This window comes from Pleurodeles waltl, chromosome 10 (assembly GCF_031143425.1).
Source record: "Pleurodeles waltl isolate 20211129_DDA chromosome 10, aPleWal1.hap1.20221129, whole genome shotgun sequence".
In the NCBI taxonomy this organism is placed as follows: domain Eukaryota; kingdom Metazoa; phylum Chordata; class Amphibia; order Caudata; family Salamandridae; genus Pleurodeles; species Pleurodeles waltl.
The window spans coordinates 11,182,027-11,232,812 of NC_090449.1; the positions used below are offsets into that span (position 1 = coordinate 11,182,027).

Consider the following 50,786-nt stretch of genomic DNA (forward strand, 5'->3'; position numbering starts at 1 on the left):
CGACAATGGGGCACAAATTGTTTCCTATGAAGTACAAGAGTTTCTTATATAAAGTGGTTTAAAATACCTAAAGAACTGGTTGTATCACCCCTAAACTAACAGGCGTGTTGAGCGCTTTAACAGAGTGCTAGGCAAATACATACAATGGGCTCTGGAGAACAAATATGAGGTACAAGCTATGTTGTGGTTTTACAGAACCACAGCCTAATCCTCTGTACAGCTCTTCCCCTTTGAGTAACTAAGAGGAAGGAAACCTGCTACTGAATTCAGTCCAGCATGGATGTCGAAATGGTTAAAACAAAAGGTTGATGTGGAGCGTATAGATAGTCAGGTGAGGAAAACCCTTGCTCAATCTAGACAAAAGGGGTACTATGATACAAGGAAAAGTGTTACTGACATTTTGTTCGTATCGGAGACTATGCAAGAATCAAGAAAGTTTTACATGTTAGAAAAAGAGAACCTAAATATTATGCACCAGTCAGAGTTGAGAACATTTGTGCTAAAGCTGTGAGAGTTGAAGGTGGCCACTGGTGGAATGGTTCAAAAGTTGTTAAGGTTCACCCTCAACAGAATATCCCAGTCTCACAGGTTGATAAAAGCATTGAGCTAAATCAAACTCAGCAACAAAGAAATGTTGTACCTGATAGTTTACAAGGTGACCTCAAAGGATCTGTACCTGTACGCAGGAGCAAGAGAAAATGTCATTTACCCCTTAGGTATAGGTGATGTGAATTTACTATGTGCTCCCTTTTATTGGTGTATCCCATTGCACTAGGTATATGCTCAGAACATATTGCTCACATGATTGTATTATATACATATGTTTTCTTAGCTATGTAATTTAGTAACAGTGTCTACATATTTACATGGGTACCAATGTTAGTATATAATTGTATTGTATACATAGTTTTTCATAGCTATGTAATTTAGTAACGGTGCCCATATATTTGTATGGGCACTAATGTTAGTATTTAAGTGCAGTTTTTTTGTTGTTGCTTTGTATAATTTGAAGGGGGAATCTAATGTAGTGTTCTGAGTCCCAAGTCTATCAATGAGGTTGGTCTGCCCCAGTGAGAGACTTGCCATATTCTATTTGGAATGTCAATACTCGGAGTCTCGAAACACAGGTTGACCGCTAGGGGAGACTGTTTCTTGATGATCTTGAGAGGAAGCCATTGATGGAGTGTGGCCCGGGGTGGTTTATTTCTGACAATAAAACTTGGGGCCTCACTCCGAGGCCGGCGGTCGCCGGCCGCCTGGCGGGAACCGCCATATGGCCGCTCCGCGGTCGAAAGACCGCGGAGGCCATTCTGGCTTTCCCGCTGGGCTGGCGGGCGACCGCCAGAAGGCCGCCCGCCAGCCCAGCGGGAAACCCCTTCCCACGAGAAAGCCAGCTCCGAATGGAGCCGGCGGAGTGGGAAGGTGCGACGGGTGCAGTTGCACCCGTCGGGAATTTCAGTGTCTGCAAAGCAGACACTGAAATTCTTTGTGGGGCCCTCTTATGGGGGCCCCTGCAGTGCCCATGCCACTGGCATGGGCACTGCAGGGGCCCCCAGGGGCCCCACGACACCCCATACCGCCATCCTGTTCCTGGCGGTTCGCCCGCCAGGAACAGGATGGCGGTATGGGGTGTCGGAATCCCCATGGCGGCGCAGCAAGCTGCGCTGCCATGGAGGATTCCTGAGGGCAGCGGAAAACCGGCGGGAGACCGCCGGTTTTCCCTTTCTGACCGCGGCCAAACTGCCGCGGTCAGAATGCCCTTGAGAGCACCGCCAGCCTGTTGGCGGTGCTCTCGTGGTTGTTGACCCTGGCGGTCAATGACCCCCTTGGTGTTTCTTCATGTACTCAAGAATTTGCATTTGGTTACCACAGGTCTCTCTTTCTCTTGTGTCTTTGGCAACCAATCATGGTGTCCGCGTATATTGAACGCAGTAGATCACCTAGGTATGAAAGCCAAATGAGACAAGTGTATTATGGAGGTAATCACCGTGAGCTGTCTGTTAGGTGATTTTGCCAACATCTGAATTTCCATATTAGAACATTCGAATGTTGGGAGCTCTATTGAAGACAATGGATTGCTCCGGGCTTCTAATAAATGGTAAAAGCCTGGAGCGCCAACATTCCATTTTTGTTGTTCAAACCCTCAAGGACCCCAAACGGATTTCAACCCCTGCAGGTTCCGTGGAGCCTTTGTTTTACTAATTAGAACATTCTGCGCTTCTGAGGCGGAAGGTTCTAATAGCTTTATAATCCGCCATAGCTGGGCTATACTGGCTATTAAAAGCCAGCTCCAGTGTTAATGGTCCTCACTGAGCAGGCCTTTAACGGCTGGTATACCACACTACCAGCCACACAGTGGGTTATAAGGCTATAATAGAGAGTGGTACTGGTCATTACAAGAGAAACTCCAAGGCGCTTTACCTTCCTTGGGTGCCACTGGTATTGTCAAGGTTAACCGTACTATCTCTCAAAACATATTCGCCACATGAGGCATCACATGTGAAATCAACCATCTGTGGAGCTCTGCCGAGGCCTCTTAGATCCCACCTTTTCCTGCTCGAGGAGCTTGATGGCCCTCACCACCTCTTCCACTGTGATGCCTTCCTCAACTGGTAATAGGGCAAGTGATCGGTATAGTGACTGGCCCCTGTTACCAGACAGTTGCAAAAGGGCTTGCGTTTCCTACAAGATCATTCTCATTCTTAACTTTTTTGCTCTCAAATTTTGTATCCATCATATCTAGCGCCAAGAAATCTTGAGTGTATGTGCGCTGCATAAATTCTTTTAACAACATAACAGACTCATATGTCCACCGCTCAAACTAACTCTTATTTCCCTATACTAATCCACCACTAGTCCTTTTTGGTTCCGGATTAGTGTGCTACTGGCCGAAAATCGCTTCGAAGCCTCGTCAGGGTAGCAAGCTCTATATAAAGAAAATTAGAATAACAGGGAGCTGTGTTAAAGTCTGTTTTTAAACTTGAGTGGTCTGTCTTCTAGCTTGCAAGGATGGGATCCACCGGTGATGATCTGAGTGCCTCAGCAACCCCTCTGCAGGTAAACAGTGTCCAACATTCCTCTTGGTGACGCACCAGCGGTTTGTGTGCACTGATCATGGCCAACATTGGTGACACACGATGCAGTGACCGGAAGAGGCGATCTACAGCCATCAGTGGGTACACTCACTATGGTGGCACCACTTCAGAAGCAGGATGTGCACACAGGGGCACGGGTACTGGTCAGTGTGGACTGAGTGAGAGAGAGGTGACTGGTTGACTGTTTAGTGGTAATTTTATTTTAGTAGTAGTTTAGTTTATTTAACACTGTGATATCTTGCCAACAAGGCATTACAAACCTTGCATTGAAATACATTAAGATTAAAAGAACAGCATATTTATTAAAAACCTCCTTTCATCATACGTACAATACCCCGATCATGAATACAAAATATTCTAAAAACCACAAAAAAGAGTTTACCTAGAGGATGATGATATCCTTAACTATGCTAAACAATCTTGCACCTTGGGTGTGAAGCCTTCTTTCTAGTTTGTTACCAATGATGCGACTGGCATGTATGTGCTCCTCATCTCCTGCTTAATGCAGGCGCAACCAATCACAGTTCTTCTACCACCTCCCTTGTGACGACCTTCCCATTGTGTTGACGTAACAAGGTGTAAGCTCTGACTGGATAGGATGGGATGGGTGTGACGCAGTTCTGGACTGCGGCACGCAGAAGGGACGGGGTGGCGTGTGGTGGAATAAAGATTCAATTAATTTAAAAAAACACTTGCCTCCATCGCCGCTGCACCACTCCATCTGCCCCTCTGCTGGCTACAGGCACAGGCTCCCAGTCTGCCCTGCGGCTGATCCTGACACTGCTCATAGTAGCATCAGAACTGGCTGGGAGCGCTCCCAGGCAGACTGGGAGGCTGTGAATGTTCACTCCAGCCCGGCAACTGTGTGAGCGGCAATGCTGTAGCCTGCAGGGTGCACCAGCACCCTCGGAATGTTCACTGTCTGCGGAAAGTGAACACTGCGAGTGTGTTAGCCACGGGGCCATGCGCTGCCCGTGCCAAGAGCATGGGCAGATGAGGGGCCCCCCTGGAACCCCCTGCACCCATTCTCCTGCAGCCTTTTCATGGCGGTGCTACCGCCATGAAACTGCTGGCAGAGAAGTGGGTCGTAATCCCCAGGGCAGCGCTGTCCTGGCGGATTAGGACCACCACCATCCTCCAGGTCGCTGGGTTCTGAGATCCTGGCAGAGCTGGTGGTTCCCTGGTGGTCCAACTGCCAGGGTTGTAATGTGACAGTCGGACCGCCACACTGGTAATCAGGCCACAAGTCTTTCAAAAGGAAAGAGACATCAGCTATTTGTAGACATCTATTGCATTATCACGAATGCATTTGCAACCAACATGTATTAATTAAGATAGGCAATACACTAACCATGTCTTATTTAAACAGAAAGGGAGAATAAGATCGGGTCCTCTCAATCTGGTGGCTCAAAAGGTTGTGAGCTGGGCAGGTGGGCATCTGCTATCTCTGTAGGCAACACACACGAGAGGGAAGGAGCCTACGACAGCAGATCGCCTAAGCAGAATAGTCCCTTCTTCTCAACAGCTATCCCTCTTACTAATATGCCTAAGGTTCGGGACATTTTCCATAGACCTATTGAATCACCAAAAAGACATTTACCTAGCGAAGTTCTTCTAAAACGTTCCTACACCAGATCTCTGGGAGCGGATGCTGATCTTTCCCACTGCCTCGTCAGCTCCTCTCTGCATTTCCTCATTCTTCTCTTATCCCTCAGGGGCTTCTCAAATCCAGGAGAAAGCAGCAGAGTCCCTAATGGTGCTCCATTACTGGTTTCACAGCTCTAGTGGAGGAGATGCTGGTTGCTTCTCACTGGGAAATTCCTCTCTTCCCTTGTCATCTGTGCACTCCTGAGCGTCTTCCCATGTCAAAACTTCCTTCTCGGATGGTTTGGAGATTGGGAGGCTACACAACAAGTTGATTCCTTATAACTTGGCTCAGGTGCTACTGGGCTCTAGATGTCCGGGCACCTTAAGTTCTTACTCTAAACACTGGGAGCTGGGAGATCTCAATGGGCCACCATTAAAGCCTTCAGGGAATCCCTGGGAGGCTTGGATAAAAACTTCTCAAAAAAAGACTTACTATTGCTAGACTAGTAAGAAGACCTCCTGTTTCTTTTTGGGATCTTCCCTTAGTATTATATGTTCTGGAAAGTGCGCCCTTTAAACCCTTAACGTATGTAGGCCTTAGATTCTTAACTACAAAAGCCTTGTTCCTAGTTGCTATGACGTCTGCTAGAAGAAAAGAAGAGTTAGGCATTATTGTATGTAAAACTCCCTTTCTCTTCACTCTGGATGATGGGATAATGCTGAGTTCCAAACCTTGGCTATAATGTTATTTAGGTTACATTGCTTACCTACTTTCTTTTATTCTCCAGCTCCTGAAAAAGATTAGACATGCCACCTGTTAGATGTTAAACAAGTCCATTCCGTTCTTCTGGAGAGATCTGAGAGGTTCAGAAAGAAGCCTATTTATCTGTTACTTTTGGAAACTGTAACCAGGGAGTCAAAGTATTGCATGGGACTATTATACGGATTTGTCGTACCAAATCCATGGTTTACGCTCCTTCTGGAATTCCTGTTCCGGAGGGAAGACAGGGAATATCTACTTGAGGGGAGCTACATCCTGGGCTGAATATCAGGGAGTTCCACTGAATGAAATATGTTGAGGGTCTATGTGGGCCTCCTCTGATATATTTGTAAAATATTATTGAATTGATAAATTGAAACCCGGTGGTCAGATTTTGATGAAGTGGTTTAAATCCCATTCTGTCTTCTGAATATGCACTTGCACTATTAAAAGGTGTTGCTGATCCACCAGTCTCTTCTTGTTTTTTATAAATTAGAAGGCCAATAAGTATTGACCATGACAAGGATAGAGAATGAATGCCAGGTTACTTACTGGTAATATTTATTATCCTAAGTCCTGAATGTCTCAACCCACCCACGTCCCCTGTGATATTGGCCTTTGTGGCGTTTGAAATTGAGAGGAGGTGACCCATGGGAAGTTTGCTTTTATCGCCCTGGATGGGTCTTTGCTTACTTGCTCCTGGGCGAGGTGGACTCACTTCATAACTAATGAATGAGACAAGGATGTGAGAGAGCGTAGTTTAAACATTACCTATTTTAGATGTGAAATGCTTATATTTAACAATGCTGCATTAATAATATTATTCATTGAAACGTATTTTAAACGTGGACAATTTTTCACATGCATAAACTAATGTCGACTGTAAGAATTAATTGTTTGTATTATGAATAACTGAAAATTATTAACACATATAAAGATTGCATTAGAATTCATACATCTTAAGTTAGCGTGAGTCGGAAAACTAGCTATGCAGCTCTCATATTAAAGCGTATTTTTCTGTTTCTTCAGTGTGCTGACTCGCTAAAGGCCATGACCCAGCAATTGTTCTTTCCTCCGTTATATGTAACATTGCTAGATTTTCTCATCCGCATACTAGCAGCTTTAGTATAAAATTTGTATGCTTTGCAACAAACATGGACACTTTCAAGGACACCAAATCGCGGAAAAGAGAACTCTAGACCCGAAGAGGGTGCCAGAAAATGAAGTAACCCTGGATGTGTCACCTACGAAGAACGTCAATTACGAAGACCAATCAAAGTGTAGAAAATTATCGAAGAATGACAAATGCATTACTTAATGTATAATTTAATAGATCACAGACAGTGGGGTGTAGTGATTGTCCAATAGAATTTTTGGGGAATGTATTACGAAAAAGGGATAAAAACTCATGACACAGGAGACTCGAGAGCATTAGGTAGGGAATGATATCGATTGCATCCTGAAACTCTGTCACTTTATTTGGTGATTTGAGACTTAGACAAAACCATCCTTGCCCGTAGACTGCCCCATTACATCTCCCTCCTTATGAGGGAAGTGTCCCCTGTCCTTAGATTAGTTAGACTGACGGCGATCAAACTGATGTCCTGAAGACGAAGACTGATCCTGTATGCTGACCTGTCCCGAGGAGGGTAATTATATTGTTGCCTATTGAAATTCACTTATTTGCCTTTTCTTTCTAGGTACCAACTGCTGTGTATTTTGATTAGAGACCTTAGCTAGATGTTTTCCAAATTGGTGTTCTAAATTGTTTTGCATGAAGTCCAACATGCTGATGCTAATTAGTGGGTAGATGAGGCATTCATCTTGACTGACATAACTGACGAGACTGACATGGTGCTATGCTGAACTAAATACCTACGAGGTTCTACACGTTAGAGTTGTTAATCTTCATGTTACTATCTTATGTTTAAGATCTTTGCATTATTACCATATTGTGATTATGACCTTTGCTTCATGGTTTTGAGATTAATATGTTTGCTATTAGATTGTAATCAATAGGGAATAAAAATGTACAAACTTTAATAAGGTGTGGTTATTCATGACTGAAAGGTCATGGTTGCGCCGAAGTTTTAACTAATGTTTAAAGTGAAATATATTGTAGTGATATATGTTGACAAAGTTATTGATATATTGCTTGATGTATTGATCAGTTGTCTCGTCCTATGGTGTCTCACCACTGGGTCCAAAGATTCATTGGCCTTAAACGAGTCCTAATGTGTATAAATTAATATAAAGGGACGCGTTAACAGTTCTGGTAGCAGAGCGACGGTTTGGCCCTTGTGGCCCTAGGACGGAGTTTCATTGTTTAATTTGTTTTTCTGTGATAATGCAATTCGGAGAGATGATGGGTTGCTAGGTTCGCCATGGCTTTCCCGGGATCTCGGAGCCTGCCTAAATGAGTTGGGAATGTTCTCGGCGCCATAGTATGTGTGGTTAGGGTTTTTGCGCTTGATTAAAGCTTATGCATCTTGCAGGAGATTGTGAAAATTTGTGTGTATTTAGGCCAAATTAAGTGTTGTTTAGCAGGGGTGGGCATACTCCACAGTATGAGAGTAGGAAAGTTGGCATACTTCATGTGAATGTAGCGCTTGTTGCTTAAAATTATCCACGTGGTTGACTATCGTGTACGGACCTGTTGAGGTCTAAGACTCCGGAGTATGATGATAAATGTGGTTTATGTTGTAATCTGTGCGGTTTAATAGGTCAATCGGGCGTGGTTGACAAGTCGAGTTTGAGTTATGATGTATGTGTGTAACCTTCGATGAAGATTTGACAAGTTCTAAAGTGCACTAGAAGGAGTCATTGACAAGTCGAGAGTAGGATTTGCAGGTCGAATTCTGCTTGCGTATGTGGGAACTGATAAGGAGAGAGTAGCGGCCGAGGCTTCAAGTGAAATCTCTGTAAAGTTCTGAAGCGAATGTGTTACCCTTCCTGTAGTAAACGACAGATTTGTGTTGTCATTTTAAGCTGCCTGCAATAATTTGCGTTAGTTTGTATGAGTTGTAAGGGGTTAGTGAAAAGCGGACGAGCCGCAAGACTTTGTCAGCTGCAGTGTGTGTGAGTGTGACATCAGTGGTGCCGCACTGAGATAGGACAGATGCTGAGAGGGGTCGCGCACGGATTGGCTGCCGTCCGTGAGAGGCAATAGGTTGGGAAAGGGCAGGTGAAGAGTTTCCCTGGGAATTAAGCCATTTTTGATTTTTTTTAAACGAAATAAAGAATTGAAAAATGAATTTTGTCAAGGCATTCAAAAGCGCTTTAAAGGGAGATGTATATATTGTCGCAACCGATGGGGAACCTACACCACCTGAGGGTACTCCGGCTTACACGGTTATGGAAGAAAAGGGTGTTGCACCTTGTTTATGGATGAAACAATGGCGCAAACTAACAGAGAAAGAGGGGTGTCTAGCGTTCCCAGAACATGGGACATTTAATCCAAAGGTGCTTGAAAATTTGAGGTGGATGTTAAGTACGCAGAAACCACCTCCGAGACCGGCACAATACGAGGCTTTGGCAATTTGGGACTTGATGGCTCTTAAACATAGACAATAAAGGTTTCAGAGAAGGCTGAAAAGGGCTGAAAAATCATATGCCGAAGCTAGATGGGACAATGAGAGCAAGATGTGGAGACGGGGAATTGTAGATGGGTTGAAGTTATTCCCAGCAATAACACTGGGAGAAGAGACACAGGGAAAGAAAGCCTCTTGTAAAACTGACAAAGATTCAGGCAAAACTAACGAAAATAAAAGGTCCTGGGAAGAGGAAGATGATTCAGATGATGAAGAATTTATGGATAGATTGTTACATGATCGTCCGCCACCATATGCGGTGAGTGACAATACTCCAAGTATTATCTTGGACCCTGGGAACCAGACGCAAGAGAAGGGAGTTACTGATACGGTACAGACTAGCGATACGGCTTTGATACAGAATGGTGTCAGTGTACCCACTGCACCAGACTTGCCGATACAGTTGCAGCCTCCACCGCAGATAAAAAGGATTTACCCTGATGTCCCAGTACTTGAGACTACTACAAACTTGATAGTGCCGCCAGACCCGATATACACAAAGCCAAAGTTAATACAGATTGAATCGACCCCGAAACTGGTGTCTCAACCACCACAGTTGATACCTGGGTATAACCCGATAGCGGGACCACCGTTAGTACCTGTTCCGGGTACGCTGGAGCAGACCTATGGTGTTGCTGTTCCAAGGAGTCAGGGTCCAGGTCAGACACCTGCTGCTATATCACTACCTATTACTGTTGGTCCCCCAGTGCCGTTATATGCACAAGGTAAAACAGGGGTGTGTGAACAGGGAGTGATGACACAGGAAGCAATAAGAGGAGGGCCTATGGGAACTCCACAGATAATGGCCCCTGGAGAGCAAGCAAATGAGCCACCAAGATCTTTAATGGACCTTAGTCCAGTAGGGGCACCTCTCGAGGCAATGCGTCAAGCAGGGTTGGGAGTTTTGACTCCCCAAACCATGAGTACAAATACTTCACACACTCCAATGATACATGCAGGGAACATTTCACTGCAGGGTTTTACCGTACAACAGTTAAATGAATGGTTAGAGAAAACATACACCTCACAAAAGACTGCAGTAACAGCAGATGAACCTGAGAAAGAAAAACAAGACGAATACTTGAATTTTGCACATTTGGGGGCAGAAGCTGCCGAGTTAGTGGAAGGAACTATGGGAGTAAATAGCTTGGAATCATACACTGAAGCAGAATTGAGATACTTATGTCCCAAGATCACCAAAGAGGTGGGCAAGATACATCAAAGATTAGCAAATTTGGCAGACAAATATAACATAGATATCGGAAACACTAAGCATTTGAAAAGGAGTTACAGATTGGACTTTGACTCAAAAGATTTTGAACACATGAGGTCTGCAGGCATGAAGGCACACTTGAGAGAATTGTTGCAGAATGCGCAAGTTTGGGGCGCATTAGAAAAATGGGAAGCCCGATGGGCAAAGAAAAGAGATAAGGGAAAGGGAGATAGCCCAGGATCTAATAAAGGTGGGACCACACCTAATCTAGATTCAGTAAAAATCTTACCTATGAGAGAAACAGCTGGTGGTGTTTTGGTACATGTACCATGAACTAGAGGAGACATTTTATCCTTTACGAATGATTATCCCAGGCTAAGAGAAAAACCGATCGAGTGGTATCAACAGACGGATAGGTTCGTGAAGCTTGCAAAGTGTCTCTGGGAAGACTTGAATACTTTGTTTGAGATTATTGTTCCGCCAGATTTGTGGCTCGAGTGCAAGAGAGGGGTAGATTGGCCCACGAAGGAGCCGGCGAGAGATAAGGTGACTGGAGCACCTTCAGAAGAGGTGATGAAATATTATCATAAAGTAATTGAGTTTTTGAAGCAAAAGGTGTCGCCGAAGGTGACCGATTGGCAGAAAATCGACCGGACTTCTCAAGAGGTTAAGGAGTCAATGCATGCGTATTACGAGAGATTATTAAAAGCGTTCAAACATTATAGTGGTACTGAGACTATTGAACCGAAGGACATGAACCACCTTGTGTTTAGGTTCGTCGAAGGGCTGAGGCCAGAGGTTAGCCAAATGATTAAGAATCATTTAATTTGTTGGCAAGCTAAACCGATTGATGAAGTGTTGCAGTATGCAAAATACTGTAGTGATGAGATTGAGTTGAAGCAGAAAAAGTTGAAGGAGAAAGTGATGGTGATGCAGATAAGGGCTGCACAAGCTGGAATACAGGGGAATGGAGTTCAGCAAATGATACAGCAACAACCGCAAATGAATGGTGTGTTCCAGGCACAGCCGAGAGGCAGAGGTTGAGGGTTTGTGAACCGCGGTTCAGACATGAATAATGTTATTATTCAAAACGATGGTCAGGGAATGAAAAAGATGTCACCATGTCATGCGTGCGGGGGCATGGGGCATTGGAAACGGGATTGTCCGAATATGGTGCAGGATGGTGCAGTTCAGCAGAGCATTAATGTTGGTTCATTACAAAATTCACGAGGACCAAAAGTGAGACATCAGAACCCGAATTTTCAGAATAATTCAGTACAAATGCAAGGGGTACAGCCCATGCAGCAGATGCAAATACCGCGTTTTCAGTCAGTGTCAATGCGACCAGTGCAGCAGCAGATTCCTATGGTGCCTAGACAGCAAATGCAATTACCCTTGGCTCCGATGGGACAGCAACAGGTGATGCTTCCTCAGCAGGTCACAGGTCAGGTAACCAACCAAAACAACACTGTGCAACAATTCCCATTACGAGGTGAAAATGGCATGAATGGGGATTGGTCAGATGACAGCTCAGAGAGTGAAGAGTGCAGGCTTGCAGCATCTTTAGAGGTGGATCAGAGAGGCCCATATGTAGAGGGAAAAGTAATGGGCTATAAGGTTTCATTTTTGGTCGACACAGGAGCTACACGCTCTACAGTTCGAAGTGTAGAAGTCCCGAGATTACCTCTCTCAGGGCGTACTATACGAGTGGTTGGTGTGGCAAAACAGTACCTGACTAATCTGATTGCTGATCCGGTGCAGGTTGAAATTGGTAATTTCCAAGGCCTGCATAGGTTTGTTGTATGCGATTCAAGTCCAGTATCCTTACTAGGAAGGGACTTACTGTGTAAGACAAAATGCTCGATTACCTGTTCCAATGATGGAATAGAAGTACAGACAAACAGTGACGATGAGGGGGATGAAAATCAATGCATAGAGGAAGGAGGAGAGACAAATGAAGACTACCCTTTGATTACTTTATTTCCAATGCATATCTTGATCGACTTGCCTGCCGATCTACAAGGGACTGTAACAGAAAAGGTGTGGGATTTGACTGGGAAAGAAGTAGGGTTGATAAAGGGAGTAGAACCAGTCAAGGTACAGATAAAGCCGAATGCAGTGTTCCCACAAGTACCACAATACCACATGACCCAGGATGTCCTCATTGAGGTAACACAAATAATTGCAGATTTCCTCAGACAGGGAGTCCTGAAAGAAGTTCTGAGCAGTCCGTGCAACTCTCCCATTATGGGTTTGAAGAAGCCCTGTGGGAAGGTTCAAATTGTGCAGGACTTGAGAAAAATAAACGAAATTGTGATAAAAATGCTGCCCTGTGGTACCTAACCCAGCAGTAATAATGTTCCAGGTTCCTTGTGATGCTGAATGGTTTACTGTGATAGACCTGTCACAAGCATTCTTTTCGGTACCTCTTCATGAAGACAGTCAATTTTTGTTCAGTTTCAAATTCCTGGATAAGGTGTACAGTTGTTGCAGAATTCCTCAGGGGTTTTCTGAGTCACCATCCATCTTCAATCAGATATTGAAAAAGGATTTGGAACCACTTGTGCTGCCTTTTAATTCAACACTTGTACAGTACATTGATGATTTGCTAATTGCATCAAAGACCAGAGATAGCTGTAAATACGATACCATTGCATTATTGAATCATCTGGGAAAGAATGGGCACAAAGTGTCACCCAGAAAGTTGCAATACTGCCAAAAAGAAGTGAAATACTTGGGACATCTGACTGAGAAAGGGTCCCGTAGAATAGCAAAGGAAAGAATAACAGCTGTTTTACAAATGAATCCCCCAACAACAAAAAGAGACGTCAGGATGTTTTTGGGAATGGTGGGCTACTGTCGTCAGTGGAAACCCAACTTCTCGATCATCTCAAAACCTTTAATAAAATTGACAGGGAAAGAAGTCAAGGACGAACCATACACCATAACTTTGACAAAAGAGGAGCTTGAATCATTTCTGGAATTGAAGGAATGCATGTGCAGGGCACCAGCATTAGGAATGCCTGACTATGAAAAACCTTTTCTGTTGTTCTGTCATGAACGTGATGCTTGTTCTTTGTCTGTTTTAACACAGGTCCACGGAGATGCAAATCGCCCTGTAGCATATTTTTCAGCTACCTTGGACCCTGTCGCAGCAGCCTTGCCGGGTTGTTTGCGAGCAGTTGCAGCAGTTGGTCAAAACCTTTCACAATGTGAAGGCATAGTCATGGGATACCCTCTGACAGTAATGGTTCCACATTCAGTTGATATTCTGTTGACACGAACTAAGACACAACATATGACAAATGCAAGACTTACTAGATATGAGACGATTATACTGGGGTCACCAAATGTCACACTAAAGAGATGCACTGTGCTGAACCCGGCAACCTTACTTCCCAATGAAAATACAGAAATCAAAGATGGGGAAGAATTTGAGCATGATTGTCTTGAGGTGACTGAGCTCTGTACCAAACCTCGCCCAGACATACAGGATACCCAGTTAAAAGAAAACGATTGCATTATGTTTGTTGATGGGTCCTGTCTAAGAGATTCAGCAGGAACATTGAGAGCCGGTTACGCAGTATGTACCATAACTGGCATTGTTGAAGCCTCTTGGCTCGAGAAAGTGTTTTCCGCACAGGTGGCAGAATTGATAGCTCTTACAAAAGCATGCCACTCGGCTGTAAATTCGAAAGTTACCATCTATACTGACAGCAGATATGGATTTGGAATTGTGCACGATTTTGGCCAACTTTGGTCACAGAGGGGTTTTATGACCTCCTCTGGTTCTCCTGTGAAAAATGGCGAACAAATAAGAGATTTGTTACATGCGATTCAGTTACCTCTTGAAATTGCTGTGGTGAAGTGCAGTGCCCATGCCAGGTCACAAGATTTTGTGTCAATGGGAAACAGCTATGCAGATCAGGTTGCAAGATTTAAGGAGCAGTGGGAATTGTTACCACAACCGGAAAATGACATGAGTTTAAGTCTAGCATTACGAGTGGTTGATACCTTAGACGAACTAAAGACACTACAAAGTCGTGCTAGCAAAGAAGAAAAACGTTCCTGGCAGAGAATGCAGTGTGTACAAAGGGCAGATGATCTGTGGGTTTCAGAAGAGGGAAAACTGGTTCTGCCAAATAGTCTTTTGTCACAGTTTGCACGGTTATACCATGGGCAGGCCCATCTAGGAAGTGACGCCATGATCAGATCCTTTAAGATTGATTGGTTCAATACAAAATTCAGACATGCCGCAGAGATCACTTGTCACAGGTGCATCATCTGTCAACAGATGAATGCGGGAAAAGGGACTGTGGTAACTTTGAGCCACATTGGGAGAGCTGGAGGTCCATTCAACAAAATGCAAATGGATTTTATCGAAATGCCTGTTTGTGGAGGATTGAAGTACGTGTTAGTGATTGTGTGTGTTTTCAGTCACTGGATTGAGGCATATCCCACACGTAGGAATGACAGTCTTACAGTTGCAAAACTACTACTCAGAGAACTGATACCAAGATTCGGGTTTCCGGTTTCTATAGAATCAGATAGGGGAAGACACTTCGACAATGAGGTGATTAAACTTCTGTGCGCCACGCTTAACATTGAACAAAAGTTGCATTGTAGCTATCGCCCTGAAGCATCAGGACTAGTTGAACAGATGAATGGTACCTTAAAATCAAGAATAGCAAAAATGTGTGCTGCAACAAACATGAAATGGCCAGATGCTTTACCTCTAGTACTCATGTCTATGAGAAACACCCCAGATAAGAAAACGGGACTGAACCCCCATGAAATCCTCATGGGCAGAGCAATGAGATTACCAGCGGTACCTGCCAATGCCCTAGTGAATATTACAGATGATATGGTGTTGGATTACTGCAAAGGTTTGGCTGACGTGATTCGCTCTTTTTCTCACCAGGTGGAAGCTAATGCGTTGCCACCAATTGGCGAACCAGGTCACTCTCTGCAAGCTGGAGATTGGGTGGTTGTCAAGAAGCACGTGAGAAAATCGTGTCTCGAGCCGCGTTGGAAGGGGCCGTATCAAGTAATATTGACGACCACCACTGCTGTGAAGTGTGCTGGGGTTCCCAACTGGATACATGCCAGTCACACAAAAAGGGTAACGTGTCCGGTTGAAGAGGAACTTGAAGTTTCCGGTACAGCAACTTCAGGAAGAGAAATCTCAGAATCAGAGATCAGTCAAGAAGGAACTGAGACTACTGGAGAGCCCACTGAGAACAGCCTTGTCCCTCAAACTGTCAATGAGTTCGAGAGAGGTGACAGAGTGCCAATCTCAGTTGAGGCAGCAGGAGAACTAAGTCAAGGAGAGGTTCCCAGAAGTAGACAAATACGGATTAGAGCCCGAACTCAGCATAGAACCAGAAGACGAAAGAGAAGGAGAAATTGTAGATACAAATCAAAACGTGTCAGAGTCTCCTGAACCAGTTGCAGGAGGAAACACCATATCACAAGAGGAGGGTGCTGTTCAACGTCCTGAAGGAAAACACCGAACCAAGACACATAGAGGCTATACTTGGCCAGGCAAGTCACATCCTAAAATAAGAGAGGTATCAAATGAGACGATGATAGAAGAAAGTGGTACTTCACAAGCAGATGATCTGAGTGAAGGAGAACAACAAGGTGAACGAAGGCTAAAAAGAAAAAGAATAGCAAACAGAAGATATACAGGTCCTGAATGGGCATATGCTACAACCTCTGAATGGCAACAAGAATTCTTAGCATTCTGTTTTGATTGAGAAGTACCAGGCCAATACTACGGTACCTGAAGATATTCAAAGGGAAAACTCGGCTAAAACTGATTTTGTGAAAAACTAAAGAGAGAAAGAGACTTTATAAACTACTGGAAAGTGACACTAAACCTGGATTTGACTTTAAAGAAAACTTGATTACGACAAGCTGCTAACCTGAATTGACGAAAAGGGTCCTGGAGTGAGTGAAGACGCTGTAATATACGCAAAAAAAAAAAAAAAAGAGTTTTTCTTTCTCAAGTTGATTGTTGATCTGCTATTCTGATTCTATACAAACATGGCTTACAGTAGCAAAGGAAGTAAGGTGTGTGGTTGGTTAGGTCTTATAATAGGTGTTGTATGTGCAGTAATGGTTGTAGGAGTGATTGTGGGAATGCCGTGGAGAGAGAAAGAAACTATTAATGCAACTTCAAAACCTGAAACTACTACTACTAAACTATCACCGTGGGAGAGATTTGAGCAAGACGCAAGACATATGCATGAGGGAACTAATGCAAAAGGGGAACTTTCTACTAATGTCTTCTATCGCTTATTAAATGAGTATGTGGAAACTATGGATGCGAAAGATTGTTATGTATGTACTAAAATTCCTTCATCTGTACAGGAGGGAGTCACCTATCATAGCCTCCCTCTTACTTATGGAATTAGTTGCAGCTTGCTATTAACAAGATTCTATAATCAAGAGCATGTGCAATACTTTTATTCAAATTTAGATGTTGTGTTTTCTTTTGTGCCTGTGATTGAATTCCTAAATAAATTAGCTAAAGAGCATGATATTAAAATAGTTAGAGGATTCTTTGAGCCAACACTTACATTTGGAACTGCTTATGCACATCGCAATAATTTGACTTGCTTATTATCTCCTGTAGAGAAAAACTTTTTAGATCACACAGATGATAGACGCAAAGCACTGAAAGAAAGGTTAGAAAAAGGCCTAGAAAAACGTACTTATGCAAATGATTATGCTTACACTGCAATCAAAACGCAGGGCAAACTAGCTATAGATGCATTACACGTAGGTAGGCTCTGTATATATAGGCCAAAATCCGATCAAGACAATTTATTTGTGGGTACGAGTGAATGTAGGCATGTGTTTTAGTTTCAGAGTAAATGGACCTTTATGTTAAATGGACAAGATCCAGCAATCCCTGGAATCTATTATATTTGTGGACTGAATGCATATTACCGTCTCCCTAAGGGATGGTATGGAACATGTTATTTGGGAATAGTATTTCCAAAGATATACCAGATTGATGACTTGAAACAAATACCTAAAACGTCTGAATTACAACATCCTAGACAAAAACAAGAATCAGCGGCGGCTGTCATTGGTGATATATTTGGAGCCATAATCCCATCAGTAGGGGTTATCTTGAATTCTATGAAAATTCAAAAGTTGTCTACTATTGTGGATAACATGTTGACAAATTTTACAGGAGCTATACTGCTGATGGATACTGAACTTGCTGCAGAAAGAGCTATGACTCTTCAAAATCGGCTTGCTTTAGACATTCTTTTAGCAAAGAGTGGAGGTGTTTGCAAAATGCTTAATGAGCGTCATTGTTGCTCATTTATTCCAGATAACAGTAAGAAAATTAGAAACATGCTTACTAACCTTACCAGAGATAGTATAGACTTGAAGGATCTGAAAGAACCTGGTGTTTGGGAGAAATCTGGGAAAGGAATTGCCCGAGTGGGAAACTGGTTTACCAACATTTGGAATGGGGTACTTGCAAAAATTATGATGGGTCTATTAATTGTTTTGGTTTGTTTATTAGGATTGTGGGGGGCATTTAAAATTAATGACAAAATAAAAAGAAATTGGACTAAAAGAACCAGAAGAAATGAAGAAAGTGAAAGAGAGAAAATGTTCAATGAAATATGGGAAAGCTCACATAAAGGGCAAGATGTTGAAATGCGTATTATGCACAAGGTGAAAAATTAAAATCAGAAGAGAAAGATTGAGTGATGACGAGCGTCATCAGAGGAGGGACTGAGAGAGCGTAGTTTAAACATTACCTATTTTAGATGTGAAATGCTTATATTTAACAATGCTGCATTAATAATATTATTCATTGAAACGTATTTTAAATGTGGACAATTTTTCACATGCATAAACTAATGTCGACTGTAAGAATTAATTGTTTGTATTATGACTAACTGAAAATTATTAACACATATAAAGATTGCATTAGAATTCATACATCTTAAGTTAGCGTGAGTCGGAAAACTAGCTATGCAGCTCTCATATGAAAGCGTATTTTTCTGTTTCTTCAGTGTGCTGACTCGCAAAAGGCCATGACCCAGCAATTGTTCTTTCCTCCGTTATATGTAACATTGCTAGATTTTCTCATCCGCATACTAGCAGCTTTAGTATAAAATTTGTAGGCTTTGCAACAAACATGGACACTTTCAAGGACACCAAATCGCAGAAAAGAGAACTCTAGACCCGAAGAGGGTGCCAGAAAATGAAGTAACCCTGGATGTGTCACCTACGAAGAACGTCAATTACGAAGACCAATCAAAGTGTAGAAAATTATCGAAGAATGACAAATGCATTACTTAATGTATAATTTAATAGGTCACAGACAGTGGGGTGTAGTGATTGTCCAATAGAATTTTGGGGGAATGTATTACGAAAAAGGGATAAAAACTCATGACACAGGAGACTCGAGAGCATTAGGTAGGGAATGATATCGATTGCATCCTGAAACTCTGTCACTTTATTTGGTGATTTGAGACTTAGACAAAACCATCCTTGCCCGTAGACTGCCCCATTACATCTTCCCTCCTTATGAGGGAAGTGTCCCCTGTCCTTAGATTAGTTAGACTGACGGCGATCAAACTGATGTCCTGAAGACGAAGACTGATCCTGTATGCTGACCTGTCCCGAGGAGGGTAACTATATTGTTGCCTATTGAAATTCACTTATTTGCCTTTTCTTTCTAGGTACCAACTGCTGTGTATTTTGATTAGAGACCTTAGCTAGATGTTTTCCAAATTGGTGTTCTAAATTGTTTTGCATGAAGTCCAACATGCTGATGCTAATTAGTGGGTAGATGAGGCATTCATCTTGACTGACATAACTGACGAGACTGACGTGGTGCTATGCTGAACTAAATACCTACGAGGTTCTACACGTTAGAGTTGTTAATCTTCATGTTACTATCTTATGTTTAAGATCTTTGCATTATTACCATATTGTGATTATGCCCTTTGCTTCATGGTTTTGAGATTAATACTTTTGCTATTAGATTGTAATCAATAGGGAATACAAATGTACAAACTTTAATAAGGTGTGGTTATTCATGACTGAAAGGTCATGGTTGCGCCGAAGTTTTAACTAATGTTTAAAGTGAAATATATTGTAGTGATATATGTTGACAAAGTTATTGATATATTGCTTGATGTATTGATCAGTTGTCTCGTCCTATGGTGTCTCACCACTGGGTCCAAAGATTCATCGGCCTAAAACGAGTCCTAATGTGTATAAATTAATATAAAGGGACGCGTTAACAGATGTTTGCGAATGAAGACAATGAATATTACTTCTCAGTAACTGGGCATTTACCAGATTAGACCACCCTGGCTTATGTAGGACATGTTAGGCTTGACCTTCTAAAATGTTCCACACTTAGCTTTCCAGAAAGTAAATGGATCTGAAAAGAAATATCTGCGTTAATTTTATCCTACATGCCAATAGACCCGGTTCAGGCAGGAGACACAACTATTTTTCAAAGCCAAAAATGGATTTATTTGAGCAGTTGCCAGCCTGAAATTAAATCTTCCTCAATCAAAGTCAATGGGGGGAATAAATTCTCACGATTATGTTTAAAAATCTCCCACTGGGGAGAGGATGTGGCGTAACAGCCAGGACTGACGACCATGGAGCTTTAGACCAGGCTCTAGACTCTGATCAACATCCTGTGATTCTGGGCAAATCCCTTCATCTACGAGCCTACCGAGGAATAACTGGGTCCTTGTGTCATGTAACTGGTGCTCATGTAAAGCGCTCCAATACCTTTGGGTTGGGTTCACGCTATATAAAACTGCAACCATGCCAAGTTTCCCAGGTGCATGCGTGATGTGCAGCTCCAGTCCAGATATCTTTGTTTGAATTCTGGGACTTGTAGTCCTGTTTTGTAATGAAACACACAAGGCTACAAATCCAGTAATTCAAAGGAAACAATCTGGACTGGAGCAGCACATCACACATGGACCTGGGGGGCTTGGTAGCTGTGGCTTACAACACCAAGATGTGGGTGAGGAGAAAAACCCTGGTGGCTCCGGGTCCTCTGGGTCTGCAGATCCAGGCTCCTGTCCCACACAGTCACACATAGGCAGGGATGTATGTGGGTGCTCTGGGCATAACAAGTCCCCCCTCTCAGGTCACGAGGCGTCCCTGCCAAGTTTCCCACGTCCATCCGTGCTGTGCTGCTCGATCCAGGTTTTTTCCTTGAATTCTGGTACTTTTGGTGTTGTTTTTCCATTATAAAACAGTACTACACCTCCCAGAATTCAAAGAAAAAAACCTGGAGTGGAGCAGCACATCACGTATGGACCTGGAAAACTTGGCAGCAATGAAACTGCAATAAAAAATGGGTATATATGTTTTATAGACAAAGCAAGAGCCCACCATCAAAATTGGCACCTAAAATGTTCTCGATTAAAAAACATACTTTGTCCCAAACCATATGAAATGTCATAATCCCACGTCTTTGAAGTTTGAGTTATTTTGAATTTTGGGGCAGTAGGGGGCGGTGCCAGTCACGCCCGCCCCTAAATGTGGGCGGAACCCTTGCTCTCGGGCCGCGGTACCAGACCGGCGGGAATAGAGCTGAGCACCGGGAACACCAGCGGCCATCTTGGAGTGGGCACGGCGGAGGCCTCTGTCTAAGATCAGAGGAACAGTAACGCATCGTGGACGCCATCGGAGCTCTTCGCACTGAGGCTGTACTTTGTACACAATGCCGTGGCCGAATTTATCTTTCTTGAGGGCCGCGGACACCTTCATTATTCTAGGTTACTATTAGTTTACTCAGAAAAAAAAGAACACCCGACCCAAGATGGCGCATAACCAACCACTTTCGAACTCATTGTAAGCTTTTCTTACGGGCGGTTGCGGTCTCGGGTCCTCATCCAAGATGGCCGCCGCCTATGGCTTTAGTTGTAAATAACTGTAGTCCTTCTTTTGTGCTGATGGTGCAGGAAAACACTACCCAATCTAAGATGGCCGCTGTCTCCCAGCGGCGCGTGTAGGGGGAGGGCTCCGCATGGTGCTAGTCTTTCGTCGGTGTCTATTGATAACTGTTCCCCCCTGACAGCTTCCCGCCTCCTGACAACTGCCCCGGGGGTGGTTGCACCGGTGACCCCAGGAGGCCACCACCTGCCCACTCTGCCCTCCTGGTTCCAGGCTCTCCCTGGGCAGTATCCCCCCATCTTTATGGTCTGGGGTGACCCTGCAGTGCTCCTCCCCTGAGCCCTGAACACCCCCCCACCTCCATGGGAGCCACATGCACCCGCTGCCAGTTTTATGTCTTGTACTGGTGCCCCCTGCAGTGACTCCTAATACTGCCCCTACTGCCCCCCTGCAGGGTACAGCTGAGCAGACGTTTGTATACTACTGCCCCCACCAGGGAAGCTCCTGGTAGCCAACTCATCCTGTCCCCTCACACTGCCTGCCCCTGGGCAGTGCCCCCCTGCAGCGTTTCTTCCACCCAGCCCTCTCTCTGGGTCCCCTCACACTACCTGTCCCTGGGCAGTGCCCTCCTAACGTTGGTTATAACCACCCTCTGGGTCTCCTCACACTACCTGTCCCTGGGCAGTGCCCTCCTGCAGCGTTTCTTCCACCCAGCCCTCTCTCTGGGTCCCCTTACACTGCCTGCCCCTGGGCAGTGCCCCCCTGCAGCGTTTCTTCCACCCAGCCCTCTCTCTGGGTCCCCTCACACTACCTGTCCCTGGGCAGTGCCCTCCTGCAGCGTTTCTTCCACCCAGCCCTCTCTCTGGGTCCCCTTACACTGCCTGTCCCTGGGCAGTGCCCTCCTGCAGCGTTTCTTCCACCCAGCCCTCTCCCTGGGTCCCCTCACACTGCCTGCCCCTGGGCAGTGCCCTCCTAACGTTGGTTATAACCACCCTCTGGGTCTCCTCATACTGCCTGCCCCTGGGCAGTGCCATCCTGCAGGGGTTGTTCTAACCAGCCCTCTCTCTGGGTTCCTTCCTGCTGCCTGCCCTTGGGCATTGGCCTGGCACAGTGCCCTCCTGCAGGGTTTCTTCTAACCAGCCTCCTCTCTGGGCCCCTTAACACTGCCTGCCCTTGGGCATAGTCCCGGTACAGTGCCCCCCTGCAGGGTTTGTTCTAACCAGCCCTCTCTCTGGGTCCCTTCACACTGCTTGCCACTGGGCAGTGCCCTCCTGCAGGGTAAAGCTGAGCAGACATTTGTATACTTCTGCCTTCACCAGGGAAGCTCCTTCTGGGCAGCCAACTCATCCAGTCCACTCACACTGCCTGTCCTTGGGCAGTGCCCTCCTGCAAGGTTGGTTCTAACCCAGCCCTCTCTCTGGGTCCCTTCACACTGCCTGCCAGTGCCTTCCTGCAAGGTTGGGTCTAAGCATCCTCCCTCTGGGCCCCCTCACCGTGTCTCCCCCTGGACAGTGCCTCCTGCAGGGTTGGTTCTAACCATCCTCTCTCTTGGTCCCTTTACCTTGCCTGCCCCTGGGCAGTGTTCTCTCACATTGCCCTCTTGCAGGGTTGGTACTAACCAGCCCTCTTTCTAGATCCCCTCACACTGCTTGCACCTCATCGAGTAGAGTCCCACCCCTCCCCCCAGGGGCTTCTCACCTCTCCTCTGTCTCCTTCCATTCCTGTAGAGGCCCTAGTGCCACTCTCTCTCACCCTTTCTAGGCACTCTACAGGATGAAGATTGTTAGCTGGAACATCAATGGCATCAGGGCCACCAAGGCTGGAGTTAGAGAGGTCCTGGACTCCTTGGATGCTGACATCATCTGTCTGCAGGAGACCAAAGTCACACGTAAGAACTGTAGTGTGATGGTGTCCGCATGTAGTAGTGTGTGCGAGAGACTTTGGAAGAGCTTCGGTTGCCCTAGCCAATCACTAGCCATGCTTATCCTTTCGCGGGGACCTACCTGGCACTTCATTGGGGTGTTATTATTCATGTGTAGGCGTGCTTGGCACTGTGAGGAAGCATACTTAGCTCTGTGTGCTTACACATGCCTGTGGTGCTTATCTGTGTGCTTAGATATACCTGTGGTGCTTAGCTCTGTGTGCATACACATGCCTGTGGTGCTTACCCATGCCTGTGGTGCTTAGCTCTGTGTGCTTAGACATGCCTCTGGTGCTTAGCTCTGTGTGCTTACACATGCATGTGGTGCTTAGCTGTGTGCTTAGACATGCCTGCGGTGCTTAGCTGTGTGCCTAGACATGCCTGCGGTGCTTAGCTGTGTGCCTAGACATGCCTGCGGTGCTTAGCTGTGTGCCTAGACATGCCTGCGGTGCTTAGCTGTGTGCTTAGACATGCCTGCGGTGCTTAGCTGTGTGCTTAGACATGCCTGTGGTGCTTAGCTCTGGGTGCTTACACATGCATGTGGTGCTTAGCTGTGTGCTTAGACATGCCTGCGGTGCTTAGCTGTGTGCTTAGACATGCCTGCAGTGCTTAGCTGTGTGCTTAGACATGCCTGCAGTGCTTAGCTCTGTGTGTTCACGCTTAACGTAGAATAGATGTACTTGGGGCTAATCTTTGCACCTGGCGCATCCCTTGCAGGATGTGCGTTTATTTGCATTGCTTTCTGCTTGGTTGACTTAGGTCTGCACTTGGGTGTGTTTACCGAGAATTACGCCCATGGCTAAAAAACTGATGGCTGGAATGATTTAATGTCTGCCACTGGTAATTACTCAAAGCTTCATTGAATTCTCTTTTGTTTTAGCTTGTCTGTGCTATTATGGATGAAGGCCCATCTTTTCAAATGTTTTCGGTCTTGTTGGGCCTCATCAGTGAGGCCCAGTTGGAATCTTAAAGCACACCGAGCAGGGATCCCTCACTTGCGCATGCCCCTTCATGCAGAGACTCCCATTTAGTCACCATGTAGTTGGTAGTTAATTCCTGCCCCTGTATTCAAACAGCATTCCATCATATATTTATTACTGTGCAAGGTGCTGCCCATAGGTCACACCCAGTGATGCTAGACTGTTATGTCCAGTGCTGCTCCTTGGTAGGTGGAGGGTTGGTCCATGCTCCCAAACAGGGCTAGCAGGTGATGCACATAACTAGGAACAGAGGTACTCTTGACTCTGAAAGATGCAGGAAGGACAGTTTGTAGACTGAAACAACGAATATGCAGTGACCTCAGGGCGTCTCATGAGCTTTCAAGTGCTCCAACTCGCACTCTTCTTCTGTTTTGGAATGTCAGATACAGTATAAAGGGTAAGGGGGTGCTCCAGCCTTCCTGTCTAACCAATGTCCTCATAGGGGAGATGAGTATCCAGACTTTAATGTAGATAGTGCTCCCCGCCAAGGGTCCCCATAAGAAAGAGGCTCTGATAGAGCGTTGGTTTCTCCAGATGCAGAAAACAGCTCATCACCTGCCAGATGCCTTTTCCTTCCATAACAGAAGTAATCTGATTTACAGGAATCCTGAAAGATAAACTTTTTGACACAAGTTAAAATGTCACTTCCCTTCTGAGCTAGGTATTTTACAGACAGACTCACTCAAACCCCTCGTGGTACAAAAGTAATTCAGGCGAGCGGGAAATTACTTCAAAGCTTACAAACCCAAAGGGGTTCATGTCAGAATAAAAATGAAAGATCTAATTGAGGAAACAATATACAACATCAAAGCCACTGTTTTGAGGCTCTACCTACACACCTCGAACTATAGTAACTACTCTCGCCTTTGCTTTGCTCACTCGCAGTTCAACACAGCAGAACCTCAGCCATACCACACAGCAGAATGGTTCAGTCATCTTCAGACCAAAGCCTTGGCCAGCTTTCAAGACAGGGCTCTGTGTTCATTAAGTCCCCACAGCTCTGTCTCTGGTACTAAGCACTGGCCACTGGGCAGACTTATCCCTGCCCTGTGCCACTCTGGCAATGTTCTGCATGCTTTTACATTCCACACCACTTCTTACCTCCACTGTTTCATTTTGTGTTGGAAAGATTTACCTTTTATCCTCTTGCTTACATTTTACGCACTTCTTTCAAAGATTTCATATTGGTACAGTTGTCATTTTTACCAGTGTTGTCCCTTCTCCAACCTTCCCTTCTGTGGATATGAAAAGAACATGCCTGCGCTTCGGAGGGGTCGAAGAGCATGTCTGTTACCTGAGGATGGCTGGAGAGGACTTAACCATGGTTGTAGGGAGGAACTTCTTACACAGCATCAATGAAGAAAGAACATGTCTTTGCATGATATAGCTGATGGAGGATGATGGCCTTCTCTGCTTCGGTGGATAGTGCGAGCCATCAGCATTCTGGTACTTGGTGGAGATCCCAGGGGCTTCGGGTGTCCAAGAACCAGGGACTTCTGGTCTGTGTGAGAGGTGGTAGGGAACACGTGCAGGACAAAAAGTTCAATAAGGCAACAAAGTGCAGTAATCTGGGGACTGTCCATGACGGTCAGTCTCTCGCTCACTTTCTCTCACACTCTTGATCTTTTTAAGGTTCAGGGAGAAGCATGTACCCACATTGAACCAATCCTCACTGTCTTCCGCATGAGGCAGCTATACAAAATGTACATTTTTCATCATATGTTTATTGTTCTCAGCCTAAAGTCTTAGAATATAAAAACAGAACACATTCTATCTAAGCAAAGTTAGATTACTGTTAAGATAACGTACTAGGCGGCACCCAGCAGCACAATCACGCATCAAATAACACAATTCATGGGCTTAGAACAACGGGCAATGGGTCCTACACACTACAAAAGAGAACTTAAGGAGTGAAACCTTTGCATGTGGGGTCACTTAAAATCCAGTATTGCTATTGTAGGACCCTTTATCTTCCTTTTGGATAAAACCAGTAATGCTACTCTAGGAGCCGTTATCGCCCTTCGTATAAAACCAGTAGTGCTAGTCTAGGACCCTTATCCCCCTTTGGATAAAAACCAGTAATGCTAGTCTAGGAGCCGTTATCCCCCTTTGGATAAAACCAGTAATGATAGTCTAGTAGCGGTTATCCCCCTTTGGATAAAAACCAGTAATGCTAGTCTAGGAGCCGTTATCCCCCTTTGGATAAAAACAGTAATACTAGTCTAGGAGCGGTTATCCCCCTTTGGATAAAACCAGTAATGCTACTCTAGGAGCCGTTATCGCCCTTCGGATAAAACCAGTAATGCTAGTCTAGGAGCCGTTATCCCTCTTTGGATAAAAACCAGTAATGCTAGTCTAGGAGCCGTTATCCCCCTTTGGATAAAAACCAGTAATGCTAGTCTAGGAGCCGTTATCCCCCTTTGGATAAAACCAGTAATGATAGTCTAGTAGCGGTTATCCCCCTTTGGATAAAAACCAGTAATGCTAGTCTAGGAGCCGTTATCCCCCTTTGGATAAAACCAGTAATGCTAGTCTAGGAGCCGTTATCCCCCTTTGGATAAAAACCAGTAATGCTAATGTAGGAGCCGTGATCTCCCTTTGGATAAAAAACAGTAATGCTAATGTAGGAGCTGTTATCCCTCTGTGGGAAACTGGCACTTTGTTGAGGTACCCTCCGACTTTTTGCCTGGCTTCTGGATGCATCTTGGACTGCAGTGCACTGGGATCCTGCTAACCAGGTTCCCAGTGTTCTAGCCCTAAAACATTGTAAAGGTAATTGGAAACACCTTTAGCTACCACAATAAGTCCATAGTAAAAGGTACTTAGGTACCCAGAGCACGGGGTACTAAGAGTAGGCCCCTGAGGGCAGCCACATTGATTGTGCCACCTCTAGGGCCATGCATCCAGATGCACCCAGCACTGCCATTGCAGGCTGAGTGTCCTGGTGCAAACCTAAAACACAAACTCGACATGGCACACTCCCTGTGTGCCCTGTCCCCCATACACTGCTCAATGGGGGCCTTCCAGTCCTAAGGCAGGGTGACCATATTATATGTGAGGGCAGAGCTGCATGAGAAATATGCCCCCATTGTGTCCTTGCCAAACCTGGGATATAGTGAGTGAACAGGACAGCCATTTTAATACATGTGCTGGACACTGGTCAACACGAGTTTCCCAGGTACATGATGGCCACTCTAAACCCTGGGTTGTTTTTTATCAAACAACTCAGAATTATAAATCCAAACTGGTACCGGTATTGGATTTATCCCTAAATGTACCCAGGGGTCACCTTAGAGGTGCCCCCGGCAAAACCTAAACTACCCTGGCATGGTTGCTAACTGGTCCTATCCAGCTTGCCACCTCCAGAAACCCAGTCTACAAACCTTGGGGGAGAGACCCATCTCTCTGGTTTGTAGAACAAAGCCCTTCCTGGGTGGAGGTGCTAACACCTCCTCCCTGAGGAATGTGGACTGTTCTGGCGGCGAGCTTCAAAGGGCTTACCGCCTTTGAAACTCGACCCCCAGGCCTGCTGATAGCAGCAGATGGTCTGCCCCTTTGCAAATCCCCACTTTTGGTGGAAGCAAAGGCAGGAAACTACACAAACAGTAGGAGGGGTGGCCCCACCTGGCATGCACCACCCCTAAAATGTTGTCTTCGAGGTGGATAGTCCATTTCATTTTCCTCCATCTTAGATGGAAGGAAAATAGCAAATCGGGATAGGGAGGGGACACTTCACACAGGAAGTGGTCACTGTAGTGGTTGTAGCCACCCAAAGGTAGGTGTCCCATTGGTCACTACCAGGTTCCCCCTAAAACGCCCATTAAATTCAGTATTTAGTGGACATCCCTAGGACAGGTAGTCAGATTCGACGGACAAAAAGAAAACCAGCTGTAGGAAGTTGGCTCTGTATATACTATCTCAAAGTAGGAGATAGCATGCACAGAGTCCAAGGGTTCTTATTAGAGGTAAGATAGTGTCAAAATTAGATAATTCTAATGCTCTATTTTGTGGTAGTGTGGTCGAGCAGTAGGCTTATCAGAGGGTAGTGTTAAGCATTTGTTGTACACACACAGGCAATAAATGAGGAACACACACTCAAAGACTTACTCCAGGCCAATAGGTTTTTATATAGAAAAATATATTTTCTTAGTTTATTTTAAGAACCACAGGTTCAAGATTTGAAGTAAATACGTAAAATGCAAGGTAATCCACACAGGTAAGTTAGGAACTTTGAATTGGAGCAATAATGTATACAGTCTTTGTTAAAATGGCAATAAGCTATTTTAAAAGTGTACACAGTGCAAAAACCAACAGTTCATGGGGGAGGTAAGTAAAGGTTAGATTGTGAGGTAAGTAAGACACTTACAAGTCTCAGTTCCTGGCATAGGCAGCCCACCGTTGGGGGTTCAGGGCAACCCTAAAGTTACCACACCAGCAGCTCAGAGCCGGTCAGGTGCAGAGGTCAAAGAGGTGCCCAAAACACATAGGTGCCTATGGAGAACAGGGGTGCTCCGGTTCCAGTCTGTCAGCAGGTAAGTACCCGTGTCCTCGGGGGCAGACCAGGGGGCTTTTGTAGAGCACTCGGGGGGGGGGGACAAGTAGGCACACAAAACACACCCTCAGCGGCACAGGGCTGGCAAAGCAGGTGTTGGGTTTTAGATAGGAAACAATGGAGGGACTCGGGGGTCACTCTAGAGGTGCAGGCAGGCACAGGGGGGCTTCTCAGGACAGCCACCACCTAGACTAGGCAGAGGGTCGCCTGGGGGTCACTCCTGCACTGAAGTTCGGTTCCTTCTGGTCCTGGGGGCTGTGGGTGCAGTGCTTGGTCTAGGCGTCGGGTCCCTTGTAACAGGCAGTCGCGGTCAGGGGGAGCCCCTGGATTCTCTCTGCAGGTGTCGCTGTGGGGGTGGGGGTCCAGGAGGGTCGTCTTGGGCTACTCACGGGGTCGCAGTCGCCGGGGAGTCCTCTCTGTGGAGTTGGTTCTCTGGATCTCGAGCCGAGGGCGTCGGGTGCAGAGTGTGAAGTCTCACGCTTCCGGCGGGAAGAGTGAGTTCTTTTAAAGTTGCTTCTTTGTTGCAAAGATGTTGCTGTTTTTCAGCAGAGCCGCTGCTCACTGGAGTTTCTTGGTCCTGGGGGTCAGGGCAGTCCTCTGAGGCTTCAGAGGTCGCTGGTCCCTGTTGAATGCGTCGCTGGTTGCAGGTTTTCGACTCTGGAGACAAGCCGGTAGGGCTGGGGCCGAAGCAGTTGTCGTCGTCTTTCGTCTCTGCAGGCTTGTAGGTCAGCAGTCCTTCTTTGTAGTTCAGGTTGCAGGAATCTGATTTTCTGGGTTCTTGGGGGCCCCTAAATACTAAATTTAGGGGGGTGTTTAGGTCTGGGAGGGCAGTAGCCAATGGCTACTGTCCTGGAGGGTGGCTAAACCCTCTTTGTGCCTTCTCCCTGTAGGGAGGGGGGCGCATCCCTAATCCTATTGGGGGAATCCTCCAAACTCAAGATGGAGGAGTTCTAAAGGCAGGGATCACCTCAGCTCAGGGCACCTTAGGGGCTGTCCTGACTGGTGGGTGACTCCTCCTTGTTTTCCTAATTATCTCCTCCAGCCTTGCTGCCAAAAGTGGGGGCTGTGGCCGGATGGGCGAGCATCTCCACTAGCTGGGATGCCCTGGGGCGCTGTAACAAAGGGGTGAGCAATTGAGGCTCACCGTCAGGTGTTACAGTTCCTGCAGGGGAAGGTGTGAAGCACCTCCACCCAGTACAGGCTTTGTTCCTGGCCACAGAGTGACAAAGGCACTCTTCCCCATGTGGCCGGCAACTCGTCTGGTTTGTGGCAGGCTGAGAGGAACTGGTCAGCCTAACTCTAGAAGTCGGATTGGTGTTCAGGGGCATCTCTAAGATGCCCTCTGGGTCCATGTTACAATAAATTGCACACTGGCATCAGTGTGCATTTATTGTGCTGAGAAGTTTGATACCAAACTTCCCAGATTTCAGTGTAGCCGTTATGGAACTGTGGAGTTCATGTTTGACAAACTCCCAGACCATATACTCTTATGGCTACCCTGCACTTACAATGTCTAAGGTTTTGCTTAGACACTGTAGGGGCAGAGTGCTCATGTACATAGGCCCTTACCTGTGGTATAGTGCACCCTGCCTTAGGGCTGTAAAGCCTGCTAGAGGGGTGACTTACCTATGCCACAGGCAGTGTGAGGTTGGCATGGCACTCTGAGGGGAGTGCCATGTCGACTTAGTCATTTTCTCCCCACCAGCACACACAAGCTGTAAGGCAATGTGCATGTGCTGAGTGAGGGGTCCCCAGGGTGGCATAAGACATGCTGCAGCCCTTAGAGACCTTCCCTGGCATCAGGGCCCTTGGTACCAGAGGTACCAGTTACAAGGGACTTATCTGTGTGCCAGGATTGTGCCAATTGTGGAGACAAAGGTACAGTTTAGGGAAAGAACACTGGTGCTGGGGCCTGGTTAGCAGGGTACCAGCACACTTTCAACCGAACTTAGCATCAGCAAAGGCAAAAAGTCAGGGCGTAACCATGCCAAGGAGGCATTTCCTTACACAGTAATGCTAGTCTAGGAGCCGTTATCCAAGTCTAGGAGCCATCATCTCCTCTTGGATAGAAACTAGTAATGCTAGTCTAGAGGTCGTTATACCCCTTTGGACAATTGGGCACCGGGTCACTGTACAATCTGGTGTCTTTTCTGCCATGCACACTATAAATAGGATACTGTTGTTAAAATTATAGCTCATCCCTGCTTAGGCAAAAAGTCATTGCTTGCCTGGAGGTTCCGATACCTTTTGACCTGGATAGCAGAAGAAGCCAAAGTCTTGGTGCAAAGTAGCCTAGTGCATGATGGTATCTTTGCCCCTAAGGGAGCAGTCACATATATTCTCCTGCTTTTTCCCCCTTCATGCTGGGTTAGATGAACCTTAGTGTGGAAAATCCCCAATCTAAACCTCATTTGTAGAGAGCGTTTCAGTTCCCGCTATAACTCATCTGAATATCTCTCAAAGTCAAACGTCAGCTTATGGATGAGGTGTTTAACTGCTAGGCCGCCTGTTTGCACTTTTGAACAACTGTTCTTTATGACCAGTGCTGCCTCTTGACAGGTCCAGTTGAATCTTGGCCAATGTTGGATGGGTCCTTCCAATAATGTCCTAAATGGAGCAGTATCGGCAGCTTCCTAGCATGCCGTAACCAGTCGCTACCAACCCTATTATGGCGAGGTGACCCTTGGATAGATTTCGTACAGATCGGTGCAGGAGGATTTCTGTGTGCATGCACCTAGTATAATACTGGGTTTAATCCCACCTGAGCTGCTTTGGTAGAAATGCCAATTTCAAAGTATAATGGTACGAAAAGAGTTCCAGGACCAGCAGTGACCTGAAGAAATTGTTTTTGTGAACTTGGAGCTTTCACGCTGGCAAACCCCCATAATTCACCCCCATATGGGTCCGCAACCCCGGTTTTTTGCTGGTGGATTAACAGAATTATATCCAGGGATTAGCACCCACTTTGCCTTTTGCATCAAGAATTGCCCTTGAATGCGGCTAAAGGCAAGTAGTTGTCCTACCTCCTTGTCTTCTGCAGCTCGGCTTCTCCTCAGAGCGGATCCCGGGTAGTCATACCTGGGGCTCTGTTCCAAGGCAGCACCAGGCACCCTAGCTTTCATTTTAAGCTTCACAGGGGTTTGGTTAACATTATCTTGGTTTTAGTAGTGTTAGTGATGAGGAACAATAATTTTGTTTTGAACATTAATTCGTAAACCCATCAAGTAACTTATGTAAGGCATTTTCAGTGGTGGGCAGTAAAACAGCATGGTATGGCTAAGGTGTGTTATGGTCAGCTTGGGGAGTGCAGTGGCCCCTTCCAACTGAGCAAGGCGTGAGGCAGGGCTCTGCGATGGCTCCAGGTCTTTTCAGTCTGTTTCTGAACGATGTGATCGTTGTCTGTTGAAAGCTAGTTTGGATGCTCCAAACATTGGAAGGAGTAAAGTTAATGCAGGGAGTGAAACCTGTAGACAAAGTGTCGGGGGTCTTCAGGACTTGCTTGGCTCTCCAGGCCTCCAAGCAATCTGCTGAAGCCTGAAAGACACCCAGGGCTCTGATGCTTGTAGTGTGCAGGTTCACGGCTAGGCTCTACTGCTGCTGCAAGATACGTTGAGCCGGCTGGTCCACAGACCCCATTCACGGCTTGGCGGCGCTGCCCAGTGTCGCGACATGAGGTGGTATGTAAGACGTGTTCTTCTTGTGTTTAGGGGACCTGCTGGATGAGCCCACGGCAGTGGTGGAAGGTTACAACTCTTACTTCAGCTTCAGCCGGGGCAGGAGCGGCTACTCAGGTGAGGCACTCTTACCACCTTACTCCTAGGGGAGGAGGGTGTGCACAGCTTTACGTTCTTTCCACACTCGCCTGCTGTCCAGACCGCATCCTTCATTCAGGACTTTCAAAGGTGCCAGTTGATTTTGTTGCAATTTCATGTCTCGCTGATTTTGGACTGTAAATGTTTGCAAACTTACAACACAAACAATCAATGTGTTAAGCGAGAGGACATGTCTTGTATTTGTTTTAATTGTGTTTAACTTGATGTTAATTTCGCATAGGACATCCTCGTTTCTAACGATTGATCTTACGACATGAACACTTCATGGCTACTTTCAGCAGTCCCCTTACAATACACATTGCAGCTGTCTAGCTACTGTGTCGTGTACAAAATGACATTTCTGTTAAACTTTCCATTTCACCTGTACCATGCATTCCTAGGTACCCTGCATGAAGTCTTCCCAACACATTGCTGGTGGCAGTGCGTGTAATCTGTCAAGTTCCTACATTCATCACCACATCTACCTTGTCTTTTACCACTGCCAGATATAACCACAGATGTGGAATCATCAGGCTTGTGGTCATCAATGAAAAACATTGCGAAACAATAATATCACAGTTTCTTTGAGAGAAAGACAGACTGAGGCCTTTAACTCAATATAATTAGCACTCTTAAGGCCATCATTATGAGTCGGGTGGAGCAGAATTCCCGTATGGATTTATGCTCCACCAAATCCCGATTGGCCTGGTTTCACACCTCGTTTTCCTGGATAAGGGAAAACCATACTCCATGTTAGTAGCTGGAAAAACAGCGTATACACTCGCTTTAGACTTGCAGGCCTTGCCCACTGCCCTGATCAACCTCCTTGACTGCCGAGGGGGAGCATGCAGTGCTCCCTCCTCCCAGGACCCTTCTACCCCTTCTCTTTCCTAAGTCAGAATGGTGCCTGCAGTCCTTTACGCTAGCAGAGTTACTGCCACTTAGGGAAAGTGAGAAAGAAAGAACTTTGTGTATGTCTCCGGTGAATGGTCTGTTGAAAGTACAAATGTGTTTGTGAAATAAAGCTGGAAGATTAGACAAGGGTCGATAGTGAAAGTGCACCAAACAAGGCAACGCGTTCGTAATAGAAAGACCAGAGGTGGACTTTCATAGCCCACATATGTTTTATTTATATAAAGCAAAATAACCACACAGTGGTTAGTTTTTACAGCCAGTGGCAAGGTTCCATGGGTCAGGAATACTGTCAATGTTTTCTGTACTAGGCCAAATTAGTAGTGCGGTATCGAAAGATTCCTTATTATCCTCACAATCGCAGCCAACTGGGTGCACAGAACCCTGGGATGGGATGGACAATTGTGGTTTCACCATGTTGATTTTCCAACTAGCTCCGACATCATGTGTTTGTCTAAGTAGACCATTTTTATGGTCCTCCACATCTTCTCCTGTTGATGGCGGGTTACTCTCCTTGGTGTTAATTATTGTGCATCAAGTTGCAAGTTTCGTAACCGAAACCGTGTCACTAGGGTGAAGGGCATGGGACAAGATCCCCTAGACCAGTAGAGAAGTTGATGAACTATTTGAGAAGAATGAGTTTTGGAAGAGCGAAGTCTAGCCTAGTGCTTGCACAGAAGTTTGCTTATTTATAGAGTGGGCCAGTCTGCCTGCTGTCTCTGGGTTAAGGGGCAGGGTTGGTGTGTCTGTGAGAGTATTACACACGGGTGGCTAAACCTCCGACAGTACTCCATCATATAGGTATGAAAGGCCGTCTGTTGCATGAAGCGAATAAAGGGGATGGAAAGAAGGTTTGGGCATCACCATAAGTCAGGTAAGCAGAGGAGCTTCAGAATGTAGCCCTGAGTTGTGTGTTGATTTGAAGGAGCACCAGGATGCCCAGTAGGACTGGCCCACTGCTAAAGATGCCTGATTGTGGCATGGTTAGCACAACTGTGTTAAATTGTGGTGCCTGACTTAGGCATGGTAGCCGCACACGTGTTATGGTTTAATGCCTGACTCTCACATGGTTTTTAAGAGTATATTCTATTCTGCTGCATTTCTCCAGCATAGTACCCACATTCATATGATGGTTTGATTCCTGGCAAAGTATGCTTTACAAGAGTATGCCATTCTCAGGTTTTTAGCCATGGGATGGTTGCTCAGGGCAGGTAATAGGCTGAAGCCTGACCCAGGCGTTGTTGTGAAGTGCATGCTATGGTGAAATGCCTTCCTCGATTATGGTTGCCAAGAATATGTTATCTTCCAAGATCTGGCCAAGTGGTGGCTGCCCAGGGTATGTTGTGGTCACAAGTGTCAAACAGCTGAAAAAGTATGAAGGGTCATTGTGGAGGATGGTGGTTATGGTTGGCAGGGCACTAGAAAGGTGTGAGAGCTTTGAAGCCATCTCTTCAGAAGTTGAATTAATTGTTGGAGCTGTACAGGTCTTTAGTGCTGAGGTGCAGGGTAACACTAGTTGTCGTCCTTTGGTTCACAAACAAGTGACACTGGGCAGCACATTGCTTTACAGAAAAAGATTTACAATTCAACACGTTTAACAAACTATTAAAAAGGAATACACACATTGCAACAGGATAACTATGGATTAGTTTAGGATTGAGTAAAACAGTAGGTTTTTTTTAATTGTTCTAAAGGTTAGAAGGTAGTTGAAGGTTTACACTGCACCGGATGCAATCAGCCATCTCTGGATAGGGCGAAGGAGATGTGGCGTACCCTGGGGTGCCCCCTGTGCCGGTTGTTCTCCTTTCTCCTCCCAGAATCATGTGGAGCTGCCTGCGTTCTCTCGTTTAGTACTACACAGATATCAAAGTTGACCTTTTGGGGGGTTTTAAACTGTTAGAATGTTTTGTATTCTGTAGTATGTTGACATGTGTTAGTGACTTCTTACTGTGGAACTTACAGCTTGTGTTTTTTTTAACCTCCTGCCGTATTCGACAGGCGTGGCCACCTTCTGTAGGGACAGCGCAACCCCGCTGGCGGCCGAGGAGGGCCTCTCGGGGCTGTTGACCAGTCACACTGGAGCCGTGGGCTGGTATGGGGCCACAGAGGAGTTTTCAGAGGAGGAGCTTCAATTGCTGGACAGTGAGGGGCGGGCGGTCCTCACCCGCCACAAAATCATGTAAGTAGAATTGGGAGTGGGGCCTCTGAATGTTTTTCGGAGAAATTTGTCATTTATTATTTTGTATAGGTGATGCTAGGAGTGCAGTAACGTTGCAGAGGTACAGCAGAGCGCTTAAAGGATGTAAGCAGTAGGACCAGATATACAGAAAAGGGGTTTGTACATGCGTGAGGACAATGTCGTTGAATCTGCAGATTTGCTGCCTGCGATATGGACTGTTATGGTATGACTTATTGAAGTATGCAAAGCCAGTGAAATGTAGAGTGCTTTAAAGAGGCTAAATAAATGTGTGCATCACAAAGGTAGTAAAAACCCTGAGAGGGATTACATGGCTTTGTGGCCTTAAGTTCAGAGGTTACTTTTTTTAATGTTTTCATTCCATAGTGGCTCAATGGTTACATAGGCTACTGGGGTCATGAATGCCGAACGCGTGCTGCTGTGTTGTATTTCATTAAAGAATATATTTAGGTACAAATTCCTTAGCAGAGAAACCTCAAGTGTCCTTAACAGCATAATTTAAACTTGTAAGAGAAATTTTAAAACAAAACTTTTATTAATAGGTTGGATTTAATTTCCCTTTCCTAAATTTACATTAGACCTATTTGTAATTCTAAATCTGCAAAAAAAAATGGCAGTTTGTTAATGATCTTGTACAAATCCTTTTTTAAATTAGTTTTTTGTTTTAAAAACCTAAAAATAATTTCTGCTGTAATCACGTTGTTTCTAGTGTTTTTGTTGTTGAGGATCTCGTTATAGGGGTTTCTCAGTAAAGACGTAATCCCCCTACAACTGAACATCATAGCATCAGTCATGACCTCAGGATGGCTCGAGATCTCAGTTCCTTCCCCACCTTATCTTTTAAAACTTCTGACGTTTTTGGATGAAGTGAGTCCTCCAACATATTGGCTGCTCCAGGGCCACTCAAGGTGTCCTTGGTGGGTGGCTTTTGCAGGTTAGCCCTGTGCTTCCCATATATCCACGCAGTTTGCACACTCTGTGACGCGTCGCACACTCTGTGACGCGTCGCACACTCTGTGACGCGTCACACACTCTGCGACGCGTCACACACTCTGTGACGCACACTGTGCTCTGCCACACACTCTGCGCTGTGCCACCATCCTCCAGTTGAGCGACTTTGGCTCCCACTTGACACCATTTGGATCAACTAGGACTCCGGTCGTTGGTTTCATCTTCATGGTCAGAGGTGTTGGTGCCGGTAAGTAGAGTAGGTGTGGTAATCACCTGAGCATCTCATGCGTTATGTACTGTATTCTGTTTAATATACAAAACCCCAAATATTTTTTGGGCACCATCGTGTGCGACTCTTTGTTAGTGCCTCATCTCTTCTCTTTTTGGATGAGGTAATTGGGATTCAGACACTATGTCCTGTCTCATCTTCACTCCCTGTACTCAGTGGTCTCAAAGTAAGACCTTTATTTATGCATTCATCAATGATGTTTATTTACAGTTTGATTAAGTAATAATGCAGCAACAAACATGAAAACAATGCAAACATTTGTAAAATGTACCATTACTGTAAAAAGCACCAAAACATAAAAAAAACTACGTACTATTGAAGTTTTGGGATTAAGAAACTTTTAAGGCCTTTTTCACATTTAAGACATTTTTTGACACAATTTGTTTTTTAAATAATGACTTCTTATTCTTGCCAGTGTAGGGCAAACAAAAACTATGTTTCGAGTCTTGATTGAATAATTTACAGAAGGGACAAGTGGCCTCTTGTATCTTGTGCCATAGTTTGATGTTACAGTGGAGACCATTGGTCCTTGAATTAAACATTGTGATTTGCTAAAAAGTTAAGTCAGGTTGGATCGTCTTGTGAAGAATTCTATATGAATGGATAGAAGCAGAATGCCATGCAGCCTTCCTAGTCTTTTACAAAACTGCTGCTTGCATAAAGGTTTTTTTTTTTTTTTTTTTTTTTATTAATTAGGGCTTTTGTTAGTGAAATTATATTCTTATCTATATTGAGACCTAAGCCGTTAGCTGCATATAACATTTCTCTTGTTAATCTGTAGTTCTTTAAACCATCATCAAATCATCTAAAATTGTTTGACTTAAGATATCAGGCTTTGCTTTCCGAACCTAGTTTCCCAATGCTTATATTGCATCGATAAACATAAATGTTAATGAAATAACACAATTCTAGTCAGGAGGAAATGTGTAATTATCGGTAATTCTGCAACAAATAAAATAATTAGCAACATTACTCTGATTCCTCCTGTTTAATTGCAATTCTGCCCAGTCCTTATTAGATCTGCACCATTTCTTGTGGATTGCAGAGGTTATACTACATTTCCACGAGGCTGGAACGATGCCCTGCGTGATCCACAATACGAAGAGTAGGGCAAGGATAGAAGTACCCCATGATTTTGGGTCCTGCTTTAAGAGTAGTTTTGGTGTTTCCATTGTGAATTTGGGTTGTTGTGGCTCTTGTCTTTCTTAGAATCTTTATTATATTTTGGGGCCCACATTAACGGGGATCGTCTGGTGTATCATCACTTGTTTTTCTCCATTTGAATCACATAAGTCGTGGAGGTCGCAATCCACTGTTTTTCAGTGATGTAAACAGAAGCATTTTGAATTTGAATTTTGGGGATCTTCGATATAACTTGCTAGCATTATTTATTATTTCTAGACCCCTCTGCCCTTGGTAAAGAGTGCCAGATTTTTCCTGCCTGAAGTTCTTTAACTTCTGATCAATGCTTTGTGGTCTATTAGTACACGATTTGAGTTCCCTTTTATACTGAGAATTATCGATATTTAAAGGATTTCTAGTTAATTTATTTAACTCAATTTTATATATTTTTTTGTATTTTCTGGACTCATTTACTGCACTTAAATTTTACCTTATCCTTTTGGGCACTATGCTTCCTTAAACATGTTAAATCTTGCAACATTTGCGAGTATTGTAACTTTGTATTGGTTCATCAGTATTCATAGTATGTTATGAAATTAAATATTTTATTAATTCATTCACCAGTTTAGATTTTGCAACTGCAGACCAATACATTATATTTATTTCTTGATATCACTAACATCTCCATGTCCGTAATCTAGGGTGACAGAAGTGACAAAGTAATCGGAACCAAGTTATGGTCACTTAAAGTTGTCTCAGTTATCTGCATATCTTGAATGTTGCAAATGCCCCTTTCTGCGGGGTGATCCCCAGATGTGCCTTCTTCCTCTTATTTTTATCTGGTCTGTTTTGGCTGGTTTATAGTCTCTGCGCACTTTACCACTGCAGATCCGTGCTAAAGTGCAAGTGCTCTCTGTGGAAATTGTGCTGGTGATTGTTTTTTTCCATGATTGACGTATTTGATTTACTGGTAAGTCCCTAGTACAGTGCAGTAGAGGTGCCAGGGCCTGTAAATCAAATGCTACTAGTGGGCCTGCAGCACTGGTTGCGCCACCCACATGAGTAGCCCTGTAAACATGGCACAAGCCTGCCACTGCAGTGTCTGTGTGTTTTAAAATGCCAATATGCTAAGCCCAAACTTTCCCTTTTACTACAAGTAAGTTGCCCCTAAGGTAGGTCCTAGGTAGCCCCATGGGTAGGGTGCAGTGTATTTAAAAGGTGGGACATGTACTAATGTGTTTTACATGCCCTGATAGTGAAAGATTGCCAAATTCAGTTTTCACTATTGCAAGGCCTATCTCTCTCAGAGGTTAACATGGGGACTGCCTTTAAATATCTTAAGTGCAGTTTCATATTGGGATCAGACAGCGATATGGAGTTTTGGGTCTCTGAACTCACAATTTAAAAATACACCTTTTGGTAAAGTTGTTTTTCAGATTGTCTGTTTTGAAAATGCCACTTTTGGAAAGTTTGCATTTTCTTGCTTAACCATTCTGTACTTCTGACTGCTTGTGTAATCAATGTCTTGGTTAGACAGACAGTTGGACTGTTTGTGAATGCCCCCTAGACAGTGACAAAGGGAGCTGCATATCCTGGTGAGTGTCTGTTCTGCTTCACTAATGACTGAGCTGAAACACTCATGCACTGACAAAAATCTCTGGAACGTGCTTCTTAGTCTAAAGAAGACATTTATTAAATCACTTCGCAAGGTTCGTAAAGGAAAGTCAGCATGCTGAAAGTGCACATTAAAAAATGGTCACTACAATGAAATAAAAACATGTACAAATGATTCTCCCCTGCAATATACGTGGCATATATATATTTATATATATATATATATATATTATACAAAGCAAATAATGAATTAAAAAATGCATCACCATGAGGCAAGGGCAAATCTGCTTCATCTCTCTCCTAATCAGCATCAGATCCCAGAATCGATTGTGGAGAGAGAGAGAGAGATCAATTATCCTCACAGGAAGGATAACACGCCTCAGCGTCCTGAGCATGTCCGAGATCTGAGGCACTCCCCGGTCTATCTGGTCTCTGCCTCTTATACTTTGAACAAACAAGCGAGGAGAATTCTAGAAACTCCCTCTCACTACATACGTTTATTATTCAAAAAATGCTGGTTACTTTAGGTAAGTTTTGAAAAGAACACGTCGGGAGGCCAAAATCCCAAGGTGTCCTCTATCAAAACAAAACCATTCCCTGCCGTCCTAGTACATTCTTATCAGCCTAAGCCCTTGCTGAGAAAGAACACACAAACATGCAGAATAAAAACATGAGCACATTGTATAAAGTGGAAACATTCTTGCAGGTTTTAACGTGGCGGTGGCTAATGCTAAAATAAAGTGAATAGGAAAAATTAAGTTGGTGGTCACTAATGTGACGGTGTGCTGCTGGGCTAATTGCAATGTGGAGTCAATGGTCAAAACAAAAATATTATTCGTATCCTGGGCTACAGTGGGAAGGGAGGAGCTGACACCTACACCTGAAAGGGCTGTGCCTGTCCTCACACAATGCAGTCTCCGACCCCTTGGTGTGTGTCTGGGGCCCGGCTTGAGCAAGCCGGGCCTTGTCAACAACAGAGACCTTCCTTTGAAGTTTGCCTACTTCAGAGGTACAAATGGATATAAGTAGTGGACCCAAAGTCCCAGACATTTAGAACACTTACGGATCAAGAGGAACCTCTGCCAAGGAGAAGAGCTGGAGAAGGAGTACCGCCACTCTTTACATAGCAGCCCTGGTCTCACCAACGCTGCGGGACGCCATCACCAAGCCGCTGCCTGCACAGTGACTTGTGGCTATCGCACGTCACTTTGCCCCGCTTCGTACCGCAGCCCTAACATGATTAACGCCAGCGCTCTTGACTTCGTCATCAGCCCAGAGTTCAATGTGCAATGCGTGTGACTTCAAGGCCCTGACGACCCCCTCCACCGACCTTCAGCACCAACACCCTGTACGCTGCATTCTGGAGCTCATCGCGAGGATCACAGTGCCCTGCATTTTCAAGGTACTGTGATCGGCCTGAGCTGCTGGATTTGTTGTTCACGACGCCGTGACAGCTCAACCGGAGCTATCAACATGAAGGAACTGTATTTTTAACTAATTGCTGCAAACTTCATATATTTATTAGTCTATGTTAAATTTTTCTATTTTTGGTCTTGTATTACAGAGATAAATATTGGCTGTTTTTTCTACAATTGGTGTTGTGTTCTTTTGTAGTGTTTTCACCGTATTACTGTGTGCTATGTGCAAATGGTTTACACATTGCTTCTGAGATCATGCCAAGCTACCAAGGGGTGTGAGCGGGGGTTATCTGAATTGTGTACCAACCTTACCCTACCCAGAGTGAGGGTCCCTACTTTGACAGGGTGCAAACCGACTGCCAGCTAGAGACCCCATTTCTAACTTTGAATATGTGCAAACAACTCTTAGGAAGATGCCATATAGTCCAGCCCTGACTTCCCCACCTTTAGCGAGTTGAGCGCTGGATCCAGGGATAGTTCTTTCTGCACGCCAATTTCATTCCCTACCCCCACTAAATTTAAGTTCTTAATGAAAGCTTTTCCTTGGTTATTGTCTTTTATGCCTTAATTGAGGTATCTGTGTTGCTAAATGCCTGCAGTCGAACAAAGTCATTAATATATTACATCATCAGGCAGTTATTTCTGCATTCACATCTCCCACCAGCAGGCTGCTATCCAGATGATATTTTGCCCTCAGAATGGTGTTTACATTTCATGCTGGTTTAGTTATCTTGTATATTGTGGAGTGTTGGTCCCAATAAATTCAGTGAGGTAGAAGTTGGCTGGCCTTAGAAATCTGACTTTTTTTATTGATTCAGATCCTTTATTGAGGTTTGGCAATGACTGAGAAATTTGTATTCAAATCAATAATTTGATGCAAACGTTCCTCTTGTCCTCCTCCCTTCCCCAGTTTGGTACTGATTGGAGGTCGGTGCCTCCTCCTTCAAGCTTTGTGCCTATCATTGGCTCCTCTGTCTGTGTCCTGTCTCATCTTTGCTCCCTGTACTCTGTTGTCCCATGTACCATTCTCATATCTGCATGTCCGGTCCCTCTTATGTTCCAACCGTTCCCTTGTTCACCAGTATCTAGGTGGTTGTGCCCATGCCAGCAGAACACCCGGTGAACACCCCTCTTGTTCTTGCCCACAGCACCCGCGACGAGCGAGAAGAAACGCTAAGTGTAATAAACGTCTACTGCCCACGTGCTGACCCAGAGAAGCCGGAGCGCAAGGCCTACAAGCTGCGCTTCTACCGCCTCCTGCAGGCCCGGGCAGAAGCTGTCCTTCGCGCCGGAGGGTATGTGAAGGGCCTGGGTTCGAGGGATGGATGTCACCAGTGCCGTGGAGAAGGCATGGAGGAGTCTGTCCACTCTTGAGGCCAGGCTGTGGTTCGTGTGCTAGAGGGAAGGAGTGGTTTATCCTGGGTGCTGCGCATGGGGGTGAAGGAAATTGAATGCCCCACTTGCAGGGGGCGTATTATGCTAGATGTCCCTGAGTCAGGGTTGAAAGGGCCATCCTCTCTTCTGAGTGTGGAGGGAGAGGGTACTATCATATCATGTTCAGCAAAGAGGAGCCCTGGCCACTCTAAGGGTGTGTTTGGACTGTTATATGTTCTTGGCATGTGTGGTGGAGGAGGTGTTTTCGAATGTGGAGTATCCTGTGGGTTTCAGGAAAGACAGAACAGACAGACTGCTGGCTCTTTATCGAGTAGACCGTAGGAGTATGCAGCCAATACACGCCCATGCAGAGGAACAGGCGTAGTAAACTTCCCCACTTCTGCGAGTCGAGGATCAGTAGTGGGAAGGTGGTCTGTGGGGTCATATTGATTCTCCTTCTTCAGCGCAGCGGGCGTTGCCCCAGAATCGTTTTGACTCTTTGCCCTGCTGTTCTTTTTGCAGTCACGTCATCGTCCTAGGCGATGTGAACACATCTCACCGGCCCATCGACCACTGCGATCCGCAGGACCCGGTAGGTCTCATCTGATCGCGCATCTCTTCCCCTCCCTTAGTGCACCTCGTCTCCTCCGTGTCTTCAGAGATTGGGAGTAGTTACCTAACAGCACTAGCGATGGTTTCGCTTCGGCCTGTTTCCTTGTTTCCTGAGCACGTTAACTTACAGAGAATGGGAGTCCAGTGGATGTGCACAACTTTCAGCTGCTTGTTGCCATGTATCAGATAGCACTGGTGGTCTCAGCGGCAGGTGACAATACGATAAAATATCAGGAAGGGCTTGGTCCTACAAGAAGGCATCACCTGGATATTGCATTGTGGATTATGTTGTGAGATGGGTCAGGCGGGATGACACCGCGGCTCAGGGAGAATCATCTTGTGGGTGATACAGCCTGAACGAGATGAGGCAACTGAAGGGAACTAGGATTGGTTGGCAGAGACAGAGCTGTAGTAGACACTAGTATTGTTTCTTCGAGGAGTCACCATTGTGCTCTTCCTTCAGGGGATGTTGGTCAGAGCCATAGTCCCCCATCAAGGTCCTTTCTTCTGGCTTGCTCTATCTTGTCCTGATAGTTTCGTAGACTGTACATCTCAGTCGATGGGCGTAGACCATAATGTTCTTGGGTTCTGGGTCTGGAGAACCCGAATTGCATTCTGTAAAGTCCTGCCCTTAAGAATTTCATTTTTTAAATATAATCTAGAAGAAGGAGGACCAGTTTTGAAGCTTTGCAAATGCCCTAAAATTTTTCTGGGAGCCTTGAAAAAATATACTATACAACTTGAATGCACAATGTGATGTTTTGTTGTATATTTTAACTTGTAATGTTTAGACTGTGAGAATGGCATGAGCCAGAGACATTTTCATTTAACATTTCATAGATTGTGTTGTTTTCCAGCTGTTGTATTCTAACAGAATGTTTTGGCAAATGTTTTACCAAGACACCATGGGTGTCAGCTACAGGATGAATCGACTGAGGCTTAGTTCTGGCTAGACATGTCATTGGGACCCCAGGTGTCACCCACTTCATGTTTACAAGGCCCACTGCCTCTTGACAAGGAGCCATCTTGAGAGAACCTCTACATGTATGCATTAATGAGCACAGTTCAACTCCAAGACTGTTGTTTAGAGAAAAAATGGACTCTTGGGATTTCTTTTTTTAAGAAGTACATTTTAAGGTAGCTTTATAGGGTGTTGTCCTGGGAGCCTTGGTCAACTGTTTATTCTTGTGAGGTCGCTAATGAATGATGGTAAGACTTGTATAGCGTGGCTGTGTGGACAAAGTTCCTTCCAGGTGTTGTATGGATATAGAGAATATAAAGGGGGACAGGGAGAATAATGGTCCAGCGTACAGCCTCCCAAGTAATGATACTGATACACCAGAGTACACTGTTCCAAAACAGTGTACTCTTGTGCATCAGTTGCATGGATATAGGCCAGGAAGTGTGGCGGATGAAATGAGATTCAGTCAGTTGAATGGCGAAACCCCTATCTTCCAAAGCTCTGTGTGCACACTGTATTGTGATAACAGCGCGACCTCTGACCTTTCTAGTTTGGCTTTTTGCATCCAGAGAGGTGATTGGAAGGTTTGACCTTAGTTATGGTGATGCGTTAAAGAAGTGAAGTATACACTTGTGTCTCTCAGTCTCTCCGCGATTGACTGAGCTCCTGCATTTCTGTCCTCCAGGAATTCTTTGAAGAAAATCCCGGGCGCAAGTGGCTGAATCAGTTCCTGGTCCAGGGGGGCCACCGTGCTGAGGCCCAGGAGTCTTCAGTAGAAGCGGAGGAGGAGGATTTGGCCCCGGCTTCGGAGCTGGAGACCGGGGGGATGTTTCTGGACAGTTTCCGCTTCTTCCACCCCACGCAGCAGAACGCCTTCACCTGCTGGTGCACGACCACTGGGGCCCGGCAGACCAATTATGGCACGCGGATTGATTACATTTTTGGAGACCGGGCCCTTGTGGAGCAGGAGTTTGAGGACTCGGTTCTGATGCCGGATGTGGAGGGCTCGGACCACTGCCCCATCAAGGCTTTCTTAAGGTGCAGGTTGGTTGCGGCGCCAAAGTGCCCCCCATTCTGCACGAAGTACTTGCCCGAATTCGCTGGCAAACAGCAGAAACTGTCCCAGTTTTTGGTTAAAGTTGACCGTCCGCCTGTGAATGGCCTGGCGACGGAGGACGCGGTTCCAAAATCACAAGGGGCCACCAACGTGTTTGAGAACAAGGCATCTGCTGGGGATCAGAGGCAGACGAAGGTTGGGCAAAAGCAAAGCCGGACAGAAGAGGTAAGCAAAAAAGGTGCGAAAAAGCAGAAAACGGACCGTCCAAGTGGGCAGGTTACTCTCTTTGGCTTCTTTAGACCCACCAATGCCAAAGGCGGAGGAGAGGTGGGTGAGAAGGTGAATAAAGACTCTCACAAGATTGGACAAGGGCTGGAAACTGATAGTAAGGCCAAGAGTGCCATCAGCACTCAAACCCCAGTGTCGCAGGCAGAGGTGGGTGCCACAGGGTGCCAGGTCAAGCAGCAGGTGGATTTCTGGAAGTCGGTGCTAAAGGGCCCCGCGCCGCCTCCGGTCTGCAAGGGCCACAGCGAGCCATGTGTCCTGCGTACAGTGAAGAAGGACGGACCCAACTGTGGCAAGCAGTTCTATGTGTGTGCGCGGCCGGAGGGGCATGCCTCAAACCCAGAGGCCCGCTGCAACTTCTTTCTGTGGGTTAGCAAGAAGACCTCCAATAGTAGGTGAGGCAGTGAGCTTGGGGTTCACCTCCCCTACCCCATCTCTTACTCCTGCATTGGAAGCACTTGGTTCCTTCTACCCAGGGTGTTGTCACTTGTTCTGTGCGTGGCTGTGATCAGGGAGCTGTGGGCCGCTGCGGTACATCAGTCAGAATATACTGGCAGAAGAGCCAGAAAGGAACCATCCTTGATTTAAATGGCTGCAAGAACAATTGGCCTTCAGTCTTCGAGCACAAGGCTAAAAACGCAGTCCAAGTGGATTTCTGCTATAACTCTCCAGCAGGCTGCCTAGAGTGAGCTGCAGCCTAGCTAGCTAGCTGGCTTGTTTGTTTGTCTGTCTCTGAGGGGTCTAGCCAGGATGACCCTCCTGGCAGCCTGTCCAGGCAGATATGGCGCCAGTAACCCGGCTGAATGACGCGCTCCCAGCAGTCTGTCTCGGCTACATGTCTCCCATCCCTGTCGCTCTCTCTCCCATCCCTGTGGCTGTACTGTCTCTCCCAGCAGTCTTGTTAGGTGGTGTGACTCCCAATATCTTGACTTGGTCAACTGCTACAACCTTGCTGGGAAACAATCCAACCCTACCTTGATAGACGCTCTTTTGTATCATAGTGCCTCGTTCTGAAAGCGCTTTAAGTTTTAGTTCATGTCACTCTGTGGACTGTACCTCGACGGTGAGCCTCTTTGTGCAGGATGGCGCACACGCCACTTCTCATGTTGCCTGTACTGACATTCCTTGTAAATAAAAGCATTGAGCAATTGTAACTGGGTTTATTTTAGAAAATCATTACTTAAAGTTAAAAACACATTTTGAAATGATTGAATCAAGCTTGTGGAAGTGTTTCAAGTTTATAAGGCATATTAGAAACTTTTTGCATTGATTATTACACCACGTAATAATTGAAAGGGAATTGATTCCCCTTTGATACATGTGGATTTTGGTGTGTGTACAACATGGTGGACATCTGGGTCATAGATGAGGTTTTCAGTGCTGGGGTCATAGGATGTGACTGAAGGCCCATAGGGGACGCAAGGTCTCCTTTGGGGAGCCTTTGCTGGTTTGTTATTATGCCTTGGGTGGTAAAGCACACCACGGCTGGTGCTGAGAACTTTTATGTTTACCACATTGTGACTTGTGTGTGTACCTCTGTGTTTTTTTTTTTTTCCGGCTACAAACTTCAGAGTTTCCACCAGTGGTTGTTGCTTTCTCTTCCGACACAACCCAGAAACCTTCTTTTTGATGGGACATTTCTCCGCTTGAACAATAGTGTATCTCAGTATGACCAAAGAGGTGGCCGGGGCTATTTCCAGTCCAGACAGGCAGGCCTTGAAGTCCTTTCTAAGGGGAGCAGGTATCTCCTGTGGCCACCTCCAAGTTCCATACACACGATAGACTTGGCTTCTAATAAAAATTGGGCCTGAACTGACTGACTAAATTCGAAGTTGTTAGCATACACTGCCTGTGAAGCTAATTTTTACATCCTCTTTGCATTATATCCCATGCATGTGGTGCTGCACAGCGTACCCGTGCAAGTCTTGAGCACGCGCTCTGGGCCTTCCACCCAAAATCATAATATACGTGTCTTAGGTGACACTCCAGTAAAGTCCTACTGGAACCAGGCACAACAAGCAGAATATCAACCAGCTCAACCAACCAGAAAGCACTTCTAGACTTTGGGAAGGTGGAGGAAAGTGCTACAGAAATGTGGCACTATTGACGTGAACGTTTTTTCCAGCGATAGTGCCTCACATCAGCTTCTAGGAGCCGGGCCACCGCTGTCTTTTTTCTGAATTCAGGCTGGAAAGCACAGAATGGAGTTCTTCTGATGTTTCTGTCGCTTGGGATGCTGTGATGTGTTCACTGTGCCATAGGTTCCCCCTCTCCACTTCTTTGATAAGGTGTGTACAGGCTGAACCTGGCTTGGTGCGGGTGTGTTCCTGTTTAGAGGGGATTAAGTAATGTCAGTGCCTGAGAATAATTCTGCCATTCCACCCATCGCTTTTATTTGTTTGTTTTTTCCTACATGCAAAAATTAAGATCTGTGCTGCAAAACCAAAGAACACAGACAGAAACTCACCACCCGAAGACAAGAGAAGTGGCAAACTCACCGCTCCACGCAGAGCTTTCTAGAGCTTTGTCGGTGTCCTACAGCTCAACTGAGCTAGACCCTGAGGCCCTAAAACACTACTCACTGCGCTTACAACCATTTACTGAAGCGAAACAACGCACTAGTGTAACATCAGCTCAACCACAAACAGAAGTGGAGCCTCTTCAAAGCCAACAGGCCTTGAGCAACCCCTCTACGCACCAGCAGATCGAATATTCCAACAAGAACGATGGCATAACCTGTATGTCAAGGAGAACATAGCCAAGAAATGGAAACTTGTTTGTATGGTAAAATAGGCTGTAATGCTTTGCTATTCCGCCCTCCCAGGCAACAAAATGGACACCCCTAATTGTCTCATCCATGATGATATGACCGCGCCCTTCAGCGCCTTTTGCGGGATGCATTCTCTGAAGTACCTCAGAAACGCCACATTGCTCTGGGAATTTAGGAAAGGACTCAAGACATGACTGTTTGAATGAACAATGCACCACAAAGCAGCTAGCAACCCCAGCGCCTTGAGACCCTAATGGCTGATTTGCTGCGCTTTATAAATCCTGATTGATTGATTCCATCCTCAATACCTCAAGCCACTGCTCAAAATATTCAGTGACTCCCTCACACAGTGCGTCTCCTCTGACACACAGAGAAGGTAACTAGTTTTAACCTAAGTGATTTTTCCAAATACCTTTCAGTACACCTTTTCTTCTGCGGTAAAATCACTAAAGAGACAAGGGATAGACAGAAACATAAAAGAATCAATATTGGCTCCCTCCTCCACATCCACCATCCAGATGGTGTATTAGATCTTCTTCCTCACCTCAGTTAATATCTTTACCTTCTCATCCTCGCGAGGGCCTCCTTGGCATTCTTTACCGTCTTTCACCTGGCCTTGCCCAAGGCTCTAGCTTTACATAGGAACTTTCAGCGACGCTGGTCTCAAATGATTCCTTTTCCACCCAACCAGACGTTCCAGCCCAGCTCTTTAAGATCAGAAACCTGCTGTGACCTGCGATGTATCCTATGCGCTCTCCTGTCCCTCCTTGTCATCAGTCCCCTGGACGCACTCCTAACCAGCAAGAACATCCAGATTTACCAGTACGGAGGGGACCCACAGCTCTACCTGAATCTCTAATATGGGCGTGACACATATCGAATAAAAATGTTTCTTCATCGTCCAAGACTGGTATCTCAGGCATACTTGATGTAAACCCAAGTGACAACAGAGCTTTGTCACGCAGAGACCGTCGCTGTGCGCTGCTCGTCTGCAACCTAGACATGTGGCCTGCTACTAACGAGCACCCACTGTGCAGTATCGAGACTCATCAAGGGAACGAGTGTTGCTGATCGCCTCCAGAGTAGGAACGACACTGGCTCCTCAAAGTTAAAAGGCCTTCAAGATCCGCTGCATCGGATGCAAGGCTGCAGCCCAACGCAACCACCCGACCTTGAGATTGAGATTCAAATCTCAGTGGTGAGCACGGGTCATGCTGCTAGGACATCGCCATGCGTGAAGCAGAGAAATGCAAGAAAGGAGACGCCAGATGACAGGTCTTTTCTTGCTACGTGTCCAGAATCGCAGAAGCCGTTCTCACCATGGATCCGCCTGCACGTCTCTACCTTAGGAAGAAGCTGATGACCTCTTCTACAAGAAATGCCTTCACCAGGAGTAACCTCTTTCACTGCTTGTTCATTTGTACGCGAGCCTTTCTTGCACTCACTTTTTTAACCACGCTCAAATTCTGTTGTACAGGCCTCCACTTACAGTAGGTGTGTGCTTTACAAATACTCATCCGTCCAGGTACGGCAAAAAAGTGTGGCTGGTGTTAAACCAATCGCCTTTGGCACATCTTTCAGAGATAAACCTACTGAAGTTGTCAGGCCAACAAGCTGGGGTAAAGTTTTACACATGCAACAGTATTAAAATCATTAGTACACATATGTTGGTTAGCCACCTCGTTGTTTTTCTCTCTTGCATCAAAAGGTGGACAGGCTACATCTCCACTCCCCCTAGAAGCCACCAGACTTTATCTTTCCGCCTGCACCTTGAGTGAAAGACAATCCCTGAAAGAACTTCAGCATTTCTTGTGCCTTCCTGTTGGGAGCCAGTTACCATCTTCAGGTACAGAATGGGGGATAAAACCTTTTGTAGGCTGTGGTCACTGACCTCTGGGCAGTTCACCTGTCCAACTGCAGCCTCAGAGGTGGTCCCTCGATCAGTGCTTAGTTTCCAAAGTTGAGACACCAAAACTCCAGAGACTGAACAACTTAGCATAACTCTTAGGGTTTAGGAATGGTTTTAGCTTTGTTTCATGGATTGGAGTGCCACTCTGGGCGCTTTTTAGCATTTGATCAGTGTGTACATTCACAGTGAGATGTTAGCGATCCAGAACCTGAGAGATTGTACCTTTAAGAGAGATTTGGTACAAAGACTTGTACGTCTAGTTCATAGGAGCAGTCTATGTTGAAGTTTGCTCGGGCTGACCTGGCTAAGAGAACACATGAAGTCTTCTCTGGGTTAAGATTGAGAAGGTTGGCTGCCATACATTTGCAGATGTCTTTCAGGCATGATCGCAGCTTGTGAATGTCCTTTCTAGACCCAGTTTTCAAGTAAATTTCAGTAGCAATCAATCAATGATTTATAAAGTGCGGCAATTAACCCGTGAGTGTCTCAAGGCGCTGAAAAAGCTAGGAGAAGACGGGAGCAAGAGCGATGCCTCAGCACGGGAGAGCTGAGCCTGGAACCTGTTCAATGGGGGTGCGCTTGCCTCCATTAAGTATGTCTTGGGAGGCAGGAAGTAACAGGCAGCAAGGGAAAAGCGGTGAAACAAGGGAAAGGCAAGGAGAAGGCACACAAAAACTGGGGGAAAGTCAAAGAGAAAGCAGTGAAACACGAGGGAAAAGCAGGAGAAACCACCAAAACAAGGGAAAAGCAAGGAGAAAGCAGTGAAAACAAGGGAAAAGCAATCTGAATGCACACAAAAAAACCTGGGGGAAAGCAGTGGGAAAAGCAAGGGGAATTCACTTAAATAATGGAGAAAAAGCAAGGAGAAAGCAGTGAAAACGAGGGAAAAGCAAT

General features: G+C 45.5%; 1 protein-coding gene across 1 annotated transcript; it reads left to right on the plus strand.

Annotated features, from left to right (window-relative positions):
• The first annotated feature begins 21,305 nt into the window (after positions 1–21,305).
• On the plus strand, positions 21,306–46,367 carry APEX2 (apurinic/apyrimidinic endodeoxyribonuclease 2). Its single transcript, XM_069209371.1, has 6 exons — positions 21,306–23,044; positions 32,317–32,400; positions 35,332–35,512; positions 42,073–42,219; positions 42,821–42,890; positions 44,557–46,367. The coding sequence occupies exons 1-6, from the start codon at positions 22,930–22,932 to the stop codon at positions 45,610–45,612; spliced, it is 1,653 nt and encodes a 550-aa protein (XP_069065472.1). The 5' UTR covers positions 21,306–22,929; the 3' UTR covers positions 45,613–46,367.
• Positions 46,368–50,786: the final 4,419 nt, after the last annotated feature.

What these genes read in the sequence shown, in the direction of transcription:
- APEX2 (XM_069209371.1), top strand. Translation starts at nt 22,930, where the DNA reads ATGAAGATTGTTAGCTGGAACATCAATGGCATCAGGGCCACCAAGGCT. An exon ending in GCAGGAGACCAAAGTCACAC is followed by an intron (nt 23,045 to 32,316) that starts GTAAGAACTGTA and finishes TCTTGTGTTTAG; the next exon opens with GGGACCTGCTGGATGAGCCC. An exon ending in ACTGCGATCCGCAGGACCCG is followed by an intron (nt 42,891 to 44,556) that starts GTAGGTCTCATC and finishes TCTGTCCTCCAG; the next exon opens with GAATTCTTTGAAGAAAATCC.